This window comes from Mixophyes fleayi, chromosome 6 (assembly GCF_038048845.1).
Source record: "Mixophyes fleayi isolate aMixFle1 chromosome 6, aMixFle1.hap1, whole genome shotgun sequence".
Classification (NCBI taxonomy): Eukaryota; Metazoa; Chordata; class Amphibia; order Anura; family Limnodynastidae; genus Mixophyes; species Mixophyes fleayi.
The window spans coordinates 122,305,903-122,377,991 of NC_134407.1; the positions used below are offsets into that span (position 1 = coordinate 122,305,903).

At 42.5% G+C, this 72,089-nt stretch overlaps 1 protein-coding gene and 1 pseudogene across 1 annotated transcript; both read right to left on the bottom strand.

Moving 5' to 3' along the window:
- Nucleotides 1-7,125: 7,125 nt before the first annotated feature.
- On the bottom strand, nucleotides 7,126-7,244 carry LOC142095596 (5S ribosomal RNA; annotated as a pseudogene).
- Nucleotides 7,245-37,581: 30,337 nt separating this feature from the next.
- Nucleotides 37,582-59,344, bottom strand: LOC142161534 (glutathione S-transferase P 1-like). The gene is made up of 7 exons (XM_075217232.1): nucleotides 59,319-59,344; nucleotides 51,828-51,863; nucleotides 50,466-50,578; nucleotides 48,646-48,733; nucleotides 40,334-40,437; nucleotides 38,276-38,383; nucleotides 37,582-37,892 (listed from the first exon to the last, which is right to left on the bottom strand). Coding segments are annotated over exons 1-7 (633 nt in total). The 5' UTR covers nucleotides 59,320-59,344; the 3' UTR covers nucleotides 37,582-37,709.
- Nucleotides 59,345-72,089: the final 12,745 nt, after the last annotated feature.

Consider the following 72,089-nt stretch of genomic DNA (forward strand, 5'->3'; position numbering starts at 1 on the left):
CTTTTGGATAATAAATTACTTTGTGCTTTGGAAACACAAATCGATATTCGACAATTGTTATTGGATAGCGACAAAACGTGCATAAAAATTTGGGGGCTCGCGGCGGAAGTTACGCTACTGGACGATACGCAAGACCTACGAATGTCGGTTCCTCACAAAGGGTGGAGACGCGTCATATACGGGTAAGAACACAATGTGTTTAAAACCTGTTTATCATTCTGTGTTGTGAAACCGAAATGTCTGTTTTTGCATAATCTAAGGAGCGCTAACTTGAATCTAGGGACAAGAGAGAAAACTGTTTCTTTTTATTGTCGTTTTGCGCTTTAAATATATTGCATTACATAGCGTATGTGTACTTCCTGCATTGCATATGTGTACTTCCGGTATTGTTGCCACGTGTTTAAACAATCGTGTTCATAGTCTGTTATATATGCATAGTATTATCACTTGGTAAAACCTCTGAAAAGATAGTACTATTGTTTGAGAAATGTATTTTCTGTGTAGAAAACTAAGGTGTATGTGTTTGTTGATTGTATGATTTTGAAGTGAAAGTTGATTTACTGTTGTAAATACAGGGATCGGTTGCCGCCTGACGAGGCGGGCTGGACAACCGAGGTTAGGCATACACGGCAGGTATACAGGCAGCAAAAGCTCTGTTTGAAAAGAGAACAGTTAAAGAGGCTTTTGAAACGTACTCCCCAATAGTAATCGCAAAGTTTAGCGATAGCTAGTATCGCTAAGCGGTGCGATTGGACAGCACGGTTTATTGTGCAACCGTGATTGTGACTTGGGTGGAGCTGCGGGAGGAATTACGGTGGCAAGGCGGGTAAACTCCGATGCTACCAGTTAAGTAATATACTCGACAGATTTTGTGGAGAGCCAGGATATCGAGGAGCTGATATTCCTGTTGTTCATAGTGATATTTCTGTGTTAGAAGGTGGGTGGCGTAGCCTGATTAAAAAAAAATCGTCCACGGTTCTAATCTCTAGTAGGCTCTGTTTGAAAAGAGAACAGTTATAGAGGCCCTTTTTGCGTAGCGCTGAGAAATAGGTTGTTTTCACAATGGGTGCGAAGCAAACGCTAGAGATGGTTGATGTTGTGCTGCCTAAGGAAGGACCGATTGGTTCAGAGAGGTTCCTTATGTTTAAGAAGTATGGTGCATGCGCAATGGCGTATTGCAACAAGTGGGTCAAGATGACCAAAGATTGTGTTAGGCCTTTCCCAACGATAGGTAGTTTCAATTCAGAGGTACTGAATAATGTTAAAGATAAGGTGTGGTTGATTAAATCAACAAAAGTGAGAACAAAACATAATGATTGTTTAAAGTTGTGGTAAATGGAAGGCAACACGTTGCAGAGCAGCGAGTGCACAGTGGAAATAGGCGTGGCGAAAGAGCGCGCACAGCGGAAGTAGCTGTTGAGAAGCGTGGTGAACTATGCGCAGGAGCGCCCCCTATGTGGTAGGGGGCGTAAGTACAGCCGCTATTAAAAATGAAAAAAAAGAAATTGCTAAGTTATATCCTGTTTTAAGTCAGTTTAAAGGAAGTGTTTCTGAAGAAGAGGATGAACCCACCGTGATTTCAGCCATTGCCCATGCTGTTAACATGTTAGAGGTTCAACGCAAATATGGAAAGGGAGCGGAAGTGGGGTAACTACTAGGAGGGAGAACATCCATGGTACTGAAGCAGCAATTCCAGTGACAAATTCTGAATGTAGTGAACCGGTTGGTACTTATCCTGTCCGCACAATAGCAGTTCCTGACGGAAAGCTTACAAGGATGGTATAGTTCCTGTATGAAATGTTTTAATGCACTTTCCCTGGACTAGATCAGAACTATGTTCCATTATGACTGAGTTCCCAGATCCGAGAAAAGAGTTGGCTAAATGTCAGAAGTTTGTCAAAGACTTAGGAAACGCTCACAAACCAACCAATAAGGATTAGCGAGTTGTGTTGAGGGCATGTCCTCCTCCCAATACTAACATACAAAAATGTATTAAAGGTTGTTTGATGGAGGAAGACAACACCTTGACAGATGAGATTAGTCAAGAGAATATTCAGCAAATTGTCTCACATTTAGCCAACTATTATCCAGCAGTAGTAAATTGGAGCAAGATTTTCACCATTAAGCAAAAAGAGAGTGAAACAGCAGTTGATTATTTCTCTAGAGCTCTTGCAGCAATGGCACAGTTTACTGGGATAACCGATATAAGGGAATATCCACATCATATGGAAGTGGCTGTCACGGTACTAATAGATGGTCTTAGGGAAAATCTAAAGACTAGAGTACAGATCTCAACACCTAGTTGAAGGGGCATCACAGTAGATACTCTTAGAGAGATTGCCGTGGAGCATGATAAGAACATTTTTAGAAAGAAAGAAAAAAAGAGTGATAGGTTGATGATGGTAAGTATTCAGGCTTTAGAGGGATTGCACACACAACCACAAACATACCACACACACACAACCCAGGTAATAAGGTAATGGTGTGTTTTCACTGTCATAAAGAGGGACACATAAGGAGAGATTGTCCAGAAAGAAGATGGGAGACACCTAGAGGGGGATCACATATATACCCACCAAGGAGAAACACACATAGGCAAGAGAACACACAGCTACCCGCGCATGTTATAGCAGCAAATATTGCGCTGGAAAGTTATAGTCAGAGATAGGGGTCAGGTCATACCTGTAGTCTACAGCCAGTGAGGTTAACTGAACCTACAATGATAGTTGACATAGCTGGTAGGAAACAAGCTTTTCTTGTAGATACAGGGGCGGCCAGATCAGTGATAACTTCTCCTTTTAATCTATGGGTAACTAGCAGAACTATTCCAGCTATGGAGGTAATGGGGAGAGTGGTACATTACCCTTTAACTAAACCCACAGAGGTTACTATCGGGCCTCTGCATACCAAGCATTCGTTTCTTTTGGCTGCAGCAGCTCCTACTAACATGCTGGGAAGGGACTTGTTATGCAAAATGGGATTTGTCATATACTGTACCTCTGATGGTGTATTCCTAGATATACCAGAGAAGGTTGCGCATGAGGTACAGGATATATTGGACACCCCACAAAGGTTAATGTTGCACTCTACCATTATAGAACAAAGTCCATCTCAGGTAAAGGGGATGTTGCTGGAAATACCGGGTTCCCTATGGACCAAAGATGGACAGGACACTGGATTGATGGCAAATGTAGCTCCTGTGATGGTAAATCTAAAAAGTGGTAGGATAGCTCCAAAAATCCCACATTATCCATTGAAACTTGAAGTGGAATTAGGGGTGTATCCTGTTATTGAGAGGCTGTTGCAACAAGGGATTTTAGTTCGTACATCCAGCAAGCAAATAGTCCCATTTTCCCTGTGAATAAGAGTGGGGGGAAGGGCTATAGATTGGTACAGGACTTAAGGGGAATTAATAAAGTTGTTGAGAGCCAATTCCCCGTAGTGCCCAATCCAGCTGTCATCCTCATGCAGATTCCACCGTCTACTAGTCACTTTACTGTCATTGACCTGTGTTCTGCTTTCTTCTCATTCCCTCTTCACCCTGACTGCCAATACCTTTTTGCATTCTCTTATAGAGGGGTGCAATACACATGGACTAGACTTCCCCAGGGGTTCAATGACAGTCCCAGTATTTTCTCCCAAGCCTTACATGACTGTTTACAATCCTTTCAACCAAGCAATGGGTCTGTTCTGATTCAATATGTGGACGATTTGTTGTTGTGCTCTGATTCTTTTATGTCATGTTTACATGATACTAAATTGCTGTTACTTCATCTCTCGCAAATAGGGCACAAGGTGGCAAAGGACAAGTTACAGCCATGTCAGACTAAGGTTAAATACTTAAGACACTGTTTCACCCACTTGACAACGGACAGAATTGAGTCCATACAACACATGACTCTGCCGCAGAGCCAGAAGCAAATCCGTACCTTCTTGGGGATGTGTGGATACTGTTGATCCTGGATCCCAGGTTTTTCTATTCTGGCATTACCATTGCAGGAGCTAGTCTCTTCCTCAAAACCAGAACGTGTCATACACACAGAGGAATCAGAGCAAGCGTTCTTTAACCTTAAAGATAGTCTGACTAGAGCACCTGCATTGGGAATACCTGATTACGAAAAGCCCTTTGAGCTATACTGTACGGAAGCTGATGGTTGTGCAGCAGTTGTCCTCACTCAGAAACATGGTGACGCTAACAGACCAGTAGCATACTACAGTGCACAATTGGACACTGTGGCAAGATCACTCACAACATGTCTAAGAAGTGTAGCAGCGACTGCTCTTCTGGTAAGTAAGAGTGAGGACGTAGTATTAGGACATGATTCAACTGTCTATACACCTCATGCAGTGTCAGCTCTGTTGAATTCAGCTCAAACCAGACATGTCTCTTCAGCTAGATTCACAAAATGGGAACTAGCTCTCATGGCACCCTCAAACATCACCATCAAACGATGTAGCACCTTAAATCCAGCTACATACCTTCCATATGTGACTCGAGAGACACAAAGGGTGGAAGGTGAGGAGACCCTGGTTGGTGATGAGTTTAGCAAGAATACTGACACGCATGATTATATGGAATATCTGAACCAGACCTTTACTGCAAGGCCCGACATACATGACACCCCCTTAGAAAATGTAGATTTTATGTTTTAAACAGACGGGCGTTGTCATAGACAGATGGAGACGGCAGAACTATGTACTGGTTATGCTGTTGTAGATAATCAGGATGTTGTAGAAGCTGGACCCCTTGGCCCACCTCACTCAGCCCAAGTGGCCGAACTAGTAGCATTAAGGAGAGCGTGTGAGTTGGCAAAGGGTAAGTCAGCTAATATAAATACTGATTGTAGGTATGCCTTCAGGGTAGTGCAGGATTTTGGGGCCCTTTGGCGTCTTAGAAACTTTACGACAGCAGCAGGCACGCCAGTGGCACACTCACAACACATAAAAGGACTTTTGACAGCAATACAGTTACCCAAGATAGTAGCCGTCATAAAATGTAAAGCAAAAATACAAATGCGCTCAAAAGACAGGTTAGGTGACACACCTGCAGCAGCAGAGGAACCAAGGTATCCCTCCTTGTAAAACAATATAAACAAATAAGTACCAACTGCGCTCGCAAGGTGATAATAGAGCAGAATAAGATGAATATTCAACCCAATATGGAATAGTATAGAACCATATAGGTAAATGCTGAACAACAGTTAACCATATAATAGCTTCTGATGGTGTATCAGTGTATAATGTAACAAAAATGCTAATACCAATCTACATGTAGTTGGTTGCAAATCCCTAATGCATAAAGTCACATAAATATCAGGTCTCTTTACAGTACTGACAAAAATGGGAAAAATAACGATGAACTGTACATCTATGAAGGGTTAATCCGGACAGCCTAGATGTATCCACATGAGTCAGGGTAACCTCAAATAAAAAAAAGGGGGGAGAGGGGACAAGTAGAGGAAAGAGTAGATGGAGGGAGAGGGGGAAGGAGAGAAGGGGTATGTGTTAGTATAAACGTGTATGCAGTACAATATTAAACAGCAAAGAGGCAATCTAAAATCTAGGCAATACAAATAGTGAAGCTGAGACTAGCATAAAATTAATGGAACCGGTTTAATGAATAGTATTATTGGCCACAACAAAGACGGCCCTATATAATAAAAAAACACAATTGCCGGTAAAACAATAAATAAATGAGAAGAAAGAGAAGAAAAAGTTCCAGGGTGTCACCACCAAAACTCACACTAAAGTTGGTAGACTAGCGTGGGAATGTAGCTGGATGGAGGTAACATAAGGTCCGTTGATTTCCTTCCTAGAGGAACTCCAGAGCGGGCCAGGTGGTGGCAACGGTCGGGCCTGTATGTGTGGATCCGCAGTAGCGATGCGTTCCACAGTGGAATGCAAACACACTTCCTGTCTACGGATGCCATTAAATGACAAAATGGGCCAACGCGTTTCGTCTCGGACGGAGACTTTTTCAAGGGTGATGGAACAGAGAGTAATATGGGGTTATATAGAGGAATCCTTGGTGACGTTTAATTGAATGAACATACCTAAATACACTGATACACCACCAATAAACATGTACTAAATGGAATTGAATGACAATAACAATTGTAATAAAAAATAAATTTAAAAATAAAAATAATAATAAAGCATTCACATATAAATGAACAGATTAATGGGTAGTCCATAATACAATCTGGTGGAATAACTATGGAGAGGGGTGGGGGGGGGGGTCTATGGACAATCTCTTAATTTGATTGACTAAATATATCGGAAAATCGAGAGAAAACTCTTATAAAGAACCTTGGAACTGCAATATGTAGCAACCTCCCTACAGACATGTAATAACTACCCTAAAAAAACAATGTTTAAAAAACGTAATCTTATACAATTGCTTGAACAGTAATACAGACCAGAACAAATCTATATATGATAACGTGGGTAAATAGCCAGTGTAAATAACGCAGATCAAACTCTTAATATGTACACAGAGTTAAATTGAAAATAAATGTAAATGAATATAAAAATAAAAAATAAATGTAATAAAGATAAAAATGGAAATAGAAAAAGTACCGTAAATAAAATAAAATCTGAGGTCAAAAGGAATGCATATTATATAATGCATATAGCAGTAATGAATAACAGATATTTAGTGTCAAAAAATGACTTCCACAATAGCGATAAACATATAGACTTCATAGTATATCTTAAATGCATGTAAAACATACTCAGATACACTATACAGATGAGCTCATCCACAGTGAGTAGCTGTTGTCAAAATGAATGGAAGGAGTTGTATCAATTTAAGAAGTAAAATATAAGTACATAATGTATACTATATAATATATATGACGACAAACAATAAGTGCACCACTTAATGGGTGCAAACCGTCTTACAGAATATACATAGCTATCTGATAAATACCATGAAATGTAGCAATCATAATGTTGTTATATGATAATAGCCAGTATCTCAGAGAATACATATCATTCGATGTGATGTACAGAAATAAGGCCTTTGTGTGTATACTTATACGGCGGGGCACCCGGAATGGAGGAAGGAGGAAAAAGAGTCCTCACCATCAAGAGCAGAAATCAGGGAACATTCAAGAGGAAAAAGACCTACTACACCAGATGTTTTCAGGTGGTCTCCCATCCTGGTACTGGTCTGGCTCACCCCATTTAGCTTCCAAGATCTGACGGTATTGGGCGTATAGTAGGATGATATGATAGTAGGTAATTTATCGTCCGGATGTATGTCAACCTGACCTACTGGTGTCAAAGCAAATGACCTCCCATAAATACCGCGGCGTCCCTCCGGATAAGAAACCACACATAAATATAAAAATCCATATAAAAAGGAGATCATATCAACGACTGTAGTTCGAAATCTATATTCAAACCATATGGATCTAGTGTTCTAAGGGTAAAAATAGATCTAGCCTCCTCTTTATTAATCTGTCTGATATGGTCTCCTCCTCTCCAGTTCTTAGAGACCTTCTTAATGGCAACAAAACCAAAATTGTCTATTTTACTCTCGTGCACTTCTCTAAAATATTTAGACAAATTATGCTGTTCGAACCCTTTCTGTACATTCCTCAGGTGTTCACCAATACGGGTTTTCAATTTGCGAATAGTACGTCCCACATATTGTTTATGGCAAGGACATTCGATGAGATATATCACATTCTCTGTATTACAGGTTAAGAAATCTCTAATCTTGTATGTGATGCCCGTATGTGTAGAACTATATTCCGTAATAGGCTTAGTGCTAGAGCAATGTAGGGTCTTACAGTTGTGGCAAGTCCCACAATAGTAAAATCCTGGTGTTTGACTCTGAAGGGACAGCCAATCATCAGGTCTAGATTTGTTCCTAATATGGTTGGAAAACAATTTCTTTTTAAAATCTGGTGCTTTTCTGAAAACGATGTCAGTATTATCAGGCAAATGGCCTTTAAGTGTGTTATCTTTCTGTAATAAATGCCAATGTTTCTTAATTATTTTGCACAACTGAGTGGATCCCTCTGAATAGTCAGTGATAAAATAGGTCTTCTTCTGTTTATCCATATCCATTGGTCTGGATTTGTATGTCAAGAGGCCCTCTCTATCAACATCTTCAATCTTTTTGAAATCCCTTTCTACAATTGTTGGATTATAGTGTTTATCGAGGAATTGCTGTTTCATAATGCTACCTTGTTCTCTGTAGTCATTTAAAGAAGAACAATTTCGTCTAACTCTAGTAAACTGGCCTAGAGGGATGTTATCTATCCAATTCGGATGGTGATGACTATCCGCTAGAATGTAGCTGTTCACATCCACACTCTTCCTAAAGGTTTTTGTGGCTAAAATATGATTGGAGATAAAAATTTCCAAATCCAAAAATTCTACATGTTCTTGACTAAAATTAGAAGTAAAGGTGAGACCATCCGTGTTGTTTTTCATATAGTGTAAAAATTCTTGCAGATTATCCTCACTCCCCTCCCAAATGAAGAGGATATCATCAATATATCTCTTCCACAGCACTAGGTATGCACCCCAGTCATGACCAGACCAGATGTTTCTGTCTTCCCAATAACTCATAAAGAGATTAGCATAACTGGGGGCAAACCTAGTGCCCATGGCTGTGCCACATTCTTGTAGATAGAATTGATCATTGTACCAGAAATAATTACGTGTAAGAATGTATTGAATATTGGAAATTAAGAAAGCAATCTGTTCTGGTGGGAGCTGACTATTGCATTCAAGAATATGTTTAATGCTCTCTACGCCCAACTGGTGGTTGATGACAGTATATAGTGATGTAATATCACATGTAACTAGCCAGTAGTCGTTTTTCCAGTCAATGTTCCGTAGTAATTGCAGTGCATGTGTTGTATCTTGTAAATGTGATTTCTGCTGTTTAACATATGATTGCAAGAAAAAATCAATATAATGAGATAAATTTGATGTAATGGAATTAATCCCTGAAATGATAGGTCTACCAGGTGGTTGAGTAAGGTGTTTATAAATCTTTGGTAAATAATAAATGACTGGAATAACTGGGTGAGGATTGTGTATATAATTGTATTCTCGTTGGGTAATGATTCCCAGGTCCCTTCCTCTGACTAGAATCTGTCTGAGTTCGATTTGGAAAGAATTAGTCGGATTAGCAGTTAGTTTCCTATAGGTGGATGTATCCAACAGGATTCTATCCCTTTCAGTGGAATAGTCATATTTATTCAGAACCACAATCCCCCCACCCTTGTAAAGCCCACACTTCTGAAGAAGACCCGGGGGTAAATGTATCAAGCTGAGAGTTTGCCGGCAGGTTGGAAAAGTGGAGATGTTGCCTATGGCAACCAATCAGATTCTAGCTGTCATTTTGCAAAATGCACTAAATAAATGACAGCTAGAATCTGATTGGTTTTTCAAACCCGCCGGAAAACTCTCAGCTTGATACATTTACCCCCCCCCCGGTGTCATTGGGCAAACACAGGGCGGATGAAGCTGATAAATGGGCAGCAGGGCAACCGATAACTGTATCAACCGAGATTATGATAGTATTTTAGACATTAGACATGCAGAGATTAATTGAAATGCAAGATTTGTGTCCCCACAGGAAAAGGCAGTCTGGGAGGCGAAGGGATGTGGACAAGAATCCTCGAGACTCTGGAGAGATGGACAAGGTAGGATTGTGGCTGCTAGAACATACTACCCAAGCCTGTCTGAGGCAGCACATGGTCTGACTCATCTGGGTAAGGAAGGTATGTGCAAACTAGTGAGAGCATACTGGTGTACACCTGGTTTTTCTTCTCAGGCCGGTAAGAAGGCAATGTCATGTCTTACTTGTTTGAGGAAAAACGTCAGGAAAGCTATACCAACTGAGCCATCCCATATCCCTCCTACAGACAGACCTTTTCAGGTAATACAAATTGACTATATCCAATTACCACCTTGCAGGAATTTCAAATATGTGTTAGTATGTATTGATGTGTTTTCTGGTTGGTAAGAAGCATATTCAGCAGCCACTAATACTGCTGTGTTCACTGCAAAGAAAATTGTACAGGAGTTTGTGTGTAGGTACGGTATCCCTAGAATCATCGAAAGTAATAGGGGTACCCACTTGAGCTTACACATGTTCATGTTACACAGAACATGTGTAAGCTCATGGGAATCAGTAGCAGACTTCAAACCCCTTACCGACCACAAGCCAGTGGTAAGGTGGAAAGAGTAAATGGTACTATTAAGAACAAGCTTGGTAAGATAATGGCTGAAACTGGGTTGGCGTGGCCTGAAGCTTTGCTACTAGTCCTCCATAGCATCCGAACCTCTCCCAGACCTCCTCTTAGTTTGTCCCCTTTGAGATACTGTTCGGTCGACAACCTCATTTGATCGTGAGTCCACAAGACGACTTGAAGTGTAATAATGAAGTGACAGTGCAATATCTTATATGGGCAGCACAGTGGCGTAGTGGTTAGCACTTCTGCCTCACAGCACTGGGGTCATGAGTTCAATTCCCGAACATGGCCTTATCTGTGTGGAGTTTGTATGTTCTCCCTGTGTTTGCGTGGGTTTCCTCCGGGTGCTCCGGTTTCCTCCTACACTCCAAAAAACACACTGGTAGGTTAATTGGCTGCTATCAAAATTGACCCTAGTCTCTCTGTCTGTCTGTCTGCCTGTCTGTCTGTGTCTGTGTGGGAGTTTGTGTCTATATTAGGGAATTTAGACTGTAAGCTCCAATGGGGTAGGGACTGATGTGAATGAGTTCTCTGTACAGCGCTGCGGAATTAGTAGCGCTATATAAATAAATGATGATGATGATGAAAAATGAGCAGACAGCTAAAACAACAACAACAAAAACTAAAAATGCTGCCACCTGGTATGCCAGAGACAAACTGTCATGATGTTGAACCTGGGGAATATGTTATGATCCGCTATTTCTTACACTCAGGTTGTTTAACAGACCGCTGGGAAGGCCCGTACCAAGTGCTGCTGACCAGTACCACATCACTGAAGGTTGCAAAGAGAGACACTTGGGTCCATTCCACCCACTGCAGGAAAGTCAGTAACCTGGAGAAAGTGCAAGATAAAGTTAAAACGGACGATACCAATCTGTCACTCGTAAACCTGTTCCGGGAGACCTAGAGCCTGCAGTCAAGACACCTGATCCAAGGACATTGCCCAAACTATCATTCCAGCGATAGAGTGACAATTTTTGTTTTTCTTCTGTTCCAGGATTTTTCTTGTTTTCATTTTTTATAGGACACCCTATTTTTGTGAAGGAGAACTGATGACAGAGGCAGGATCTGGTAGTAATACTGATGAGATGGATTTCATGGAAAAGTTATTAGGATACACAGAACAGCCCATTATCAAGCTTGGTCCGGGGGTAATGAAAAGGTCTGCTAGCTCTGGAACTCGGAGACAGTGTGAGGGGCTATTGTCTGATGAATATTGTATTTGTAAGTACTGTGACTCTCTAGTCGAAGAGAAGTGCATCCAGCGATGCCAGTCCTATAATAATATGGACATGGGCAGGCATCCTCTGGAGGATTATCACTCCTTAGTGGGTAAGGTTCTAAACCAAACTGAGTGCTAGTTGTGCTCTCATGTGCCTCAGGGACAGCATACCATAGGACTAGTGCCGTTCCCACTAAACATCTCTGAGGTCCTCGAATTAAGGGGAGGGAGGTCCATAGAAGGGAAATACAATAACACTAGGTCCCCTAGTCTAAAACTTCGGCAATACTCCTTAGACCGGTCTTTACTGTGTTTAAATATCTCACATGTAAAACGTCTGGAGAATTGGGAAGCTGACCTGTCAGATCAGACAATGGCTCGCCACACTCATTTTGGAGGGAGACTCGCAAGGTCACCAATAGGCAGGAATGTTGATGGACTCCATAAACTAGGACGAGAAAGCAGACATAAGAAAGTATCCATTGGGAAAGTCTCTAGATGTAATTGTAAGAATGTTATCCATGTTGACACGTGTCTTGAACAAATGGAGACACTAGGCAGGGGTAGTTTTGTCAAAACCTTATGTGATATTATTAATGGGCATACTGTTCCTTATGTTCTCCCAGATGATGTGTACTTTGTTTTTGGGAGAAAAGCTTATTCCTGGGTAGCTCCTAGTTCCAAGGGTTTGTGTTTCCTATGTAAACTGGTTCTTGAAATCATCACTATTACACATGAAGAAATGGTTGGTATTCACAAGACCACATCCCCACCATACATACACACACAGTATGAACACTGTGGCAAAAGAAATATGATTTCTGGTGAAGAACCCATAGCTACAAAATTGATTAGTGAAACCTCTGACTTTCAAGTTATGGTTGCTCTAGATCTCACCAGGACCGCTCATAAAATTTTAAGAATATTCAAGATCTAGCTAAATTGCTATATAATATAACCGAAATGTATGATGACACTTTCAGGTATACGGGAAGAGAGCTGCAAGCGTATAAGAAGGAGTTGCAACATAGACTGGTACTGAATTATCTCGCCTCTATTACTGGTGGATATTGTGTGACACTGGCCACCCAGTTTGGTGTCAAATGTTGCCAGTACATCACCAATAATACAGATGACCCCAAGGAAGTTATAGACCGGAAGATGGATGAAATTCTGCAAGTGAAATGGGAATTTCGAAGGAACCATAATTCTTCGTTGTATGAGATTGGGGAAAAGGTGGCAGATAGGTTCTCATGGTTGAACTCCGTAAAATGGTTCTCCGGTCTAGGGGAGTGGGTACAGGAAATGGTTGCTAGCGTAGGTAAGCTCCTTCTCCTTATACTTGGTGTCATCTTAGTAATTGACTTGTGTGTCAAATGTGTTCGTACTGTGTTGAAATGTGGAAAGCAGTCTTCTGAGGGAAACACTGAAAACGAGACTGAAATGGTGGTGAGGGATACTGAGATCATGGTCTGTGAAGAGGTACAGTACAATCCTGACCTCGAGATTGTGTCGATGTCAGCAAATTGGATAAAGTAATTTCAATTAATATTGAGCAAACTTGGTTGTCTCTGTCTGAAATTATGCGTAGAGCACGCTACGGCGTGGAAGGGCGTATCCAGCCGCAACACGTGGCAATAACAGGTTTTACACTTTTACACACATTGACACGTACATACACATTTGTAATTAGTACACATTAATTGTAGTTGCAACACATAGTTATTTGTGTCGAAATATAGCAGTATTTTTGTTTAATGTTATAAGTTATAGGCATGTTAGTGAAACCCAAGGTTCAGGTTGCTGGAACTATGTCATGTTTAGTATCATTTTAATCCCCTATTCATCAGCAGTTGTCCGGTTCATTTGCCGAAGAGATCGCACATTGCATACTCTAGTTAGTGATGTTAGGGAATAAATGTTTAAAGTGATACCAACTGTAAAATGCAAATAAACTAGTTGAAACTGGATTCTTGGCGGGAAAGTCGGAGCACATCCCCTGGAGAGATGACCCCCCCCTTTGGATATTTTGGTTTGAACTGGCCTATGACCTGCAGTACATTGGACCTTCATGAAGCCTGGACCAATCGAAGCAAGCCACATCAGCTGCATTGTTTTACTGTATTTCTGATTGCATATAAACAGGGGCTCTGTTTTCTTCTTTGACCAGTCTTCTTCTTTGACCACAGCCTTCAGACCTGAATGACTGTTCACTGGATCCAGAGCGCCTGCGATAAGTAATGGCTGTACTTGTTTTATTTCGCATTACTATTCTGCTGCTTTTGGATAATAAATTACTTTGTGCTTTGGAAACACAAATCGAGATTCGACAATCGTTATTGGATAGCGACAAAACGTGCATAACATAACTCACACAGAAACAGGAGAGATGGCAGTGTTCGGTGCTGAAACAGAAATTCTAATAATAGGGCTGGCAGTGTTCTTAAAATTCTCCAGTGACATTCTACTGTGCCATAGCTCACCCAGAAACAGGAGAGGTGGCAGTGTTCAGTGTTGAAGCAGAAATGCAAATAATGGGGCTGGCAGTGTTTTCAAAAGTCTCCAACCACATAGAACTGTGTTATTATAGCTCACACAGGAACAGGAGAGGTGCCAGTGTTCTTGCTAGTCTACAGTCTTCATGCCATTGCTTATTGTCACTGCTGAAAGAGAAATAATAGGGCTGGCAGTGTTCTTAAAAGCGTACAGTCACATTATACTGTGCCATTGCTCATACAGAAACTGGATAGGTGGCAGTGTCCTTGTCACTCTCCAGTCTTCAGCCACATTGTTCTTGTCACTTTCCAGTCTCAATCATAATGATACTAATCCCTCTATGTCATGTGCTACAGTCTATGTTCAAGTGCATAGTGGTTCTAAGTTAGGGAAACAAAAGTGTAAAAAAAAACGCTTTTACCTTTTTTCAAGAAAAAGAAACCTCTCTAATAAGGGTGAAAGTTCACTGCAGAAAAACATTAAATTGCCAAAGTGCCATTCTGCCAAAAATATTAACAAGAATACCAGCATCAGCTAGCTCCAATTTCTCAGCTAGATCCCAGCACCTGCAATCTACACTGTCATCATCCTCACCCTCACCAGTGTGTACATCATTCTCAAACAATACTAACTCATCCCCGCTGGAATTCACCATGACAGAAGTCTGTGTACTTTGATGTAATTGCTGGTAATGGCCTTCCTTGTGGAATTTAAAGTTCATTTTATGCAAGAGCTGTCACGATTTTTGGGCAATTCTTTTAGACCAGACCAAAGGTCAAAATGTTGTGCAGACTCATCTGCATCACCACTAGGTGTCTTGGGAAAGCTAAGTTTTTTCCTAGCAGCAATTTCCAGAGAAACTGAAGGAGAAGATATCAATGTGTCATGTACCACTTCATCATCATCATCATCATCATCACCATTTATTTATATAGCGCCACTAATTCCACAGAGCTGTACAGAGAACTCACTCATTTCAGCCCCTGCCCCATTGGGGCTTAGAGTCTAAATTTCCTAACACACACACACAGACAGACACACACACACACACAGACTAGGGTCAATTTGATAGCAGACAATTAACATGCCAGTATGTTTTTGGAATGTGGGAGGAGACCAGCACCCAGAGGAAACCCACGCAAACACAGGGAGAACATACAAATTCCTCATAGATAAGGCCATGGTCGGGAAATTAACTCATGACTCCAGTGCTGTAAGGCAGAAGTGCTAACCACTTAGCCACTGTGCTGCCCAGCTTGAGCTGTCAGCTTGCTGACTTGGAGATCATTGCATCTCTTGAGATCCGGGTCAGTTGGAAAGAAAGAAAAGACATAGCTCTTAAACCTAGGATCAAGCACAGTTGCCAAAATGTAATGATCCGATTTCAAGATGTTTATAACTCTTGGATCCTGGCGAAGCGAATAAAGTCCTTAATCTACAAGTCCAACATAATTAGTGGAATTGCTTTGTTTAATTTCCTCCTTCAATTTCTCTTGCTGCTTTTACAAAAGTCTTATTAAGGGATTCACTTGACTCAAGCTAACAGTGTCTGCACTCTCTTCACAGGTGATTACTTTGAGTGGTCTCAGCACCTTGCACAACATAGATAATATTCTCCACTGCGCTGGACTAAAGTACATTCCCCCTAAATTCTATTCTTCTTGCAGCTGCTGCATTCTCCTACATGCTGTTGCAGAATCCTGAAATTGACCCTAAATATTTTGGGACACAGACAGTATCTCATTGTCATTTTTTAATAAGTTCTGTACCACCAAGTTGATTGTGTGAGCAAATCAGGGAATGTGATGGAATTCCCCCCCGCTGTAATGCTCTAACAATATTGGTGGCAATATCACAAATCACATATCCTCCGGACTGTCCAAGCAGGAAAAGCCATGTTGCAATTACATTCCTTAGTTTTTCAAACAGGTTGCCAGCGGTATTACCTCTACGCCTTGTCTCGTCTCTGATAACCACCTCTCACTCCCGCCTTCAAGACTTCTCCCATGCTGCTCCACACTTATGGAATTCCCTACCATGCTCAATCAGACTTTCCCACAGTCTTTAAATCTTTAGATGTTCTTTGAAAGCCCATCTATTTTTTAGAGGTGACCTTAGCCTCGATAGCAGTATTCACACTTTTGCACCCTCACAACTATCCCAATCTCCACTCTGAGCCACACTCGCTCCTTTTGTTTCAGCTGTGCCATGTTCCTTTTAGAATGTGAGCTCTCTAATTAGCAGGGTCCTCCATACCCTTTGTTTTCATGTCTCTATTCATTTTGTCTGTTCTTGTTTTGTGTATGTCCTGCTTAATGTATGTATTTGTCTTCCCTACTGTACGGCACTGTGGAGTACTCTGGTGCCTTACAAATCTCCGATAATAATAATAATATGCCTCCTAGTGAAGCAGATGATACACGGAGTAGCCTGCCTCTGAAAAATGGGACGTTCTTGAGTACATGCTGCTGCTGTCCCTGCTGGTGAAGGTGAATCACCAACCCAATGGGCTGTCACAGTCATATAATCTTTAGTTTGCCCAGTTCTGCTTGTCCACATATCTGTGGTTAAGTGTACAGTGGGTAGAATGGCATGTTGTTGCCCAATAATTACATTTTAACAAACCTTCTAGTAGAGGTGAGGAATAGCTATTCTAGTAAAATGGTGTTGTGATGGAATTTGGTAATAGGGACAGAAGACCTCAAGTAACTGTCTAAAACCAGCTGCATTAATAGTGGATATTGGACACAGATCTAATACTAGCATATTCGCCATGGCGTCTGTGATCCGCTTTGCGACTGAGTGACAGCTTTCATATTTGCTTCCTCTTGCAAAGGATTGTTTAACAGTCAATTGCAGTAAATTACTGGTAGTCTTCTTCTTGGTCTTCTTCTGGGTTAAAGATCCACCCCCAGCAGCAGGAGCAGCAGCAGTGGGCCTAACGCTCAAGGATTCTTCTGAGGAGTACTTGTGAGGATATTGATGAAGGTGTTGGGGGTGTAGATTGTAGGTGCTGGGATCTAGCTTAGAGAAGGGAGGAAGCTGATGCTGGCCTGCTTGTTGTTATTTTTTAAGTTTCTGATTTTCACCAAAGCTTTCCATGAACTCGCTTCAAGTGGTGTACTATGGATGAGGTTCCTAGATGGTTAAGATCCCTACCTCTACTGACTGTGGCTTTACAATGCTGCAAATGGCTAGACAACTGTTGTCAGGATTTCTGTAAAAATAATTCCACACATAAGAGGTGGATTTTTTGGTCTTCTGCCCAGGCATGATAATGGCATTTTTTTTTATCACTGGCAAGAACTGCTTCCACTGGTGCATGACTTGCCACAGTAGAGTTAATTAACAGCACTGTTTGCTTAGTTCCCTTAAGCCCATTGTTAGTTTGTTTTGTGGGGGCCCAAACAAACCAAGCACTTCAGCCACAAAAGTGGCACCGCTGGAGTGCTTGCTTTGTTAAACTGTACATGTCCTTTTCAAAAACTTACATAAGGGTGGATAATAGGGCCCAAGGACAATTCCATCTTGCACCACTTTTCTTTTCTGCCACTGCTGTGTGGCAATGTTTCCTAGATGTGCTATGAACTGTCGTGTATTTGTGTCATTGCTCTGTCACTTAGCATCCAGTCAGGTCGCTGCAGTCTTTGTTTGAAAGTGTATGAAAATAATATTGTGACCTGTAAGGTGGTCAAAATTGACTGCAAATGACTTGAAATTAGTGGTATTGAGGTTAATAATAATGTAGGGGGAATAAAAGCAAAAATATGTGATTTTAGAAAAAAAAAATAGGGATGTTAGAAAAAAATCGGGATCCAAAACCAAAACAGGCAAGGGCGGTTTTGCCAAAACCAAAACCAAAATACGAAGTTAATCCAGATCCAAAACCAAAACCAGAACACGGGGCTCAGTGAACATCGCTATTTATATATAGTTATAAATTATTTATTTATATATATTTATTTATCATGGGAGCCTCCTAGTGAGATTGAGGCTCCCATGTATATGATTATGATTGGGGCTGCCTATTCATATAGAGGGCTGGTACTGGGGGGAGGAGAGGCAGGTCACAGGGTGTCAATCTGACACCCTGTTACTTCGAAAGAGGCAGTGACCTGCAGCCACTCTATATATATTAGTCGCTGAGGAATAGGAACGGTTTAGGGTGAATGAGGTAAACATGAATGAGGTAAACATCATACAAAATTTTATAATCTAGGAGTTTTTGTGTGGGATTATTAGCATAAACGGTTACCATGGTAACCCATTTCTGTTAATATTTATTGTATGTTTTTACTATTATTGTGAACGCTATTATGGATTTATCTTTAATTAATTGCTAGAAGTAAGTTATGATCAATTTTTATTGGTTTAATGTGTGAAAATACACTTGTATTGTGATTGGTGGTTTAGTATTATAAATAATCACCCCTAGGAGAGATATGGATACACCTTGAGAAAGATCCAAGTGAAGGGATCGAAACGCGTTGGTCATTAGTTGTTATAAAGATACACTGTGTTCCTGCCATTGGATTGTTTTGAGAGCTGTACATGCTGGAGTTTGGGACTTTATCACTGCTGTCCTCCCATATATATATATATATATATATATATATAAAGTCAAGTCCATAAATGTTGGGACATCAACACAATTCTCATATTTTGGGCTCTATACACCACCACAATGGATTTGAAATGAAACTAACAAGATGTGCTTTAACTGCAGACTTTCAGCTTTAATTTGAGGGTATTTACAACGGTTTCTATATGTGCCTTCCACTTTTTAAGGGACCAAAAGTAATGGGACAAACTAAACAATCCTACATCAAACTTTCACTTTTTAATACTTTGTTGCAAATCCTTTGCAGTCAATTACAGCCTGAAGTCTGGAACGCATAGACATCACCAGACGCTGGGTTTCATCCCTGGTGATGCTCTGCCAGGCCTCTACTGCAAATGTCTTCAGTTCCTGCTTGTTCTTTGGGCATTTTCCCTTCAGTTTTGTCTTCATCAGGTGAAATGCATGCTCAATCGGATTAAGGTCAGGTCAGGTCTGCGGAAGTTAAGAGCTGAGGGACCATGTTCACTCGTGTATAAGCCGAGGGGTGCTTTTTCAGCCTAAAAAATGTGCTGAAAAATCGGCTTACACACGAGTATATACGATATATATATATATATATATATATATGCTATATCTTCGGCACTATCTGGTAGGAGCAATTGCTACACTTGTTTTAACTATTTTGGTTTTAATGAATTAATTTTAAGGTAATGCACCCTGATCAAGTTTTTGATTTTTGAGTGTGACCTGTTTCAAAAAGAGGGAGGTTGAAGAGTATAAGAAGAGTTGCTCTGGGAACCTGCTTAAGAGGCTCATATTGTTCCTGATTGATATAAGCACAATACCATTGGGGGCTAAAGGAATTCATGGTAATTGCATAAACATCAATTTATTGCACTGGGTTTTGAGTTCGGGTGAAAATTACCCACTTGGTGAGGGGCCCCATTGGTGGATACAGAGAAGCCTTTGATGTACTTCACCTTTATGTATTTTTTCTTTTTTGTCAGTCTATATTTGACGATTGTGAAATGGTGAAGAGAAAGAAGAGAGAATTAAGAAGACATCCATTTGGACTGTTTAGTTCTGTTTTACATATATCTAGCGCCTTATGATCCATATCCACCAGTACCAACCACAGCACCAAGGAGGGGCAAGGTGACATCACGAGGCACCTCACACCATTAAAGTAACCCCTGAACCCTTTGGATCCCGAGGCACCTGTGTGCAAATTCAATTACCGTCTGGAAACTGAAGGGCTGGGAAAATTCGGACACCTTTGAAGTTCCTCAAGAATGTCAGCCAAACCTGAAGAATGACAATATGCAAGAATATTAATCCTGAATGTCTTTTGTGTTACTGCTCTAGAATTTGTGCAGCCAACAGAGGCTCAGTTGCAACTGGGTAAATAATGTATAGAGCAGCCAAAAGCCCTCCCCACGGATACTGTTGGCTTGAGTATGCAAGAGAACGTTACCTCTAATAGGTCAATGAATGTCGCTGGCACAAACATATGAGTTTAAAGGGCATATTTACTAAACTGTGGGTTTGAAAAAGTGGAGATGTTGCCCATAGCAACCAATGATATTATAGTTTTAATTTACTTAGTGCATTCTACAAAATGACAGCTAGAATCTAATTGGTTGCTATAGACAACATCTCCACTTTTTCAAACCTACAGTTTAGTAAATATACCCCTAAGTGCGTTTGGCTTAAGGCCTCATTTATCCTGAGGGGGTTACCTTACTTTGGTGGAGTCTAAGTAATTTTAATTTTAAAATTGAAATATTTTTACAGGGATTCATTATGTAATATTGCAGCAGTTCTGATGGCATTTATCAGACCATGGGGTAAATGTATTAACCTCCGGGTTCTTCAACACCCGCGAGTTTGGCGTCTTCGACGTTTAAATTTAATGCGGCGCTGCCTTGTAAAGGGAAACGGTTAATACATTTACCCCCATGTGTCACATTATATAATAATGAGAATTTACCAAATCTCACTGCTGAACTGCTTCATCTATGAACCTACGAATACTGAAATTAACTGATAAATGGTTATTGATATCCTACACATTTCCTATTGGTAAATGCAGCATAGTTGATGAGGTTGAAAAAAGACACCAGTCCATAAAGTTCAACCTATTTTGGATCTCCTGCAATCCCTCACTTATATTTGAAATTGATCCAGAGTAAGCAACCACCAATCTGTTTTAATTGTGAAAATCCCCCCAAACCCAATATTGCAGTTCTATTTTTACCCTGTATCCACTACTATCCTTCAGTTTAATTAATGGTTGTATCCCTGGATACACTTTTCCGCCAAAAAATTGTCTAACCCTCTCTTAAACATATCTATTGAATCTGCCATCACAATCTTCCCTGGCAGTGAATTCCATATCTTGACTGCCCTTACTGTAAAGAACCCCTTCCTTTGCTGGTTGTGAAAATTCCTCTCCTCTAACCTTAAGGGGTGACCGTGTGTCCTGTGTATGGTCCTTGGGGTAAAAAGTTCCCATGAAAGTTCTCTGTATTGACCCTTAATGTATTTGTACATTGTAATCATATCTCCTCTTAGACGCCTCTTTTCTAAAGTAAACATGCCTAAACTGGCTAACCTTTCCTCATAACTTAATAACCATACCCTATATCAATTTTGTCGCCCTTCTTTGAACCATGTCTAGTTCCAAATGATCTTTTTATAAAGAGTGGTGCCCAGATTTGTACTGCATATTTAAGATGAGGTCTTACCAACGATTTATACAGTGGCAAAATTACACTGTCTTCACTTGCATCTATATTTTTACTTCTTTTTATGCATGCCAATACTTTATTTGCATTTGCAGCTGCTGCTTGACACTATTGCTAAGTCTACTGTCTACGAGCACTCCCAAATCCGTTTCCATTATAGATTCTCCTAAATTAATTCCATTTAATTTATAGATTGCGTTATTGTTTTTGATCCCTGTCACGAACAGCACTCACCTGAGTCTGCGTGATGCATGTGTGACACAGGGTTAACCAAAAAAACAACCACCTGGTCTGTCTAAAATGATTAAATCCTTCCCTATCTATGCCACACACTAGCTTTGCGATACTAATTATGCCACCACCAAGGTTTTTTCTGACAAGAGCTGACATTCTTATTTAGGAAGCCTTCGGTTCTCCCTAGCAATTAATCTAACACAATTTACTTTAATCAGAGTTAACATAAACCACAATATTCGCCCCGTTTCAATTATGTAGCGTCTGGACCAAACTGTCGCGTGAATTCGTAAGAGACTTGAGCTTATTAAGGGTAATTTAATATGGAAAATACATCCACAATGCTTAAGATAAACAGATAATAAAAGGCATACAAATATAGAGCAATTGTTTCTTATAAAATAAAAAGGATAAAACACAGAATTGATACCTCACTTATAATCAAGGTTCTGTTGCTGGGAGAAGCAGAAAAAATGGGACCTCTTCAATATCCAATTGACTCCTTCAGAGTGAACCCGAATTTACATTTTCACTACAGTTTTAAAACCAAGCTGCAGGACCCCCCAGCCCCCTTCCCTGTGAGGTCAGAACCAACAGGATGGTAGAATGCAAATTAGGGTTTTATGACTCTGCTGTAGGAATACTTTTAAGTCAAGTTTTCTTTACACTGTCCTAACTTTTCAACAGTATGGCTTACAAACATGATTTTACCTCCACACAACATGTCATAAGTTCCCCTTCCTCTGCATACCACACATGCCTCTGGTAAGAATATTTTCCTGTGACCCTATACAGCTTGAATCTGTCATTAACATACAACCCGGTCTCTGCAGTCGGCCTGTCTGGGGCCTCCCAAACACGTTAGATTTCATTGTCTTGGAAGAGATATCCTCAAAGGCTTTCACATTTGTGTCCTGCCATAAATGGTACAAGGTTCTACCCTTATCTACCAGCCCCCTCTGAGTAGTTTAACATACACAAAACCCATTGATCTAACAGATTCTCTGAGAGCCAGGTGACACTATTTCTAGGAATAATTCACAAACACCTATTTGCAGATTTATGCCTAAAAATTAGCTTGCACATGACAATCCCTAAATGCATTACCTGACATTTAACTATGTTAAACCTCATATTCCATTTGGCTGCCAAATCCTCCAGTTTATTTAAGTCCCTCTGTAGAGAAGCTACATCTTGCTCTGATTTTATTACCTTACAGAGTTTAGTGTCATCTGCAAAAATAGAAACTTTACTCTCTAAACCAGGGGTGTCCAACCTTTTAGCTTCCCTGGGCCACATTGGAAGACGACGAGTTGGTTTGGGCCGCGCATAAGATACACTAACAATAACGACAGCTGATCATCCAAAAAACCATAGAAAACATAGTTAACATATATATATGAGAAAAAAAGTGATTATATATATATATATATATATATATATATATATATATATATATATCACTTTTTTTTTTAAATCCCCCTATACTTACCTTTCAATCGCCCTGTTCAAAAATCCTCTCGTTATTATACTATAATCCCTTTTTGTATTGTTTCGATGCAATATCAATAAAGTGTATTTAAGCCAGGCATTGTATATCAGGGTGCCCTGACCAGGCCTGCGGTACCTGACATATACACCACTGTGACCCCAAATTGTGACCTGTTTTGATAATTACACCACTATGTTAGTTAAGGGATAACAACTTATAATGGGCTAAAGAGAATAATATAAAATGCCCCATTAGTATTACAAGTAGAAGTATGTAGTAGGGAGATAAGGTCCATGATGCTCCAGGACCAGGTGACTTTTATTCACTGGTCAGCGTCAATTGAAATAATAAAAAGAATCCCCCTTAACTTACCTTTTAATCGGCTTGTTCTCCTGTCCTCTTCTCTTCTTTTCTCCAATTCTGTACTGCTGATTGTTCTTCTCGCGCGGGTGACTCCTCTGTGCTGCGCTCCGCAATGGATGTTGTGCGTGATGACATCACGCCCGGCATTCACTGCGAGCACTGCACAGAGGAGGAGACAAGGGAGGGAGCCGGAGTACCAGCTGACGTGACCGCAAGGTAAGTATTTTCTTTTCTTTTCTTTTTTTTGCAGGATTTTTTTTTTACATTAACAGGGCTGCCCCCTTACCACAACCAAAACTCCTTCTGGGCCACATTTACAGGCGTGCTGGGCCACGGGTTGGACAACCCTGCTCTAAACCATCATCAAGGCCATTAATAAATACATTAAAAAGGAGTATCCCCAGCACGTAATCTTCAGGTACTCCACTTAAAACTTTTGACCAATTAGAAAATGTTCCATTTATCACAACTCTCTGTTCCCTATTCTCTAACCAGTTTTTGATCCAAGTACAAATGTTTTCTAGACCCAGTTCCCTTATTTTGTAAACCAACCTCTTGTGTGGCACTGTATCAAAAGTCTGTGAAAAATCTAAGTAGACCACATCTACTGTGCTGCCTTGGTCTAAGTTCCCACTAACTTCCTTGTAGAAACTAATTAGATTGGTTTGACATGACCTATCCCTCACAAATCCATGTTGATTCCCACTAATAATATTATTGTGCACCAAGTAATCCTGAATACTATCCCTTAATATAAGGGAGTAGTTTCCCCGCTATTGATGTCAGGCTTACAGGTCTATAATTCCCTGGTTGTGATTTTGTCCCCTTTTTAAACAACGGCACCAGATCTGCTATTCGCCAATCCCTTGGTACTGAGCCTGATGAGATTGAATCTATAAAAATTAAGAATAGCGGTCTAGCGATTTCTGAGTTTAGCTTCATAAGAAACCTTGGGTGTATGCCATCTGAACCTGGAGCTTTATTTATCTTAATATTCTTCAGTCGCCTTTGGACTTCTTCCTCTGTCAACCAAGTATTAATTAGAAATGCTCACTGACCCCTGTGTTTTGGTTTTGGATCTGGATTATCGTCGTGTTTTGTTTATGGTTTTGCCAAACCGCCCTTGCGTGTTTTGGTTTTGGTTTTGGTTTTCTTTTGCCATTATTGAAAAAAATACAATTTTTTTGGTCTAAAATAACCTAATTTAGTGCTCCACCAGTTTCTTTGATAAGTGAGGTAATTCTAAAGCTAATAAATTATGAAAAAAAACAGTTTAATCCCTGGTAGGCCGTCCTTAATTCTAACACTTGCCTGCAAATTATACAGACAAATGTGGTTGTCTACCTCCTCCATCTTTGACTATTGGCAATGTAGCCATCGTCTTTGGGTGTATATTACACCGTCCACTTGTAGTTGAATAGAAAAAAAGCAGCCTGCATAGACTGTAGAAATAAAATGTAAAAATAAATGGACCAAGGTAGTTTGGTGGCTATCTATGCCCCTCCCCCCGCCCTGAACTTGTAGTTGAATAGAAAAAAAGCAGCCAGCATAGACTGTAGATTTAGAATGTAAAAATAAATGGACCTAGGTGGTTTTGTGGCTATCTATGCCCCCCCCCCGCCCTCCACTTGTAGTTGAATAGAAAAAAAGCAGCCTGCATAGACTGTAGAATTAAAATGTAAAAATAAATGGACCACGGTAGTTTGGTATCTGTCTGCATCAGACCCCCTCTCCACTAGGAGTAAAATAGAAAATTTTTCAGCCGTTATAGAGTCTAGAATATAAATAGAAATTGAGAAAGGCAATTTGGTATCTGTCTGCATCATAATCATCAACATCATCATTAGTGCCCTCGTCGCCTACACAAATCTCCCCCTCATCCTCTTCTAATTCCAAAGTGGCATCCTCAATTGGTGTATCACCGGCTGCACTCGGGCTGTTAAGGCACACATCAGCAGAACTGCTGAAAGGAACTTTCTTTATGGGTACACTGTCACTAACAGAATGCTCACGATTAGACATACCACTGGTGGATGGACTCGCCACAGGGATTGGTGTCATTTCTGATTCAGAGCATACATTATCCTCTAATGCCTTACTGTTTTCTTGCAGCTCGGCTTTCACGCGTAACAGTAGTTGTGCACCACTTTTAGACTCCAAATTACTTGGTTTTGCTTGGTCGTGAGTGTCCGTACAAGAAGAAGGCTCAGTAACATTTTTTGATCTGCCACTAATAGAGAAAGCCAAAGGCCTCATTCTTTCTTTGCCACTGCGTGTGTAGAATGGCATGTTGGCAATTTTTTTTTTTATCCGCACTTAACTTTTCCTCAGTTACATTTCTTTTTCGCTTTTCAACACGGTAATTTTTTTTTTTGGTGTGAGTCTTTTTAAATCAGGGAAAAAAACAATGTACTTTTACATCGCCTTTCACAGATAACGTACTGGGAACATTACCATCAGGACTGGTGACAGAACCTGGTTGCTGATTCTGCTCATATGTGGACTGCTTTGAATCCATTTTAATGAGCCCAAACCACTTGTAGTGCAAAAAATTGTAGAAATACTGCTGACAAATATGACTTTTGACAGCCAGAAAAATTACAGTAAAACACTGGGGAATATGGGAGAACTCAAAGCACTTGTAGTGCTAAAAATTATTTTAGATACTGCTGCCAAATAGGACTTTTGACAGCCAGAAAAATTAATGCAAAAGAATGGGGAACACCCCAAAAGCACTTGGGAGTGCTAAATATTTTTTTTTTTACACTGCTGCCAAATAGGACTTTTTACAGCCAGAAAAATTAATGCAAAAGAATGGGGGACACCCCAAAAGCACTTGGGAGTGCTAAATATATTTTTTTGACACTGCTGCCAAATCGGACTTTTGACAGCCAAAAAAATTAATGCAAAAGAATGGGGAACACTACAAAAGCACTTTTGAGTGCTAAATATATTTTTTTGACACTGCTGCCAAATCGGACTTTTGACAGCCAGAAAAATTAAAGCAAAAGAATGGGGAACACCCAGGGCCGGTGCCAGGTTTCACAGCACCCTAGGCAAAACTTCAGCCTACTGCCCCTGCTCGCCCCAAAACCATCTTCTCAGCCACTCACACACACGCTTGACTTTTGAAAATAAATTAATACAAATTCTGGCATTATTGTTTAGGAACAAACACAGGATTTGTAGAGAGGAGTTTCCATTCCATGCCACCAGGGTGGGCATGACCATCACGTAAGGGGAGTTGCTATAATTTTATACAGTGCTAGGCTGCTCTACAACCCCTTCCTATGCTCAAATAGACAGGCAATGCTGCGTACACTACTATTAGGTGCATGTTGTTTACTCTTCACTAGCAGAGCAGTGTGAAGTAGGACATACCTCACAAATGTTCTTGCAATGGGGACTGAGCAAAACAAGCAAACCCAAAATCAGGACTGCCCCATCATATTCAGGACTGTTGGCAGACTGTCCTGCTTTCTCCTACCTGTTCTTGAAGCTTTCCTTACCTGCAGCTGCTGGTGGCTTAAACTCAAATGCTGCTTGTCTGGATCCTGGGATGTTGATGCCCTGTTTGGAATAAAGGATAGGTACATGAATTATGGAAAGTTTAGCAATGAGAGAACCCTCTGGGCCTTCCTCCCCCAAATCAAGAGCACCTAAGTTTAATAATTAGGCCTCCCTCTCTGCAAGCAGCACAGACCTTAAATTAATATAATTCCCATTTAATAAATAGGCCTATTTCTCCAAACAGCCCTGACATTAAATTAATAAAATTTCCATTTAATAATAAACTTATTTCCCTCCTATGAGCTCCAACATTAAATTAAAAGTTTTCAAATTTAATAAATTGACATACTTCCATCCCAAAAGTCCCAACCTTTAATAAGTAGTATTCACATTTAATAAATAGCCCCTTTTCTCTTCAAACTCTGCCTGCTCCCATTCAATTAACAGCCCTCAAATCATCCCAGTACTATAAATTTATAGTCCCACATTAAATAGGCACCACCATGACAACACTTTTATATTAAATACCCCCAAATAAATAGCCCCTACTCACAAATTAATAGTTCCCACCCACCATTAAATGATTAACCCCGTGCAATGTGGAAAAACATAATACCTAATTTATCATTATTTGTATCATTAAATAGCAATGTAATGTATAATTGCATACAGTAAGTACTTAAATAAAATGTCAGAAACACTCACTAAGCCATTAAATATTGCAGAAATGCAAAACTTGTTTTATAACATGCAACTATATTTTGTTTTGAGCAGCATCACCCTACTATTAAACTAACAGCCCAGACCTTTTTCCCAAAACATTAATAGCCCTACCTCTCTCCTCCCTGACACTTACCTTCTTCCATATGGATGTCAGCAGGTAAGAGTATCCACGCCTGTTTGATCCTGCAGCCCACCATAGTTTATCTTTCCCTCATCTGGGGGCGGAGCTTATCGGGGGCGGAGCTTATCGGGTTGTGGGAGTGCTGCTGAGACTCTCGATAAATGTGAATGTCAGCCTGACATTGTAATTATGGCTGAAACTAACACAACTGTGCGGCGGCCGGCAGCTTTAGATGTTACTTTAGAGCAGCGGCTGCTGCCTGCATAGAGATCAATGCCTGCTCAATGCCCGATGGCCGCCTCAGTGGCACCCCCGCAAGGCCCGGCGCCCTAGGCAGCTGCCTAACGCTGCCTAATGGTAGCGCCGCGCCTGGGAACACCCCAAAAGCACTTGGAGTGCTAAATATATTTTTTTGACACTGCTGCCAAATAGGACTTTTGACAGCCAGAAAAATTAATGCAAAAGAATGGGGGACACCCCAAAAGCACTTGGAGTGCCAGAAACTGAACAAAAACCCTCCTCTATCCTCCTCTTACTGCTGTAACAACTGGTATTAAGATTAGAATGGTATTGAATAGAAACAATAATGTGTCCAATTACTGCTCTGTCCCTGCGCTGATATAGCCAGTGTGACCTAACTCTGTTTTCTCCCCCTGTCAAATGGCGATGGATTGCTGTGGAGGCTGGTATTTATGTTTTCAAATCTCGCGAGAAGCGAGCTCAGAAATACGAATACGTCACAATGACGTTTTACCTCGATTTCGAATCCAAACGGGCGGGAGAGTACCGAGCGTGCTCGGCTCGGTACTCGGATAGGCTGAATTTGGATGAATTCGGATGTCGGGGAACCGAGTCCGCTCATCTCTAGTACAAAGTCTCACTCTTATAGAGTATAGTATACAGACTTACCCCAGCACCACAGTGCTTTTGATATATAAATTGCTGCCTTGTTCCCTAGGGAAAAACTTGTCAGTCACGCTGTTGTTATCTCCAACAAGCCTCCATCTTTTCAAGGGACCCATACACATATATCAAGCTCTGGGGTACTACATCTACCCCTTTGCCTAATCATCTCCATCACTGCCCTGCACCTGTTAGTGTCGCCCACACTATTAAGCACAGGTTCAGCCTCGCGTTGTTCACTCCTCATCCCCCTCCTTCTCTTCACATTTTATCTTTGCACTGGAGCTCACTTATACCTCTTTGCCCTGTGCACCTGTTCTCAGCTGAGTTTCAGCTGAGTTTGTACTTATTGCACTTTGTTTTTGTACTGCCCTGTATGCCGTGTACCATTTTGTGCCATGCTCTATATATGACGCTGCGGACCCTTTGTGGTGCCTCATAAATAAATAAAAAAAAGATAAAATAAAAGATAATAATAATTTGTGGCGCGTGTATTTGCCTGGTGTGGTGATGTCATCATACCTGCATTCATGCGCCGTTCCCTTGTTCGGCAAATGTACTGTGTAACTCCCAGTACAGGCAGTCTCTGGGGACTCCCTTGCAGTTGACCAACCTCCCCTCGTAATGTCGTCATTGCTGGCAGGCATGTCAAGATCGCTCCTTCACATCACTACACTTTAATATTTTGCAGAGCCACCTTTTGCAGCAATACCCACTTTAAGTCATTCACAATAAGCATGTACCAGCTTTCCACATTGATTGTGAATGATTGTAGTTCATTTTTCCTGACAGATTTGCACCAGGTTGGTCATGTTAATTGAATGACTCTTGTGCACAGCAATTTTAAATAGTGCCACACATTGAGATTGGCGCATTAACTGCCCAATGTAGGACATTAACCTGTTTGTTTTTGAGCCAATGTTAGTTTAACCTTGTGTTTGTGTATATTGTCTTGCTGACCTGCTTTCACCCAAGCTTCAGTTTTTTAGCTGACTGAAACTGGTTCTCTTGTTGTATTTGTCTGTATTTTCCATTCGTCCTTCTAATTTAACAACATACCTGGTCCCTGCTGATGTAAAATAGTCCCACAGTATAATGCTACCACCTACAGGGTCTGGAAGTAAGGGGGACCTGGCAATGCCCTCACGGTAGACACCCAACCCACCCCTAGACACACATCACCTCCGAGCAGCTCTCCTATTCTGAGAAGTGCAGAGTGGGGAACTTGAAAGGCTACAGCTGCATGGTCAGGACCCTATCCAAACTTTGCTATAGGGTCTGGCGATGCAAAGTTCTGTCATTCCTACCACCACCATACTACACTGTAGGTATGGTGCTTTTTAGGTCTGGGCAGGGTTAGATTTGTGTCACACATATACAAAAAAGCTCATCTGACCACAAAAACGTTTTCTTACATCAAAACTGGGTCCCTCTCCTGCTTTTTGTGAAACTCTAGATGTACTTTTACATGGTTCATTTCAGTGGTGGAAGTGAGGGGAGATATGATGATATGCCATACCGACACTTCTCCTGCTGAATTCATTGTGAAACTATCACATTCCATCAACTTTTATTTTCTATACCGCAACTTATAAATTTTCACTTCGACCACTAGTTCATTTTAAAAAATGGCTTATATTGTGACACACTCCCATAGAGGCCAATGTTATGCAAATATGGCGGACTGGTACCTTTACTCCAGTCTCAGCAGCTGAATTCTGTAGCTTCTTATAAGCTATTGTTGGCCTCTCTTTCTTTCGCAAACTCATTGTTTGTTCTTGTTTGTACAGAAAATTTTCAATTGTTTTCTAGGCAGGAAATGGCCAAAAATCCCCAGTGTTACCAGTATATTAGCCAGAGGTCCCAGATAATTATAATTGTGTTGGTAGTAGAGGTACCAACATGATTACATGTCCTCATGAAGTTATACCAGATAGAAGTTGTCACATATTATATTATTATATATTGCATGTATTACTGCTCCCTTGTCTTGCCATGTGCCATGTGGCTTCGTTGATATTGCATCACTTTACCCCCCATATCTTTTCTTTGTTACTATATTCCTTCTTTCCCCCATGTATCTGTTTAACAACCCCTTTGTGACCCTCATGTGTCACTGACTCTTGTCTCACCCATTATTTTTCTTGGTACCAGGGCTGGATTTACCACTAGGCAATCTAGGCAACTGCCTAGGGCCTAGCGGTCCCCAGAGGGCCCAGTCAGGACTGGCGGTGAGCGGGGGAGGAGCGCTCCCCTCCGCCTGCCATCCCTCTCACGTGATCGCGTGACAGGTCCCGGCAGTATCTCCTCATTCAGTGGGAGCAGAGACTGCCGAGACCTGTCACTCGATCGCGTGACTGTTTTTTTTTTTTAAGTCTGTTTCCAGCCACAGTGAGGACTAACCGAGGAGCTGCGCGCTGGAGAAGAAAGAAGACAGGAAGACAAGAAGACCAGAGGACAGAAAAGAGGAATACAAAAGAGAAAAAGACAGGTGAGTAAAACGGAGGCACATAGGGTGAGGTGATAATGAAGGGGCACAGAGGTGACACAGTGAGGGGGCACAGAGGTGACAGTGAGGGGGCACAGAAGTGATACAGTGAAGGGGCACAGAGGTGATATAATGAAGGGGCACAGAGGTGATACAGTGAAGGGGCACAGAGGTGATACAGTGCAGGGGCACAGAGGTGACACAATGAGAGGGCACAAAGGTGACAGTGAGGGGGCACAGAAGTGATACAGTGAAGGGGCACAGAGGTGATATAATGAAGGGGCACAGAGGTGATACAGTGAAGGGGCACAGAGGTGATACAGTGCAGGGGCACAGAGGTGACACAATGAGAGGGCACAAAGGTGATATTGTGAAGGGGCAAAAGTGGCAATAAATGGGCATAGTGTGATGATTGAGGGACAAAAGTGACAAGGGCACATCCTTGGATTTATGCGTATTATTTTAGCAAACAACAGTATTTCTGTCCTGACTTAAATACTTGATAGGTTGTTTTGACCCAACTACTTAAAAAACAGGACTGCTCGGAAATTATTTAGGGGTGCCTTTTTCTGCAGCAGGTTGGCCTTGCTCTTTTCACATGTTAGGTACGCCCCCAAAAATGCAAGTCACGCCCCCACCTCCTTTGGTGGCGTGCCGCCGCGCAGCAACGGCACATGCTTTCCCTTCTACTTAACTATATGGGTATATGGTAGGCTACAAAAATATAGTGCTATGGATTGTTTCAGAGAGGGGTCCCAAAACCAGTATCCTGCCTAGGGCCCTATGAGGTCTAAATCCGGCTCTGCTTGGTACTTCTCTTCTCTCCTTTTGCATCTGTTTCACTTGTTTTTTACATATTCTCTGCATCACAGCCTCTCTCACTACTTCTATGTCTTTGTTTCACTCTCCATTGACTATTTATTTCTTTAGCACTTGTATCCCCCATGTGTCGTGTTGGGCTAGGTACACAGTACAAAAATTTTAGACCAATTTTTTATTTCTAACGATTTTATGAGCGACTGAAGTTTCAGTCAGTCTGTCCTTTCATGTGTACACACTATACATGATTAACCTTCGGTCTGTGCTCTTCTTCTGTCATAACCATCGGCTGAAAAGAAGCAGCATAGTGTTCTCTCCATAGTGTCTTCCCTTGGTACCCAGCTAGCACATCCTCAGTATCCTTGCCAGCTGAAAGTAGGACTTTAGCATACCTCCCCTGTTTAGTGGTTGTGCCTCAAGGAGCTGCTCGCTGGCAGGGTCAGCTCCCGGACATGGGAAATGTGGGGGATGATGGAGAATAGGGGATAGTTAGCTCCGCACTAGTAAACACTGTCACTTCGCATTACTGCTATAATTGGGTTACCGATATGGACAGACAGACCCAGATCACCAGACTGCAGATCGAACAGTCTACAGTGCCTCGGATAAGCACAGAAACTATCCTACAGAACTGGATAATCTCTGTAATTAGTGTGTCCTGCTATAATCATAGCACATCATTCCTGCAGTTTATTCCAGTGCCCCAGGTGACTCCTACCTGCAGCAGTTTCACTACCAACAGTGCAGGAGAGAGGCGATATCTCTGCATCATCAGTCTCAGTAAACTGATCCTATTCTGCTTTCATCCATGAATAGTTCTGTGACATCAGACTAGAGTTGTTTTTTTGAATAGCATGTTTTGGTGCGGAGAGCTGTATTTTTATATTAATGTGCTTAATTGTTCATTCAGGGTTTCATTTTACAGATAATGAACTTTAATCATAATTTTCCATGTGCCTTTCACATGAGTCCATTAATTAAACCATTTTGTTATTTCATCTATTTATTTTAGTTTTATGTGCTAATACCTAGCAGAAAACTGTTGTGCAGAAAACTGCAGGCGATAGGAAGGATATATTGAGTGATTTACAGGTAGTCTAGATTGAGCATTCTGATGGGAAAACAGGAAAACGGAACAGAACATCATGTATATTGTTTAATTTACCCTGTAACCAGCAGGTAAGAACAGTGCAGGAGCATCAAACAGAATATTTATTCACTAATTAAATATACCCTGCAATTTCCTGTCTGGATGGTAGTTACAATGTCACGGTTGGCTCATGGAAAATAGAACCCTAGGCTCTGCTGAACATGCCTTAGCCCACCCACTGGCGCGGAGTCTAACAGGCAGGTGGTTTTCACCAGGAACCCCCGCAAGGAGGTATGGTCTTTGCTGCACCAAACCTGCAGGTCACGGCCCTGTGAGTGGGTGAACAGCAGAACGGTGTGGAGGAGCCAGGCGAAGCCGGTAGAGACACTGGAACAGCGGGAGTACAGCACTGGAGTTATGCTGAGCACACACGGGAAAGCAGAGGTAGCTTTAGGGAGAACAGCCGATGAGTCACCAAGGCAGTAGCGGCTCTGAGTGGTGGTGGTGAGAGAACTGGAGCTGTCACAATGAGGTACAGTTGAGATGGTAATATCAGTACTGGAACAGCGATAGTTCAACACAGCCGGAGACTGACAGCAGACTGAAGTAGCACAGGTAACTCGTAGTAACAGCTGATGAATCACAATAGTAGCAGTGGCTCTGAGCGGTAACAATGATAGAACTGAAGCTGTCGCGATGAAGCCCATTGGAGATGGTAGCAGCAGTGCTGGAGCAGCAATAGTTGAACATAGCAGGAGACTGTGAGCAAACTGAAGTAGCGGAGGTAACTCGTAGTAACAGCTGATGAGTCACAGGTGTAGTAACTGCTCTGAGTGGAAGCGATGATAGAACTGAAGCTGTCGCGATGAAGTACACTGGAGATGGTAAGATAGGTACTGGAGCAGCGATGGTTCAGCACAGGCCACGAACAGAGAGCAGGCTGGAATAACGGAGGTAACTCGTAGTAACAGCTGATGAGTCACAGGTGTAGTAGCGGCTCTGAGTGGTAGCGATGAGTGAACCGGAGCTGTCACGATAAAGCACACTGGAGATGGTAAGATAGGTACTGGAGCAGCGATGGTTCAACACAGGCCACAAACAGAGAGCAGGCTGGAATAACGGAGGTAACTCGTAGTAACAGCTGATGAGTCACAGGTGTAGTAGCGGCTCTGAGTGGTAGCGATGAGAGAACCGGAGCTGTCACGATGAAGTACACTGGAGATGGTAAGATAGGTACTGGAGCAGCGATGATTCAGCACAGGCCATGAATAGAGAGCAGGTTGGAATAGCAGAGAACCACGAGGAGAACAGGAACCAGAACCACAGGCTACAGGAAGTGAGCTTGAAGAACAGGCATCAGACAGGTGAATCCAGGAGGTTTAAATAGTGCTCCAGGAATGCTCAGCCAATGATAAGAGGAGGGAGGTCCAGAAGTGCAATAGACTTGCACCTGTGCAGAACTGAATGTAGCTGAATGAATGAATGAAGTTTGTCTGATGCTGGAACATGGCAGTTTCCAGATGAATGAAATGCGGGTAACGCGACAGGTACTATTTGCGGGACCGAAGCGTTACATACAATGTCTATGCCGAGCATTGTACACATGCCACATCACAGACATTTATAAGCTACAGCCGTCAAAACGTTCGGGAATTACCGCAGTGTCCGTGTTGCTTTCTGATACAAGGAATAGTAACCTATGCGACATCAATGACATGCAGGTCATTCTGTGGCCCATTGTGGTATTCTGGTTTCTTATAGCTCACCGGTGAAGAAGGTGTAGTGTCAAAGTGTATTACCTTGCTGGACGTGTTTTACTATGTTTATCTGCAGTTTCTTATAGTAAGAATATTGCACATCTTGCTACAGTGTTACAGTGTTGATTGTTTCTATGCAGGTGTGCTATAATGTGTTACAGTGCCAACAAAATCAATGAATGAAATAACCTTTTTTTATGTGCTTTGGCACGATAATCGTTTGTTGTTCCAGGGTACACACTACTGTGCTATTGGGTCAATCAGTTGTTTATTGTCTTATTGGCCCTATAATCTGCTGAAAACTGTAGTGTGGACCCAGCCTTACTATCTTTTGTCTCCTGCAGCTGTGTCTCTGCAACCAATTTGTCTCCCCACAATGTCAGTGAGATGTTTGTTTCCCCATGTGTCGAGGGTAATAGAAGTTGTCTTTTGTGATTTCACGCAACACGATTTGCCCAAAGGCACCCAGTAGGTTTAGGCTTTTCTGCAAGGTATTTATTGCCTCCATTATGTGCCTTTTCAGGTTTATCCACAAACCCACAAACAAAAGCACAGATTGATTTTACAGTTTTGCCTCCAAAGGAGAAGAATTGGGTTTACACCCTGAAATGCATTATGAGCCAAGTAAGTGCATTTGTGCATATAAAGAACAATTGTGGATCCACAATTTTTCAGCCTTCCAATTGTTTATATGGCCTCACAAAAACACATGTTGTTAGGGATGCTTATCACATTCCCTAGCTACACTGTTATCTGCATTACTACTCCTTCTATCCACATAATACGCAGACTTTACTCAACGATTTTCACTGCCCTTGTATTTCTTACACTACTATTGCAATGCACTTTGTTTCTATGTCCTGACAAAAACCAGTACTTTGGTCGTTTCAATGTATTTTACAATTTTGAACTCTTATGATGACACTTGTGCCTTTACTGTTACCTTCCTTGTATCCTAATAGATAAGGATAAGCCCTTGCAAGCAGGCCCTTCAGTCTGTTTGATTCAAACAAAATCATATTACTGAACTGCAATCAAAGTATCTGTGTAAATTTTTCTCATTGTGCATCACTGCAGATTTTTGGGGAGATTTACAAATAAAACTTGTTGTTATTGCTGCTACTACTACTACTACTACTACTACTACTCTACTACTACTACTACTACTAGTATTACTACTACTACTCTACTACTACTTCTTCTACTACTACTGCTACTACTACTATTACTACTACTATTACTACTACTACAACTACTACTACCATCACTACTACCACTACTACCACCACCACTACTATTACTACTACTACTACCACTACTACTACTACTACCACTACTACTACTACTACTATTACTACTACTACCACCACCACTACTACTACTACTACTACTACTACTACTACTATTATTATTACTACCACTACCACTACTATTACTACTACTACTACTACTATTACTACTACTATTATTATTACTACCACTACTAATACTACTTTTACTACCACTACTACTACCACTACTACTACTACTACTACTACTACTACTACTATTACTACTACTTCTACTACTATTACTACTACTATTACTACTACCATAACTACTACTTCTACTACTATTATTACTACTACTACTACTACTACCACCACTACTACTACTACTACTACTATTACTACTACTACTACCACTACTACCACTACTACTACTACTACCACCACTACTACTACTACTATTATTACTACTTCTATTACTACTACTACCACCACTACTACTACTACTACTACTACTACTACTATTACTACTACTACTACCAGTACTACTACTATTACTACTACTACCACTACTATTACTACTACCACTACTACCACCACTACTACTACTACTACCACTACTACTACTATTACTACTACTACTACTACTATTATTATTACTACTACTATTACTACTACCACCACCACCACCACCACCACTACTATTACTACTAGTACTACTACTTCTACTACTACTTCTACTACTACTACTACCACTACTACTATTACTACTACTACTACTTCTTATACTACTACTACTACTACTACTACTACTATTACTACTACTATTACTACTACCACCATTACTACTACTACTGCTATTACTACTACTACCACTACTACTACTACTACTACTATTATTATTATTACTACTTCTATTACTACTACCACCACCACTACTACTACTACTACTACCAGTACTACTACTATTACTACTACTACCACTACTATTACTACTACCACTACTACTACTACTACTACTACCACTACTATTACTACTACCACTACTACTACTACTACTACTACTACCACTACTACTACTACTACTACTACTACTATTATTATTACTACTACTATTACTACTACCACCACCACCACTATTACTACTAGTACTACTACTTCTACTACTACTTCTACTACTACTACTACTACTACCACTACTACTATTACTACTACTACTTCTTATACTACTACTACTACTACTATTACTACTACTACTATTACTACTACCACCATTACTACTACTACTGCTATTACTACTACTACTATTATTATTACTACTACTACTACTACTATTACTATTACTACTACTATTACAACTACTACCATTACTACTACTACTACTACTACTATTATTACTATTACTACTACTACTACTACTATTATTACTACTACTATTACTACTACTACTACTACTATTTCTAATAATAATAGTAATAATTAAATAATGATGTAATACCCTCTGTCTACATGATACACAACACAGTATGGACCTATAAAAAATCAGAACCGTCTGAAAATGAAATAATTTTCTAAAAACATTCAGTTTATTTGAAGCAGAGGTAGACAGTAGAGGGTTCCTATAATATGGTGAGGATATGTTGTTCGGGTACTATAACTTATTACAATGCACACCAGTAGTTTTTGCTTTGTTTACTTTTTGGGGATAATAGGGCGATTCTTGCGCTCTTCAGATTTCAAGTACACACTCAGCTTTGGTTGTGATTCAATGCGGGCAATGTAAGCAGAGAGGAGGGGAAATGAGGACAAACATTTGGGGAATATATGAATGTGGGCATGGAGGGTGTCCAGGAGATTGTAATCAGCATATGAGATCTGTAGGAAGAATGAGATATGTATTATATACAATGGCGTTACCATAAGTTACAAGCAACAATAAATACATACATGGGTGGATTCAAAAACTGATGTTTGGAATTCTTGAAGTCTCCCATTCCCTCTATCTTTTATGTGATTATTATTATCTCTAATTTATAAAGCACTGATACATTATGCAGAGCTGTATGTGTAATAAATAAAGAAGAGTTTACCTGGAGATTTATTAAAGATTATTATGCCTAGTAACTGGTACATTATTTCATCTCCTAGATTATTAAAACACAAACCCACCTTTGACCCAAAACAATAACCAATTGTATTGTTGTTTGCATGGACTGCTTTAGGTGCTACGCCTTCACTACCCCGCCTTATTGAATTACCTTATCTCCTACCACAAATTTGGTTCCGTTAGAATTCTGGGAAAGAATCTTCTCAAATGCTCCCAGATGATTGGGCAAATCATTAATGTACTTCTCTTTACCAGTTTCCTGTGAAGCAAAATTAGAAATGAAAAACAATGCTTCCAGAATTTTGTTAGACACTCCTTTCACATTGTATTCAAAAGTTTGACCATTTTTACCATTTTAAAGCAACAATTCCACATAGGTTGTCTTTCTTTAAATAGCAAGTTAAGTAATATTTAAACACACATCTGATTGTTATTTTTCTTAGCTATCCTCCTACAAATCATTATCTCCTTTTATAAAATCTCTCCGGTGGGGCTATGGCTGCCCGTCACACACACAGGCTCACTTTCAAAGCATGTCATGTGAAGACAGAGTGGGGAGAAGGAGGGGGAGGAAATTACAGTGCAAACTGGAACCTAGTTTGCACTGTAATTTCCAAAACACACTACATCAATTGCCATGTGTCTGTGGTTGCCATGGTAGTCACAATACACTGTGGACACTCTGCAGCATTATAAATCACCTAGAAGCCTGAAGAAGCAAACACTGGTGAAGTGGAGAAATGGCAATTACAAGATTTTTCTTACAGCCGGCCGTAGTGATTTATGTAAAAAAAAACACCTTATTTTTTCATGGGATTGCTGCTTTAAAAGTGGGGATTTATATATAACGCAAAGTAAAGTTGAAGGATGTTTGATGTTGCAGAGGAATTCATTGAACCCATAAAGGCTGAAAAAACGCAACAGTTTCAGGTGACTGAAATATCCTTATAATCTACAAAATTTAGTTTTGTTTGTGTTTTTTTTTTCTTCATTAGAAATCAATGTTCTTAAACGATATTAAAGAGATGACAATTAAACATTAAGTAAACAGATATAATTTACAGTAGCTTTATTTAAAGTTTTATATAAAGTGACATTCTGTTAGAGAGGCAGTAGCTCCACAATAAGTAAATGTTAAGTTGCAAAACCCAATATAACGTTTGGTCAGCTACATTTTAGCAAAAATCCAATGGGTTTTTTTCAGAAGCCCCTGTGTCACAGTCAGTGCAACAGATATTGGATGTAACAAGGAGGACATTCCCTATGGCCTTACATGCCTATCCATGAAAAAGTACATTGCTATGTTATGCTTGAGTTGATTGTTGGTTGGATGGCTTGCGTACTTAGTTGATTATTGAGGCTATACTTTATAGATCATTCTGACTTTGATCTACTCCCAGCCATTCATAAATAATTGTGTTTGGTTTACCCTTATTTGTTAATTGTTTATCTTGTGTTTTCTGTTTGACTCTTAGGGGCATATTCAATTAGCTTTTGGATTCGCGGTAACGCGCCGGAACAGCCGCGAAACGTAATACACGGTACCGCAATAACGTGGATTTTCGTTCGCGGTCCATAGGGTTGCGAACGAAAATCCGCGTTAATGCGGTACCGTAATACCCGCAAGAACGCGCACTTTTCGCGGCAACGCGCGTTACCGCGAATCAAAAAGCTAATTGAATATGCCCGAAATTGTGATTCGTAATTGCAAAGCACAAATAAATGTAAATAGAGATAAGGGAAATTAGGTGAAATTTCACTGGATGGAGTTTTGTGGCTGAAGAGGCCATTTGGATAGGGGTGATATTCCATCAATACAATCTTCAAGGTCTGCTTTATCTTTGCCATTCTGTGGAATGCTGTTCCGTACTTGCACAATTTAATTTCATGGAATTAATGTAAAAAAAACAACACCAGTTAATTCACTGTGCACTTGGTAGGACTGAGAACACTTAAGGACAATTTCCACAAGTGAAATATGCTAAATTTTATAGAAAAAAGCAGAACAAATAGTTAACTGAACAATATCATTAATTTTTAAATGCAGACAAATTTCAAAACCAATGTATTAGTTATTTTGTACTGGTAGTATTAATACTAGTAGTAGTAAATATTGACAAATATAAAAATGGAGATAAGTTCAATTATTTCTGCTATTCTCAGTCTCCTAACTTTACAACTTCGATAAAATTCTTTTCCTTATACTTACAAATTCAAACATGAGCAGGCGGCCGTACTTCAGTCTCAGATCCTCCACGCCATCATTGACCATGTCGATGAACGCACTCTCCTGGTTATTGGTTCCAGCAATGTCTGAGGAAATATTATTCTGTACATATGAAAATTGTCATGAAGTGTATATGAGGCATGAAAAATTTTGTGATGCAACATGAAATTCATACTTTTTCCTAATCATATAATATTCTTTCCCCGTTCCAACAGCTTCAATAATAATGAGCTTGGTTTTTTGGGGCATTATCAAGGTAGATGCACATGTAGATATGTCTGTAGTGTATTTCTATACATATTCCTGGCACTGCAGATTAGCACCATGTACAAAGGCCCTGATGCAAAGTTGGTTGCAAAGTGGGCAAATTTTACACTAAAAAAACCTGCAATAAAGTGTTTCCGCCCATGTGCTGAGCTGTACGCCTCTTAAGACCTGTGCAGAACTGAACCAGTAGCAAATGCATTGAGTTTAAGCCGGCAAACGTCACAGACACTTCCACCTGCTCCCATGTTTATATCCATTTGTTTTATGTGCAACAAATGCTGTCTCCAATAAAGGAGAAACAATTCCCGTATTGTGTACAAAAAAAAAATATATATATTTTTTGTTGCTTAAATCAGACACGCATAATATACGCCTGAGCAAAAGAGAAAGCACCAATCAGCGTCAATGGTGCCATTGCAAACAGCCAATCACACTCTTTCTAATGTAATCCTTGCTTTTAAATTCTCAAGTTGAAAAATGTGATCTTGTATATTTCCCAAGAAGACAAAATATATTTCCTAGTAATCCAAATGGCTCTTGAATATGTGGATAAACTTGTAGATCTTCAAGCACATGAGATGTTTCCAGACTCCTTTTCTGCTGTTTCTAATAAGGCTCAGCCCGGATTACAACTTGAAAGTAATGATCATCAGTCCTCTGACAACCTATGAGCCAAGTTTTGTCAAAGTTCTACAACTGTGTGACAAGAGATGAATATCCTAAGTGGTGCGAAAATCAGTCTGCTTACTGTCACGAGCCGCGGCGGTACTCACAGCCGCCGCGGCTCGCTTCCTGTAGGTCCCAACGTCCCGGCCGTCACCATGACGACCGGGACGTCATTTCCTTCCAACTCCCGACCGTTGCCAAGGCAACGGTCGGACGCTTCCTCAGTGCCGTGTCCTGGCAGCCAGGCGCGCATGCGCTCTAGGGACAATCAGGCAGATTTAGCCTGTGGCTGAATTAGCAAGCATTAGCCTGCAGGTGTGGATTTCAGTGCTAAGCCCTGATTGGTCTTGCTAGGTGCTGGCAATTAGCCTACAAGTGTGGCCTTGTCTAGGGGCAGGTTCTGATTGGTTATGGGTTGTATTTAAGGCAATGAGGTCTGCTGCCTCATTGCCGGTTATAGCTTCTGTGCTCCAGTCTGCTGACCTGCTTGCTCCAGTCCCTGTTCCTGTATCTACGTTTTGACTTCCCGTGTATGACCCTTGGCTTCGTATTTGACTTCGCTTGTGTTTCCTGTGACCCTGATCCTTGGCTCGTTTACCCGTTCTGCTACTTTGCCTGTGACCTCTGACCTCAGCTTGCTCATCGTTTCTGTTACCTGCTGCCGACCTTTTGACCTCTGCGTGGACCTGACTCTTCTTGCCTGGGTTCTCCCCAGCCGGTACACACTTCACGACCCTCTGTCAGTCTGCAGCCCAGTCTGTCCCCACCATCAGGGGCTCCAGTGAACACCTGACTGGCAGAGTAGACTCCGGGTTGTGTTGTGCCGGCTGGAGGGGTTCCTAACATTATAACCGGCCTACTCACGGAGACAAGATTAGGATGGATGCAAGTGGATCCACACCGTCTCCAGCACAAACTCTAGCAGGCCACGTTGAGTCCTTGTATCAGATGATGCAGGGATTGGCTGAGCGTATGTCTGTTCAAGAAGAAGCCACAAAAGCTTCACAACCGACTTCAGGTCCCATCTGTGAACCCAAAATGAACTTACCAGATCGGTTCTCCGGAAATAGAACCCTGTTTCGGAACTTCAGGGAGAGCTGCAAGCTCTATTTTCGGATGAGACCTCGCTCCTCCGGTTCGGAGCAGCAAAGAGTTGGGATTATTATTTCCCTTCTACAGGGTGACCCCCAGTCCTGGGCGTTTTCTTTGCCGCAGACCAGTCCGGCCATGCAGTCCGTAGACTCCTTCTCCGAGGCACTGGGTCTACTGTATGATGACCCGGACCGAGTGGCCTCCGCGGAAGCTCATCTACGGTCCTTGAAACAAGGCCGACGGTCGGCAGAAGAATACTGCGCTGAATTCCGTAGATGGTCACCTGATAGTGGATGGAACGACCCTGCCTTACGGAGTCAGTTCCGTCTCGGCCTATCTGAACAGATTAAAGATTCTTTGGTGCAATACCCGTCTCCTAGTTCTCTGGAGGATCTGATGCACCTCTCCATTAAAATTGACAGGAGATATAAGGAGCGGAAAACTGAAAAGGAAGCATCGTCACCTCCATTCGCCTTCGTTCCTGTTTCCCAGGATGGTGAGGAGCCTATGCAATTAGGAGCATATCGTCTCTCTTCGGAAGAGAGAGACAGGAGACGTTCGCAAGGTCTATGTCTATACTGTGGCATAAAAGGCCACTTCTCCCGTTCTTGCCCAAATAAGTCGGGAAAAGACCATGCCTAGGGAATGAGGGGAAAGTTCACCTAGGTCTGCAAATTATCTCCCCGAAAAATGCTGTATTAATCCCTGCACAGCTCACCTTCCGGGCTCGCTCTGTGGACCTGTCGGCCTTCATTGATAGCGGAGCTGCAGGCAACTTCCTTGATATTGGGTTTGCCCGCTCTGCCGGAATTCCGATGGTAAAACTCAACTCTGCCATTACTGTCTGTGGCTTAGACGGAGGTCCGTTGCCTGGTGGCAAGATTTCCTGGGAGACCCAGCCACTACAGTTGAAGATCGGAGCTCTCCATTCTGAGTCAATCACCTTCTTCCTGATCGATTGTTCGTCGGTTCCTATGATCTTGGGCCACCCATGGCTTTCCTGTCATAACCCTGTCATAGACTGGGTAAAAGGAGAGATTGTCAAGTGGAGTACTTATTGTACACAGTCTTGTTTGTCACTGTCTCTGCGTATGATTCAGCCTATTCCGGAGCGGCTTCCCTCACAGTATCATGAATTCTGGGACGTGTTCTCCAAGAAGGCTGCTGATACCTTACCGCCACATCGTGACTTTGACTGTGCCATCGAACTTATTCCTGGTTCCAAGTTACCTAAGGGGCGTTTGTATTCCCTTTCTGCTCCAGAAACAAAATCCATGCAGGAGTATATCGATGAAAACCTGGAGAGAGGCTTCATCAGGCCATCTAAGTCTCCCGTAGGAGCGGGATGCTTCTTTGTATCAAAAAAAGACGGAGGGTTAAGACCTTGTATTGACTACCGGGGATTGAATCATATCACAGTCAAGAACACCTATCCCCTTCCGCTCATCTCGGTTTTGTTTGATCAGCTAAGAGGGGCCACTGTCTTCACTAAAATCGACCTTCGCGGAGCATATAATCTCATCCATATCAAAGAAGGAGATGAGTGGAAGACGGCATTCAATTCGCACTCTGGCCCCTACGAGTATCTGGTCATGCCGTTTGGCCTTAGTAATGCACCTGCAGTGTTCCAGGACTTGATCAATGAAGTTCTTCGGGAATTCCTTGGTTGTTTCGTGGTCGTCTATTTAGATGATATCCTCATCTATTCCAGATCTTTGCCCGCCCATCAGACTCACGTCAAACAAGTTCTACAGAAATTACGAGAGAACCACCTGTACGCTAAGCTGGAAAAGTGTGAGTTCGAGGTACAGAGAGTATCCTTTTTAGGCTATGTAATCTCTTCTGAGGGATTCTCCATGGATCCAGCTAAGGTCCAGGCTATTCTGGATTGGGTGCAACCCAACAATCTTAAGGCGGTGCAGAGGTTCCTGGGCTTCTCCAATTATTATAGGAGATTCATTCACAACTTTGCCGACATTGTGGCTCCCATTGTCGCTCTGACCCGTAAAGGAATGGATCCAACTAATTGGTCGTCCCAAGCAATAGCCTCATTCGAAAGCCTGAAAAAGGCCTTTGTCTCCGCTCAGGTCCTCAGACATCCGGATCCAGCTAGGACATTTATTCTTGAGGTCGACGCCTCTGACATCGGTGCCGGTGCCATCCTATCGCAGAAGGATCCTCATACTAATCGTCTGCACCCATGTGCTTATTTCTCCCGTCAGTTCTCTTCAGCGGAGGCCAACTATGATGTCGGTAATAGAGAACTATTGGCAATCAAATGGGCCTTCGAGGAGTGGCGGCATTGGTTGGAGGGTGCTTCACATCAGATCTCTGTCATTACCGATCTCAAGAATTTACAATATATACAGTCAGCCAAACGTTTAAATCCCAGACAGGCCCGGTGGGCGTTATTCTTTACCCGGTTTAACTTCCTGATCACCTACCGACCAGGCTCCAAAAATGTCCGGGCAGATGCCCTTTCCAGAAGTTTCTCGGCACACCACATTCCAGTCACTATCCCAGAGCCGATTATTCCCCCTTCTGTAATCCATGCCGGGTTGACCCAAGATCTGAGTATCACACTTCAGAGATTCCAGAAATTAGCCCCTGATACTACTCCGGAGCGACGTCTCTTTGTTCCAGTCCATCTAAGGAAGGCGGTTATTGCAGAGGCGCATAACAGTAGGGTTGCAGGGCATCCTGGAATTTTCAAGACGTTAGAAATCCTTTCCCGTACAGTCTGGTGGCCATCTATGTCTGCTGACGTCAGGAGTCATATCCTCTCATGTGAGGTTTGTGCCAGAAACAAAGTTCCTAGGATCCGCCCAATAGGCCAGTTAGTTCCTTTGGCACCACCTGCAAAACCATGGACCCACTTGTCCATGGACTTTATAGTGGATCTACCACCTTCTGCAGGACACAATACCATTTGGGTCGTGGTAGACCGGTTCAGTAAGATGTCCCATTTCGTTCCCTTACCCAGACTGCCTACAGCTCGGGATTTGGCCGTCTTATTCATTCAACATATTTTCTGGCTCCATGGACTCCCTACTGACATAGTTTCCGATCGGGGTTCCCAGTTCATAGCGCAATTCTGGAGATCTTTCTGTACCCTCCTCGGAATCAAGGTTAGTTTATCATCCGCATATCACCCTCAGTCCAATGGGCAGACCGAAAGAGTTAACCAGTCCTTGGAAAAAATTTTGCGATGCTACACATCAGAGTTCCATGATAATTGGTCTTCCTTGTTACCCTGGGCAGAATTCGCCTGTAACAATTCCTGTCATTCATCTACTAAAACTTCTCCGTTTTTCTGCAATTATGGTTTTCACCCCAGATCTAACTCCCTGTATTCACTTAACCCAGTTGGTGTCCAGGAGATCCGTTCCACTGCAAGAGATCTCAGAGTTATCTGGAGGAAAGTACAGGCATCTCTGAAACAGGCTTCAGTTGTCGCAAAAATTTTTTCGGATCGCCACCGTACCATCTGCTCCTTCAAGGTGGGCCAGAGAGTGTGGCTGTCTACAAAAAACATTAAACTCAGACAGCCTTGCAAAAAGTTAGGTCCCAAGTTCATCGGCCCGTTCCTTATCATCAAGCAGGTTAATTCTGTTGCATTTAGGTTAAGAATTCCGGGCTCATTGAGAATTCCCAACACATTTCACTGTTCTCTGTTGAAGCCGGTATTATATCCTACTCAAATCCAGTCTTCAAATTTGCCTGAGAGAAAATCAAACAGATCACCAAGATACGTTGTTCAGAAGATCTTGGATTCCAAAAAAGTGCAAGGTCAGGTGCACTTCCTAGTGCAGTGGAGGAATCGTGGGTTAGAAGAACGGTCCTGGATCCCACGGAGACAACTCGATGCTCCTAAACAGTTGAAGGAGTTCTTTAAAAAATTTCCAAGGAAACCGGGATGTCGGGGTTCCTTAACCCCTCCTCAAGGGGGGGGTACTGTCACGAGCCGCGGCGGTACTCACAGCCGCCGCGGCTCGCTTCCTGTAGGTCCCAACGTCCCGGCCGTCACCATGACGACCGGGACGTCATTTCCTTCCAACTCCCGACCGTTGCCAAGGCAACGGTCGGACGCTTCCTCAGCGCCGTGTCCTGGCAGCCAGGCGCGCATGCGCTCTAGGGACAATCAGGCAGATTTAGCCTGTGGCTGAATTAGCAGGCATTAGCCTGCAGGTGTGGATTTCAGTGCTAAGCCCTGATTGGTCTTGCTAGGTGCTGGCAATTAGCCTACAAGTGTGGCCTTGTCTAGGGGCAGGTTCTGATTGGTTATGGGTTGTATTTAAGGCAATGAGGTCTGCTGCCTCATTGCCGGTTATAGCTTCTGTGCTCCAGTCTGCTGACCTGCTTGCTCCAGTCCCTGTTCCTGTATCTACGTTTTGACTTCCCGTGTATGACCCTTGGCTTCGTATTTGACTTCGCTTGTGTTTCCTGTGACCCTGATCCTTGGCTCGTTTACCCGTTCTGCTACTTTGCCTGTGACCTCTGACCTCAGCTTGCTCATCGTTTCTGTTACCTGCTGCCGACCTTTTGACCTCTGCGTGGACCTGACTCTTCTTGCCTGGGTTCTCCCCAGCCGGTACACACTTCACGACCCTCTGTCAGTCTGCAGCCCAGTCTGTCCCCACCATCAGGGGCTCCAGTGAACACCTGACTGGCAGAGTAGACTCCGGGTTGTGTTGTGCCGGCTGGAGGGGTTCCTAACACTTACACCAGCCTATCTGAATTACATATTACTCTGAGCAGTATTTTCCATTCAGAAACATATTATTATTATTTGTATGGCTCCACCAATAACACAGCGCTGTACAGAGAATATTTGTCACTCACATCAGTCCCTGCCCCATTGGAGCTTACAGTCTAAATTCCCTAACACACATGCATACACACACACACACACACACACACACACACACACACACAATTTTTTTATTCACTTAACCTTCTAGTATCTTTTTGGAGTGTGGGAGGAAACCCATGCAAACACAGGGAGAAAAAATTCCACACGGATAGTGTCCTGGCTGGAATTCAAACTCATGACCACAGTGCTATGAAACAGCAATACCGACCACTGTGGTGCCCCATGAGTTAATGACGAATGAGTCTCAATCCTACAATCGGCCACTGCTGAAGTTAGACAAAATTTTCCAAAACTTGCGAAAAATATGTAAAACTAGAAATCAAACTAATTTATTAGTAACTGTGGGCACTAATGAAGTTAATTATTCTGTTTTGGCTGGGAGTAAGTGCTTGTTTCTTTACAAAATAATTATTTTGTTAACTTATATTATTAACTTGAAAATGTGATGCTCCTCCACAAACTGTTGCTGCTCCATACCTCAGCCTCCATTTGTCTACCTATTATGTCTGTGTGCAATAAATAAACTAAGTATCATCATCAGTTATTTATATAGCGCCACTAATTAAGCAGCTATATACAGAGAACTCATTCACATCAGTCCCTGCCCCATTGGAGCTTACAGTCTAACTTCCCTAACATAGACACAGAGAGAGAGAGAGAGAGAGAGAGAGAGAGAGAGAGAGAGAGAGAGAGAGAGAGAGAGAGAGAGAGAGAGAGAGAGAGTAGGGTCAATTTGATAGCAGCCAATTAACCTAGCAGTATGTTTTTGGAGTTTGGGAGAAAACCCACGTAAACACAGGGAGAACATACAAACTCCACGCAGATAAGGCCATGGTCTGGAATCGAACTCATGACCCCAGTGCTGTGAGGCAAAAGTGCTAACCACTAGGCCATTGTACTGCCCATAAGTATGCACTGTGTTCTATATTTGTGGACTATTATATTAGGGAATATGTGCCCTATAACACATAGCAGCAAATGGGGCAGGGACTGATGTGGATCAGATCTTTGTACAGCGCTGCGGAACTAGTGGTGCTATATAAATAGCTACTGCTGATAATACTCACTTACGACTTACTTATTATTTTAATTCACTGCTCCATTTTGGAATAAGCATACATCCCAATTCTGTCAAATGGTTTTATACAGTTTTGAATGTGGACATTTTTCCCTGCTGTTAAAACAGTGGGGAGTCAGGCCCAGCTTCTTGCTGCTCTGTTTTCCACTGGAATGGCACATCTCTATGTGACGTGACCATTAACATTGCTTGTATATTATTTTAATATTATACATGCATTAAAACAAGATGTATAAATAAGGACATAATTGAGGGTACTATAAGCATAAAGAAGAAGCAAAATCAGTCCTCATTATGGAATAGTATAGGTATACTCACCATATTTGCGTGCCAAGTATCTCAGAATACTGTTGCTCTGATACAGTTCAAAGTTTCCATCTTTAAACCGGGGCAACTGACCAAAGACCTGCAGGAGATCCAAAAAGATTGATAAAAAGGCATTAGGAGTTAATCCTTATTTCCATATGCATTTTCAACATAACCAATAAGTTAGCATATAAAAAAAAAGAGGGAATGCTAAAACCTGCAAACTAAAAAAATTATAAATAAAAAAAAAATACCACTTTGCTTGAGTGTCTGGGTTTCTTGTTACTGGACCTAATGCTGGCCACACATGTTGAAATGACTGGCAACTGGGACAATATTGACATCTGTCTGGCCCCAAATGACCATCCTACCTGATAATGGTCCTATCAAAAGCAAAAGATTGTTATTAGGACTATTGTTAAATGTGGCCACTATGAGTCTGTTCATGGTCACCTTTTGACCGTAATTATAGGACTTAGGGACCCAGAAGTTGGTGATCCAGCTATTTGGCACAAGCATCCAATAGCTGAACGTTCAATTTGATTACTCATATGCATTGCCAAATTGGACAGTGTGAGAATTGTAGGGTGCCAGGCTATTACAATAAAGGTTTAAACTGCCAAGCATTCCCTCTCGTTGGTATATATATATATATATATATATATATATATTGTACATGTTACACTATTTTTTAAATACTGCCATGTGGGAATTATGTTGGAATGCTTTTACCATGTATTTGTACCCTAAGAAATCTACAGTCACCTGTGTAGATTATTACTCCTTGACTTATACCAAGTCAACCGTCACCACACAAATTGTTACCGCCAAACGCTACCACTTCCTACGGTGGCCCTATGTGGTTTATTGGTTGAAAATTCCCACCAGAAATGCTAGTTGTCATATGAATGTATAAGTGGTGAATCACTCTGTTTGTTTACTTCTTTAGTCAGAGTAGCACTAAGAGAAAAATATATTTATTGCTGTACTTCTCCACACTGATAGCATCTATAGCAGAGGTGATCCAGGTTAATATTTGAAAATACGCAGCGCCAATGCTGTTGTTCTGCAAATGCACATGGATATTGGGCCAAAATGGCACAGTCTAAGCGTCTATTGGGGTACAAAATTTACACTTGCCAATGGGAGGAGTTGGGTGTATGAACGTATAGTATGAACATCCCTTGCTAAGTACTGATTAGGGACACAAATGCACCAAGTTTTGCACTGAAGCGATATAATGGCCAGCGTATAATTCTGAAATACAAACTACAATTCATTATAGGTGAATCCCTCTGACTGAATTAATCAATATCCATCAAAAACAAGCTTGATGTCAATTATTTATTTCACTGATATTTCAATTGGAAAGTATGAGAAAACTGAGGAGCAGACCATTATTTCAGGGAAACAACTCAGACTGTCAGATATGATAAAGCAATCTACAATTTAATTTACGAGACAGCCCAAAAAATAGTATGTTGATAGGGATTTATCTTGGGAGACAATAATACTGTCCAATTGCCCGATACTGCAGCGTGTGTAGTCCCAAAACAAACCCTACACCCGATAATCAGAGTAGGTGGGATCAGTATCAGACATGTTATTAAATGTGATTGGAAGATGACCACAGATAACTTCAGTGGCCTGTGTGTATATGTAGTCATCTTCTGACCATGTATACATGCCTCAGTACCACCAGAAGTAATTCAGAGCAACAAACAGCCAAATTTCATCCAATTTGGTCATTAACATGTGTGGCCAAATTGATCTCTATCCAGACAGGACTGCACCATGTGTGGCTGGCATGACATATTAGAAAAGGATCTCACCGCCTGTTTTTTCAGATCACATTTTCCTGAAAACCAATCTGAAAACTGCACCTCCTCTTCTGTCCACAAAGCCCCTTGGTCTGCAAGCAGTAGTCGTATGTGCTCAGCTTTTCCTATAAATGAGCATAGTGATTTAGTAAAGAGCACAGTTATATGTCAATGAAATGAGACAAATATTAGATAAGTTACAAGAAAAAAATAAATATATATATATATATATATATATATATATATATATATATAATCGCTATCAGAGATGATGTAATGTGTGCATACTTCCCAACTGTACCAATTTCAGCAGGATGGAATGCCTTTCTGACAGAGAGAATGTTTGTCCTGACTGCTAGGAATGTTGAGAGAGGTGTGAATGTCTGTGCCAGGGTATTTTCAGGGGTGGGGGGTCGGGGGCAGCCTAGCATTTCAGTGGTTCTATACACACCTCGTAGAACATGGACATAATGTGATCATGCTCCCATCACGATTCCCCATGCCCAATTGTGAGAAGGCCATACCACCTTCTCGTTGGCCCCAATTCCAAAAATTGGATTGGTGGGAGTTATGTGTTTGGGCATTTAGTAATGTAGGCTATTCAGGCCGGTGTGTGCTTAGGTATTATTAGTACAATTAAAACTTTATTTTTATCTGTAGGATGTATTATGACGATCTGAAACCAGGACCAGTGCTAGGATTAGAGGTATAATTTTCCACATTTTTACTTTAAATTACTAACCACAATATTGAAATAACAAAAATTGATGCAATTTGTGACTTATTAGGTAACATCTGAATTGCAACAAATAGAATTTATGCAGTTTCGTATACCTCTAGTGACCTGGTATTTTCTCCTATTTTCTCTATTTATGTGTTATGTTATCTGTAATACCTCTGTTTGGATGTGTTATATACATATCATGCTGTTATATTTATCCTGTGTACACTGAATATATACATTCTTGTTCCCCAAGTATATCCATCTGTCCTTATTAACAATGAACCTGAACCTACAAATTAATGTTCTAACATTCAGAATACCTTGATAAATAAGTATTCCCATATCTGTGTTATTAGGGCTTAAACATTGTCACTTGATAAAACCTATTTAGAATTACTACAATTTGTCATGTAAGTTTCACTTATAAACAATGTATTTGTTCTGAGTAATGATGGAAAATTTGTAAATTATATTATAGTTTAAAAGGTACATTAAGCAGAGAGGTAGCAAATTGTCTAATAGGATAAATGGGAACTATGATGGGTATAGATTGGAGAGGTACAACATATATGATGGATAGTGTGAATGTACAGAAGTGTAGTTTGAGTGAACAATGTGGAATACAGTCTGCTCAGCAATCATTCACTTACCCCTCAGTGGGAAATAGGTTAAAACATATCCAGTCACTAGAAAACAGAAAGTATATAATTATTATTGAAATATTGCATTGATTATATTACATGGGACAATGTAAAGGGCTATATGAATATTCAATCCTTTCAAAGATTGTTAAGTGATCCAATTGGACATATATGAGTAAAACTATAACCACCTCAACTGTAAGATGATATTGCTTCTTTGTGAATCTACATACTCAAACATTTCTATCTGCAAAAGGCTTGAGAATGACCAGTACCAGAGATTATTGGTAGATCTCCCAATTTTGGAGATACACACACAGACAGTTTGGGCGGTTGACCGATATAGGTAGGGCAGAACATACAATTTTTAAGATTTATCAATTTCTCTAGTGGTTAGGGTTATTTTTACAAGTGATACTTGCCAATATGATAGGAGTTATTTTACATTACTGAGCCAGTCTCTGTAGATATGGTCATGTGTGGAGGCAGTTCTGGTGCACTAATGCAGTACAGTAGGAGTGTGCAGACGCAAGCTAAAACACACTATTAACTTGTGTCTTATTATCTTGTTGCATGTATCCTTAAATACATTAGTTACAATACATCATTTTGGGTGGCAGTGTGAGAGCTGGTGAATATTGTCACATTTTTGCTATGGACTCATCTATAAGTTAGATTTAAGTCTGCGTGCAACACAAAAAACAGACATGGAAATGCAAGTGTATAGACACATATTTGCTTATACACAAACTAAGCATATTTCAACTATAAATAGTTGAACTTAATTATATATATAGTTACATAGTTCAACTATAAATCAGGCCCTTAGATTCTGAGTCTCACTGTCTTAGAGCTCCAATGCATAGACGAGTTTCTGCATGTGTCACCCTGCTTTTGACCAATGGAATCCGTATTCCACAGCCAGCCTGTTAGGAACTCCCAAGTCAATACAGTGAAACTCGGGAACTACTCAGAAGGCCAGGTGTTCGCTGGAGCCCCTAGTGGTGGGGACAGACTGGGCTGCGGGCCGACCGAGGGTCGAGTAGCGTATACTGACTTAAAAGAATGTTTTCCCAGAAGTGGAGTGATTGGTGGACAGTAGTATAAGAGGAATCCAAGGTCAAAAGGTGATGTTCCGTGTGGATAACCAAACGTGATCCCCCACTTTCAATGAACAGGGTCTACGGTGACGGTCAGCGAAGATCTTGGATTTTCGAGAAGCTTGACCTAGTGCAGCGTGCACCTTTTTCCAGACGGACCTTAGCCTGGCCGTAAAAGCAGGCGTTCCGGAATCCCCACAGGGAACAGTAGTAGAGAATAAATTGTATTTTGGGTGAAACCCGAAGTTGCAGAAAAACGGGGACGTGTGAATAGTGGAATGGCAAGAATTATTGTATGCGAATTCTGCCCAGGGCAAAAGAGAGGACCAATTATCGTGAAATTTAGACACATAAATGCGCAAAAACTGTTCCAGAGCTTGGTTCGTCCTCTCTGTCTGTCCATTCGACTGAGGATGATATGCTAAAGACAGACTGATAGAGATCCCGATGGACTTACAAAAGGCTTTCCAAAACCGGGCAATAAACTGGGATCCTCGATCTGATACTATATCTTCAGGAGTCCCATGAAGACGAAAAATATGCGTCAAAAACAAGGTGGCCAGGGTCCTAGCATCCGGTAACTTGGGCAAAGATATAAAATGTGCCATCTTACTGAACCGATCGACAACTACCAGGATGGTGTTATGTCCTGCGGATACTGGTAGGTCAACAATGAAATCCATCGACAGATGGGTCCAAGGCCTGCTCGGCGCCGGCAAGGGTAACAATAGCCCAGAAGGACAGTTCCTATCGGTCTTGTTTTTAGCACACTCAGGACAAGCCCGAACATAATTCTCCACATCGTCTGACAAAGTGGGCCACCACAACCAACGAGAAAGAACCTCAATAGTCCTACGGATTCCCGGATGGCCAGCAGAGCAGTTGTTGTGGCCTTCAATGAGAACAGATTTCCTTAAATGGACGGGAACAAATAATTTATTGACCGGTGTCTGAACTGGAGCGATTCTGTGGAAGCACCGGATAGTTGCTCCTAAATCCTGGGTGAGTCCAAGGTGAACAGCAGTTGTAGGAACAATAGACAACGGGTCCGGAGACTGAGGATGATGGGCCAAAAAGCTTCGGGGCAAGGAATCGGCCTTAGTATTTTTAGAACCTGGACGGAATGTAATAATGAAGTTAAATCTGGTGAAAAATAAGGCCCAGCGAGCCTGCCTAGGATTCAGAGTTTTAGCGGTCTGAATGTATTGGAGGTTTTTATGGTCCATGAAGATGGTGATGGTATGGGTAGCTCTCTCTAACCAATGTCGCCATTCCTCCAGTGCCAACTTAATGGCCAACAATTCACTATTGCCGACATCATAATTACATTCGGCAGATAAATTTTTTTTAGAAAAGAATGCACAAGGATATAATTTTTTGCTCCTTGGGTCTTTTTGAGAAAGGCTAGCGCCAGCACCGATATCAGAAGCGTCCACCTCTACAATGAACGGAAGTTCCGGGTCAGGATGTCTCAGCACTGGAGCAGAAATGAAAGCAGCTTTGAGTGCCGAGAAACTCGCCAATGCCTCCGAAGGCCACTTTGCTGGGTTAGCTCCCTTTCGAGTGAGAGCAGTGATAGGAGCCACTAATGAGGAAAAAGAATCAATAAACCTACGGTAATAATTTGTGAATCCGAGGAACCTCTGGATCGCCTTCAGATTAGTAGGGAGGACCCAATCCTGGATTGTTAGAACTTTGGCAGGGTCCATTGCGAATCCTGATGAGGAGATGATATATCCCAGGAATGACACGGTGGCCACCTCAAATTCACATTTCTCCCTTTTTGCATACAGGTGATGTTCCCGTAATTTCAGCAGAACTTGGCGAACATGCTGACAGTGCTGAAGTAAAGACTCAGAGTAGATTAAAATATCATCCAGATACACAACTACTGTTTTACCCAGGAACTCTCGTAAAACGTCGTTGATCAGGTCCTGGAAAACCGCCGGAGCGTTGCATAACCCGAATGGCATCACGAGATATTCATAATGTCCCGACTTGGTATTGAAGGCAGTCTTCCATTCATCCCCTTTCCTGATTCGAATAAGATTGTAAGCCCCTCTGAGGTCAATCTTCAAAAATATAGTGGCAGATTTTAATTGATCAAACAACACCGTAATCAATGGTAACGGGTAAATATTCTTAATAGTGATGTTATTCAGTCCACGGAAATCGATGCATGGTCTAAGACCGCCATCTTTTTTTGACATGAAAAAACAACCTGCGCCTACGGGAGATTTAGAAGGACGTATGAATCCTTTTTTCAGGTTTTCCTCCACGCATAGCTCCATGGCCTGAGTCTCAGGAATGGACAAGGAGTATAACCACCCTTTGGGCAACTTGGAACCCGGGACTAAATCTATGGCGCAGTCATACTCTCGATGTGGTGGAATGGAATCAGCTTTTCTTTTGCAGAACACATCAGAGAAGTCCTGGTAGGGTACCGGCAACAAGTCTGGACTAGGCTGTAAGATTCTAAGCGGCAGAGTCAAGCAAGACGTGGAACACTCGGGACTCCAACGAGTAATCTCTCCACTTTTCCAGTTGATAAGGGGATTATGACTGCAAAGCCAGGGATACACCAATATCAAAGGAGCAGAGGGACAACTAATAAGATAGAAGGAGAGCTCCTCTGTATGGAGAACTCCTACAGACAACCGAACCATTGAAGTCCTAGCGAGAATCCTTCCCCCAGGCAAGGGGTTACCATCCAAACCACATGTGGTGATGCTTGATCCTAACTTGATATGCGGAATATCAAGCGTCTGAGCCAAATGTATATCCAGGAAATTACCAGCCGCACCACTGTCAAGAAAAGCTTTCAGGTCCATGGATCTCCCATGGAAAGTTAGACGTCCAGGGACTTAAAATGAGTTTTCTGAAGAGATAATCTGAAGGCCCAAGCGCACCTCTTCACCTACACTTAGGCTTTGGAGTTTCCCGGCTTATTGGGACATGAGCTAACTAAGTGGCCTGATGACCACAATACATACACAGGCCTAGTGAGCGTCTTCTGGAGCGCTCCTCCGGAGGCAAGCGGTAAGCGCCCAATTGCATGGATTCAGAGGAATCGAGCAAAGTGTTATCAGAGCTAGTGAAAACGTCCATTGGAACAGAGGACTCCCGTTCAGCCTTCCTCTCTCTGATCCGACGATCAATTTTTATGACAAGTTGCATCAAGTTCTCCAGCGTGTCGGATATCGGATACTGGACTAAGGAATCCTTAATCTGCTTGGTAAGTCCTAAGCGAAATTGACTTCGCAATGCTGGGTCGTTCCAGGCGCTATCAGTGGACCATCGCCGAAATTCCGCACAATACTCTTCCGCTGAGCGACGTCCTTGCCTTAGCGTACGGAGATGAGCCTCAGCTGAGGCTACCCTGTCCGGGTCATCGTACAATAACCCTAGAGCTTGAAAAAAGGCATCCACAGACTGTAAGGCTGGACGTGTGGAAGGCAAGGAGAAGCCCCAAGACTGAGGGTCGCCCTGGAGTAAAGAGATGATGATCCCTACCCTCTGTTGTTCGGAACCAGAGGAACGTTGTTTCAGAAGAAAGTACAACTTGCAGCTCTCTTTGAAATTACGGAAGGCTGGCCTGCTTCCAGAAAATCGGTCAGGCAAATTCATCTTAGGCTCCGGTGTGTCACCAGCGGGAACTTGCTGAAGCTGCCGGTCTCTGGAAGCCCCTTCTTGGACTGCCAGGCGCTGGGATAAAGTCTGCACCACTTGGGAAACCGCCTGTATCTGGTTGGCCAGAATCTGGGCTGGGGACAGATTCGACTCCTCTCCGTCCATGGCCGTATGATACCAATCTTCCTGGCCGGTTATAATGTTAGGAACTCCCAAGTCAGTACAGTGAAACTTGGGAACTACTCAGAAGGCCAGGTGTTCGCTGGAGCCCCTAGTGGTGGGGACAGACTGGGCTGCGGGCCGTCCGAGGGTCGAGTAGCGTATACTGACTTAAAGGAGTTTCCCAGAAGTGGAGTGATTGGCGGACTGTAGTATAAGAGGAATCCAAGGTCAAAAGGTCACAGGCACAGATGCAATATCCAAGGGCAAGCGAAGGGTCAAACTCACAGGCAGAGAAGCAAAATCCGAATTCCAGGCAAAAGGTCAAGGTCAGAAGAGAAGGGTCACAGGTCCAATAACAAGCAGGAGTCAAACACGGGTAGTCAAATCTAAGGTAGCAGGAACCTAAACGGATAGTACTAGCAGGCAGCAGGACTGAGGACAGAACGCTATAACCGGCAGTGAGGCTGCAGACCTCACTGCCTTAAATGTACAGATGAGCCAATCAGAGTCTAACTCTGAAAATACTTTCAGGAGGTGACTAATGAAAAAATCACAGTCTAATAGCCAGCAGGCTATTAGATCTTCCTGCGCACGCGCCCAGCTGTCCCCTGTTGCCGGGACGCGGCGCTACAGTGCTGGGCGTCCGGCCGTTGCCTCAGCAATGGTCGGGAGTTAGGAGGAAGTGACGTCCCGGTCGTCATGGTGACGGCCGGGGCGCTGGGGCAGGCAGGAAGCGAGCCGCGGCGGCTGTGAGTACCGCCGCGGCTCGTGACACAGCCTTGGGTCTCCTTCATCCTCCTGGGAACCAATTGTTATAACTCCTCATGCTGGAGCACTCTAGGCGTGTGTGTATGGGCAGAAAGTGGGCAAGCCCAGGACTGAGGCTTTTTGGCTGCACTTATCTTAAGGAGCTGGCAAGGGTACATGATTTCTGGCCATTCTCTCTCTAAGTTCCCCATTTTGTCTGGTTTTGCTAAATCAAGAAATAATGGGTCAGGGCAATTGGACAAACCGCTAAGGGAACAGTGGCCAGTAATCACTTTACAGAGGGGAGGGTTTGGTCCCTGCTCAGGTTCCCCTTTAGTATATAAACATGTGAGCCTGGCTGGAGGTGGGCTGTTACAGTAAACACCCCAGTGTGGTAATCCTGCTATTTTTGGCTATCACTTTCCAATGGGAGTACACTGTTATGTCTCTTTTAGTGACAGCGGTATCAGTCACACAGAAGACAAAGGCAAAATGGTACAGTGCTCAGGGGAGGGTACTCCCTTATAGTAAATAGTAAGGAAACTGAACTAAGGGAAGCTAATTTCATGCTTGCCAACAGCAGGGAGATGGAGTGGGGTTCCAGACACACTTCACCTTTACTAACTGCGTCTGGTGCTCTCCTCTTCATTATTCCAGCCAAACACAGTCCCCCACATAATATTAATATGATAAAGCTCCACTCAGTATACCAGCACAATGTTTAACACTTATATTGCATCTTACATGTAGCCAAGCCCTTATTTCAAAATATTTGTACCACCATTTCCAACTTTTGCTGTGCACCCAATTACCACACAACTCAATGCCCAACCTTCACCAACTCCCTTCTGTGTAAAGAAATAAACATATTCTGTAAATTTACCAAAGACCATGTATTTTAAAGCTGGCAAGCATTTGTGCCTCAATGCATCACCTCATCCAGCTCTATTTCACACTTTTCTGCGAGGCAGGTTACAATCACTCACCGGTTAGAGACAGGACATTTTATAGACAGATATGTGTTGGTACAATGATGGATTGGTACAGCTTTATCAAATGTAGAAAGGATGAATGACAGAACAGTGTTTAAAAAAACGGTTTTGAATTTACTAATGCAGCAGAATATTATCTTGGTGCTCATTGCTCACATAAGATTCAGAAAAAAATATTCCTGGAGAGAATTACAAATATTGTATTTCTCTGAAAGCAAAAGTATGCATTACTGGCAGTTATATCATCATAAAGCACTAACTTAAATATGTAAATGCTACTTCCACATAGTCCTGGGGTTTGTAACTAATTGGTGAGAACCAAAGCATCACCCCCTCTGTGCCTGCTTTTAATTGGGTGTGGTCGGGTGGGAAGACAAGAAAGATCAATTATCTATCCACGGTGTAAGACAGTGGTGGCCATTTTCTTGAAGTACAGATCTTTTTCCTGATTGATAAATACATCTGATCCCCAATTTTCTCCACATCACTTTTCTACTATGTCATTAATTTGCAGACAACAGAAATATAAATAAAAGAAAGACCATAATTAATTAAATCACAGCAATCTTTTGCAAAGCTGATTCAAAAGCATAATTTGGTTTCAAATGGTACAGATGATCGTTACCAGCAAAATAGTGATATCACACAAGCTGTAATGCTTCCAATAACTTGGTAGCACATCTGCAAGGTTTATTGCTAAGGACTTTTGAGATAAGTATTAAGTATTAAATTCAAGGTACATACAAAGTCAAATGTTCGTGCAGAATTCAATTGAAAAAAAATATAACTATACAACACTATCTTAAGAAGGGAAATAGTTAATAGGCATCTTGAATACAGACTATACAAGTGTGTAGATGTGTCCTTACTTGTTTATCCAATTAGTGTGTCACCTTCAAGAACTAGTGAGTTATATACAACTCTCTACTTATATAGAAAACAATTTCTGCTGAGTCACAGTGACAGCCTCACAACAAAGAACCAAGGGAATGGTGTAATGTTATATGCTGATTTTAGTGTTTCTGTGACAACATGGGTTGATGAAATTTCCTGGATTTAACAGAAAAGAACTATGTAAATAAAATATAATATTCTAACCCAAATAAAATTGCAAATATCTGTATTATGAATCATGCATGTAAAATATAAAAATTTGATTCAGATGTATTTATCAATCAGGAAAAAGATCTGTACTTCAAGAAAATGGCCACCACTGTCTTACACCGTGGATAGATAATTGATCTTTCTTGTCTTCCCACCCGACCACACCCAATTAAAAGCAGGCACAGAGGGGGTGATGCTAACAACTTTTATTTTGGCTTTCAGATGGATCTAGGGGCGGACAGATTGACTCAATCTTCCTATTACATACTTGCCTACTCTCCCAGAATTTATGGGAGGCTCCTGAATTTAGAGGAGTTCTCCTGGATCCTACAAAATGCCGAAGTTCACGGCATATTATATAGTAGGTGGCAAGACTTAATTGCATAATTAAGCCCCCCCCCCATATTCAATGTTGTGAATTTTGCCATTTTATCACATGACCTGTCCTCTAGGATCTCCATGAGGACAGAATCACAAAGTTGGCAAGTATGCCCCATTATCTATGTGTAACACTCTAGTCCGAGATGGGCTGCGAATGCGCAACTGGCCGGGTCCTGGCTGTTACAGAACTAAATCTTCCAGCATACCGAGGATGAGATCTGACATTCAGAGTCATGCAAAACGGATGCTGGGAAGAAGAATTGGGGAGCTTGCAACCATAGAGAGGAGCAAGTGCGAGCCAGGCAGAGAGACAGGAGACAGAGAGGAGGAGAAAAAGCTTGTCAGAACAGAGAAACAGAGCTTGTGACTGAAGCACCAGGGAGAGGGAGCAGGAGAATGGAAGATGAGGTGAAGAGAGAAAGAAAGAGACCATTTCGAGAGGAGTGGATGCAGCTGCCAGACTCCATACCTGAGAGTGGCCATCCTGCCAGTGGAAGCTGGAGACCAGTGAAATAAGTAACAGATAGTACCTGCAAGTTGTTGTTTGTAAAATCTCCAGGAAAGTTTTATTATTATATCAGGAAAGCAAACAAGCAGCATTTTTGTTGGAAATCTTGTGTGCTTCATCAGCTAATGGACTCAGAGGAACTGTGCTATCTTGTATTTGTGCATTTCCAATCTGGGAACAAGTAATAAAGATTGACATCTTTGTCACTCCAAAATACTAAAGGTGTGAACATTTATATCTGTTTCCACATTGTATTACGTGTTTTTTATTAGGCTGGGTACACACTACAGGATTTTCAGACGATTATCTGGCCAATCACTTGATAAACAATTGTTCGGCCCGATATTGCATTAACCTACTCTCAACGTACATGTCAACGATAAGCGATTATCGTTCCAAAGAACATCATATCGTTTCATTTGGTTTTTAAATCAAACTAAAAATCTCATTCAATGATGGAATGGTGTCCATCCAATTCTGCAGTGTGTATGTACTCACGATCAGTATCTCCATAGAGTTTTGATCTTTTAAGCCAATGGTTATGACAGATGAAGAACACAGATCTGAAGGTAATTCTTGTAATACATGTATAGTGTGCACACATGAATCGACATGCTGATCGGGACATTTTTTTTTATCAGTCGTTGGTAAAATTGCAATAGATAACACATTTGGAGAAAATTTCTGTGCTGTATAGCCATTCTCTGCTTGAAGCAAGTTTAATAGTGTAATAGTATTGTACTATCTTAAAAAGTTGTTTGCTGATTGGAGTTTTTATATGCTTTCAGCCAACTAAGTGAGGCTGAGGTACCTCTTAGTATGATAGAGTATAGAAGGGGGAAAACTGTCAGGAGACTGCTTCAGCAGCGTCCTGGCAATCATCATGACGACCGGTACGTTATTTCCTCTTCTGGCCCAACCGTTGCTAGGACAATGGTCGGGACGCTCCCTGCTGTCAACGCCGCATCCCAGCACGATCCACAGCCGTACGCGTGCGCAAGCAAATAAATTATTGTTTATATTTACACATTAGGAGAGATAGGAGAGGGCATTTATCTCCAGTTGGAGTTTTGTTTATTATAAAAATCGGCCATTCATTATTATGCATACTTGTTTAAGGGTCATGCCTATGACCAATTGCAGCCTAATAATTTTAATTAGCAGCCTCCTGGGTCTGATTGTCAGCCCTGTGTTTCCAGGGAGGACTTAGCCTGCCTGCCGGTTATAGCGTTCAGTTACTGTTAGCTTCATTGTATATCTGCCTTGGTCATGGGTCTTCTATTGGGAGCCGAGTGTTTCTTTGTAGCTATAAAAGATGGCAGCTTGAGGCCTTGCATTGATTTTCACGGCCTCAACAAAATCAAAATTAAAAACACCTGCCCGTTTCCTCTCATTTCTGCATTCTTTGATCAATTAAAATCAGCTACTATCTTCTCTAAGATTGACCTTCGGGGCACCTACAACTTGTTCAGGATAATAGAAGGAGATGAGTTGAAAACAGCATTTAATACCCACTCAGGGCATTACGAATATTTGGTTATACCATTCGGTCTCTGCAGCGCTCTGGCAGTGTTCCAGGATTTAATTAATGATGTCCTGCGAGAATTCTTAGGTAATTTTGTTGTGGTCTAGCTGGATGATATTCTAATCTATTCACAGTCCTTGGATCAACATCATCAATACGTCTGTGAGGTACTCCTAAAACTTCGCCAGAACCACCTATATGCTAAGCTTGAAAAATGTGAATTCAAAATCACCCGTGTAAATTTCTTAGGTTATGTTATCTCCTCCAGAGGGTTCTAAATGGATCCTGACAAGGTCTGGACAATTCCGGACTGGGTGCTTTACACAATGTCATTTCCTCTACTAGCCTGACCGTTGCCAGGACAACGGTCGGGATGCTCCCTGCTGCCAGCGCCGCATTCCGGCATGATCCACATCCGGGCACGCCCGCATGCAAATTAACTAATTTTTATATATGCACGTTAGGAGAGATAGGAGAGGGCATTTAACTCCAGTTGAAGTTTTGTTTATTATAAAAATTGGCCATTCATTATTATGCATATTTGTTCCAGGGGCATTCCTATGGCCAATTGCAGCCTAATAGTTTTAATTAGCAGCTTTCTGGGACTGATTGTCAGCCCTGTGTTTCATCTTTCCTGACTGGCTCGTCTATGTATTTAAGACAGGGAGGGCTAAGCTGCCGGTTATAGGTTTCAGTTTCTGTTAGCTTGTCTGCTCCCGTCTGTTTGCTGAACCTTGGATTGATTTCTGTGCATGACTCTTGCTTGTTTCCTGGACCTTGATTTCCTGCTTGTTGCCCTAAAATCTGCCTTGTTATCTGGACTCCCTGTGGATTGCTGCCAGCCCGCACCATTTGCCTGTACCTGACTACGTTCACTGTTTTTGACCCTAAATCCTGGCCTGTCCTGGATATCAGCCTCCAGTATTCCGAGTACCTCCATCCTGTACTGCTGTTATACTGATAAGCATTTTCTACCCTAGAGCCTAAGTCCCGGGGGCATCTGAGTACCTCCAAACAACATCAGTTCTATGGGAAAAGCGTCTGCTAAAGGTGAAGACCTCTAATAGCTTGGTTCTAAAGGCTCATCTACTAGCTGTGGTCATAACAAATGCGTACAAATTGTGTTCATATACATTATGCTGCTATCTGAGACTATTGCTCTGTCATTCCTTGTCCAAAGTTTAAATTGTTTCCATTGTTATATATCTACCTCTAAATTAACCATTTCTCTGGCCAAGTACATTTTTGATAGCAAAACAAGACTAACAACTTTAGTAATCCACGCCTCAGCAAATAAATGTGCTGGTGTGGCTTCTATAGACCTCTGGAGTATTGAGACTTCATTTGTGTGCCTGAGGTCATATATAAGTGGCCAGAGGGTCCTTTAGTCTCCTTCTGGTGTTGCAGATTCACTCAACATTACCCAACGAAGATACTACTGAATCCTGAATAAGGTGGACACACTGCGTAGAAAATAATAAAATGAAAATTGATATTCTTTGAAAGTAAAGAACACACGCTGCTTCCGGCACACGCTAGAGAAAAGGGAGTTACATATGTTTTACAATCAAATGATTTTATTTGCAAGAGAAGCACTAGAGTGCCTTATGCAAGCACAATAACAAATTATTTTCTAGGTGGAATGCTACTGTAATGGAAGAATGTTTATGTATTGTGAATTACATCATTTTGGTTTGCAAATGGGACACAGCAAGACAGGAAAGGACTGCAGTCAGCAGCCTTTGGGAGGATCAAGGAATGACCATCTTCAGATTCTGGCTGAGGCACACAACACCACGATTGTCGGGGGTGCTTTTGTGTAAGGCCAGGGGATGGTGGGTAGGGTCTCCAGGGCCTAAGCCACACCCTAAGTGGTTATGGTTAAGGTTTAGACTGGAGCTGGTACGTGCTGTTTTTCTACCATGTTGCTGAAAATTTAAATATAGATGTGACCTCTTTCTCGCTATACATGTGTCTTTTCTCTTTATTTGGATAAAAATTTTGGAATGGTGTAGTGAGCCTAGAAAAGAGGAGGTGAGGGCATCAATTGTTAGGCGGCTTACTATCTTTTAGCTTTCTTCTGGGGTTCGCAGACAGTGTAGAATTGCAGTTCAGTGGTCTATCAGTATTTGGAGAGTGCACTCAAACTACCTGGATCAGATAGAAATGTCGATAGGTATGGACATAGAATTGCCTGGCACTTAAACTACTACCCTGTTCCTTGGACTGGTTCCAACATGACTGGGATGGAGACTTGGGAACAACAATACAGCTAATGCCACAGAGCAAGGATAACAATGTAGGGCTACATGTACACTTGCACAGGTTTAACCCCATTGAAGGATTTTCCTTCAGAACAGGTACACATTTGAAAACTGGGAGGAATACACTTTGAACAAATTGGACTCCAAACAACATGAGAAATCAATTTTTGGCTTTGTCTTTCATGAAGGTGGTCTCAGGTGTTTTTACCTTTATAGACGTGGCCCAGACCCCTTTGGGACTCTGTGTTGGACATGTGAATGTAATATACATGAAGGACATTGGGCTGTATGATAGAAAGTTGGGTCTGATATGCTTAAACTGCATAACTTGTATGTGTTTCACTCTCTTAACCATAGCTGCCTAAAACATATACCACTTACTTAACTTATCTAAAAATAACGACACTGAGACTTATGAAAGTGGCTACAGAAGGTCACAGTTTATTAATTAATTAAATGATTAAGTGGTGGTGAAAGTGAACTGTAAGCAGCTAAATCAAACTGATATTTGGAACCAAGTGTGGAAATCAAACGGCCTGATCCACTTAATGTAACAAATCCTTAACTGCCTGGCCAGCGATAAATCTGACTACACTGTGGCGTGGGGAAGAACCAGGTTAAAACCCGCACGGCACAAAAACAGGATGGTCCCATAAAGGGCATGGGTGGATGGGATCTCGAGCAGTGAATGAGAAAGGGCATGTGACATGTTAGGACTTATATAGACAGATCTCCAGGCACTCCCTTTCCTTTCCTCATTGGTCGGCCTGGGATGTGGCATTTTAACTCCTTGCAGAATGTTCATTTCACTTACTCCCACATGTATGCGTTTAAGTGCTTTCATCCATTTGGGACTCTTGTCAAAATATTTACCTTTCACAATGCATGGCATGCTAAGTATATCCATATAGCAAATGCAAGTATTCACTTTTATGCTGTAATATGTATATCTGTTTTCACCACATCATGCATGTCCAGTATGTATTTGTTCATGATGTACCAAGAACCCTGCATTGATGTAATCATGCACTAAGTATATCCTCCAGTCAGGATGGGAACACTACACCTCTGGGCCCTGAAGAACAATTTGGGGTGGTGCCTGGCTGTACAACCTGTCCTCCTGTGGTCCCCGCTCTGCTCTTCTGAGTAATGTGCTATCTCATTGTTTATCTTTGTAAGTCTGTCTGTTTTACCGTACACGCTCTGAACAAGATTAGTTGACATTTGTCTTAAAGGCATAGTTACTTTTACCACAGTTTATAGTGTACAGACAATGATAACTAGGCATTTAAACAAATAGTATTGTTATAATTACAGTATTTTAAAATCAGATTAATCAGGTAATTATTTTAATTTTACATTTAGACATTACTTATTGGATGGAACATACCGGGCACATGGTGGGAGGCACAAACATTACTTTGTGAGCCCCCACTTCCCACCATGTGCATGTAATTCCACCCCCTCCTCTTTCCTGTCCTCCAGATCTTCTCATTTATGGCTAGATTTAATGTATTCTTATCTGTTTTAATAGGAGCTAACCCAACAATACTTCATATTTAAAGGTGAAAAAGGAAAGGGGTAATGGACTCTTAGCTACTCTCATTAATTATTTTCTGACATTGCTGTAAAGAGCCTAGTAATAACTGGAGGTGGAAATTTAATTAAACACATTGGGCCTGTTTCACTTTCGGACTTAGGTCCTGATGCGTGCCGTATCATGCGTGAAAATGTTCTGCACATGCACAGAAGCGGATATTGCACTTTGATGGGCGGAAAGGGGAAAGAAATGGGCGGACGCATGTAGGCAACGTACAGTAAGGGTGTGCTGAGGTTGAGAGCAGGGCCGGATTTACCGCTAGGCAACCTGAAGCAAGTTTAATAGTGTAATAGTAGTGTACTATCTTAAAAAGTTGTCTGTTGATTGAAGTTTTTATATGCTTTCAGCCATCTAAGTGAGGCTGAGGTTCCTCTTAGTATGATAGAGTATAGAAGGGGAAAACTGTCAGGAGACTGCTTCAGCAGCGTCCCGGCCATCATCATGACGACCGGGACGTCATTTCCTCTTCTGGCCCAACCTTTGCCAGGACAATGGTCAGGATGCTCCCTTCTGTCAGCGCCGCATCCCAGCACGATCCACAGCCGTACGCGTGCGCAAGCAAATAAATTAATGTTTATATTTGCACATAAGGAGAGATAGGAGGGGGCATTTAACTCCAGTTGGAGTTTTGTTTATTATAAAAATCGGGCATTCATTATTATGCATACTTGTTCCAGGGTCATGCCTATGACCAATTGCAGCCTAATAGTTTTAATTAGCAGCCTCCTGGGGCTGATTGTCAGCCCTGTGTTTCCTCCTTCTTGATTGGCCCATCTAAGTATTTAAGGCAAGGAGCGCTTAGCCTGCCTGCCAGTTATAGCGTTCAGTTCTGTTAGCTTCATTGTATATCTGCCTTGGTCATTGGTTCTTCTATTAGGAGCCGAGTGTTTCTTTGTAGCTATAAAAGATGGCAGCTTGAGGCCTTGCATTGATTTTAGCGGCCTCAACAAAATCAAAATCAAAAACACCTACCAGTTTCCTCTCATTTCTGCATTCTTTGATCAATTAAAATCAGCTACTATCTTCTCTAAGATAGACCTTCGGGGCGCCTACAACTTGTTCAGGATAATAGAAGGAGATGAGTTGAAACCAGCAGTTAATACCCACTCAGGGCATTACGAATATTTGGTTATGCCATTCGGTCTCTGCAACGCTCTGGCAGTGTTCCAGGATTTCATTAATGATGTCCTGCGAGAATTCTTAGGTAATTTTGTTGTGGTCTACCTGGCTGATATTCTAATCTATTCACAGTCCTTGGATCAACATCATCAATATGTCTGTGAGGTACTCCTGAAACTTCGCCAGAACCATCTATATGCTAAGTTTGAAAAATGTGAATTCAAAATCACCCGTGTAAATTTCTTAGGTTATGTCCTCTCCTGTAAAAAAAACACTTCAATAAGCAGATTGCCCAGTGATCAAACTAGGAGGAGCATAGAGTTAAGTTTCCTACAGATTAATCACAATGGTGCTGTGAGGTGCCCCCGGGGGGAGGGGTGGGGGGATATCCGAGCGCCCAAACGCCGCAGGGGGAGAAGGCCCCTGACTTCGTGTACAGGGCACTTGTTTTGCTGTAAGTGAAAAAGGGAGAATACGGGAGGGATAGTTCCCCAAGGTGAGTGCACCAAGGGAACAGCCCTTGCCGCGGCGATACTCACGTACACGACTCTCCGATGGGGCACTCTTGGCTCCTCCCGCCTACCTTGTCTTCCGATCAGCACCTGTAAGACAAGAGAGACAGCACAACGACAGCCCTTCCCAACACCTCTGTTACTTACCCAATCCCGAGGGACCGCTATGGAACTCACCACACCGTACTTTGCCTCAGACCGACCTCTCGCGTCCTGAGACGTTGTGCCCCACAGGCCTACGCCCGTGGCCCGAGCCCCGACCGTTAAGCCCGCTTTGTTCTGAGGCTCAGGACTTAGGTGCCCTTCCGGACGGATGGAGGGGGTTCTATACACCGCTCCTTCATACCTATGTAGGAACCGAGTGTTCCCTACGCTATGTCAGGACCTAGCGTCCTGCTAGATCTGGGCCGAACGCCCACTGCCAGCTACAAGGGACTACTGCCCGCTCACAGTCAGGGACCTTATGTCCCTCTACCTGCAAGGACCCGGAGTCCTTGCTAAGCTACAGGGCAGCCGCACTGCTACACTCACGGAAGCCTATCGCTTCCCTAACCAGAGGCCTATGCCTCTCTGCACAAGAGGGCCTTGCGCCCTCCTACAGTCCAGAGCCTTGCGCTCTGCTACAGCTCAGGGCCTTGTGCCCTGCAGGGGAGCCGAGCTCCTACCTATTCTGGCCTACAGCCAGAAGCTACTTACGGTTCTTATGCCCAGCGGGGGAGGAAAGCTCCTACCTGAGGGCCTCCTGCCCTGTACCTACCTAAGGGCCTGGTGCCCTGTGGGAGAGGCTTGCTACTACCTTAGGGCCTCCTGCCCTGTAACAACTAGGGCCTTGCACCCCCTAAAGACTAGGGCCTTGCGCCTCCTAAAGACTAGGGCCTTGCGCCCCCTAAAGACTAGGTGTCAGACGCCGTCCCTGCGCCTCCTCGTTAGGCAGGGATGGACGTCTGTCTCCTTTTGATCGCCCCGTTGCCAAGCAACGGGAACGCGTCTTCCGGTGGCGTGGTGCGCAGGCGCGCCCGTCGCCATAGCAACGGGACGCGCTTTTGGACTTCCTGTCGGCGGTCAGTCAGTCTGACCGCCGACCCGCTGCCCACCAATGAGGACTGACCACTTCCTATTTATACTCTGCTCTAGCACCATTAGGGTGCCAGAGCAACTAGTTTACTAGTCTCCAGCGTTCCAGCTTACAGTTATCTTCTATTTGCCTGACTTCTGTCACTGACCCGCTTCCTCTGACCTCGCTTTTGGATCTCCCTTTTATCCTGCATTGTATTCTCCGGTTTGACCTCGGCCTGCTGACTCCTCTTTACCTTCTGATTTGGTACTTCATCTGGCCGCCTGGATTCTGACTCTGCCTGCACGACCACGAATAGCCCACCATCTCGCAAGTAGCTACCTGGGAGGGCTGCGACCTGCACGTCATTCGCCGCGAAGTCCAAACTTCCTTGCGGGGGTCCCTGGTGAATACCGGCAGCGTGTTAGGCTCCGCGCCTCCTAGTGAAGCTGTGCCAATACTTGCAGGTGCTGCTATCTCCACCTTGACAGCTTGCTCTGGCCATGTCAACCGAAACATCTAACGAACCTTCTGCTCGAGACCTTCTACTCCACCTGGCTCATAGAGTTGAAAAACAGGAGTCTGAACAAGCACAGTTGCTCCAATGTATTCAAGGAGTCGCTGCACGTCTCGAGTCCCTTCAGGCATCCGTGACATCCGCTCACAATATTCCCGTGACGACCGCGGCTGTTGCTACCACCTCTTCTTCTCCTGTTGTGGCATCCTCCGCTTCATTGAGACTTTCCCCACCGGATAAGTTTGATGGAGAGCCTAAAAGGTGCAGAGGATTTTTGAACCAGTGTCTCATCCACTTTGAGTGTAATCCAGCGTCCTTTCCCTCTGAACGCATTAAGGTGGCCTTCATCATATCCTTATTGTCCGGACAAGCTCTAGCATGGGCCTCCCCTCTGTGGGAACGAAATGACCCGATATTATCCAACGCCTCTACCTTTATCGAGGCCTTCCGAAAGGTGTTTGACGAGCCTGGTCGCATATCCTCCGCTGCCTCCAGCCTACTAACTCTCCACCAGGGATCTCTGACAGTCGGTCAGTATGCAATCCAGTTTCGCACCTTGTCCTCTGAGCTTAGTTGGAACAATGAAGCCTTGGTGGCGACCTTTTGGCAAGGACTGGCAGATCGAGTCATGGATGAATTAACTTCTCGGGAACTCCTGGCAGATCTGGATTCCTTGATCTCCCTGTGCAATCGCATTAATCTACGCTTCCGTGAACGTACCCAGGAGCGTTCTGATACCAGACGGACCTCTACTCACCTTGCTCCTCTGTTTCAGAACCCGGTACCGTTGGAGGAACCCATGCAAATCGGCCGGTCCCGGCTTTCCCCTGAGGAACGTCAGCGACGCTTCAAGCAAAACCTTTGCTTATATTGCGGGGATCTTGGTCACATTATATCTTCTTGCACCAAGAGACCGGGAAACGCCCCCTCCTAGTCGGTGGCAGGGAGGCCGACTTAGGAGTTGGAGTTGCTACTCCCTACTCTGCTTCTGGCACTGATTGCCTCATGCCCATTTCCCTGGATTATCCTGTCGGCCCCTTCGAGACCTTAGCCTTTGTGGATTCCGGCTCTGCCGGAAATTTCATCTCCGCCACTCTGGCATCGCAACTCCAATTATCTACTCTGAAATTGCCTCAGCCGTTATTTCTCACCGCGGTGGATGGGAATCGGATCACCAACGGTTCAGTTTCCCACATCTGCTCTCCCATTTGACTGACGGTAGGGGTGCTACATTCTGAAGTCATTGAGTTCCTGGTTCTTCCTCGTTCTGTTAATACAGTCATTCTAGGTTTACCTTGGCTCCAGCTTCACTCACCCCAATTTGATTGGAATCCTGCGATGGTTACCGCTTGGGGCCCACAATGTTTCAAGTCCTGTCTGTTTGGCCTGACACCCGGCCGGTCCTCTCTCCCTTGTCGCCTGACATCACCTCATATTGAATCTACCCTTTATCCCTTCCGGAGAACTCCGCTATGTCTACTTACATATCTGAGAATCTTCAGCGTGGATTTATCAGAAAATCTACTTCACCCGCGGGCGCAGGATTCTTCTTTGTCAAAAAGAAAGATGGCTCCTTACGGCCTTGTATTGACTACCGGCGACTGAATGCCATCACAGTCAAAAACAGATACCTGCTGCCGCTCATCTCTGAACTGTTTGATAGGATCGCTGGATCTAAGATCTTTACTAAACTAGACCTGCGGGGGGCGTATAAGCTCATTCATATACGCCCCGGAGACGAGTGGAAGACTGCGTTCTGTACTAAAGAGGGTCATTTCGAGTACCTAGTGATGCTCATCAGATTGTGCAACGCCCCTGCTGTTTTCCAATCTTTTATTAATGAGATTTTTCAAGACCTCCTCTACATCTCTGTAGCAGCTTACCTGGACGACATCTTAATCTTTTCTTCAGATTTGGCCAGCCATCGTGGTCATGTAAGAGACGTCCTGTCCCGTTTACGAGCCAATAAGCTTTACTGTAAGCTCGAAAATGTGTTTTTGAGATGCCACAGATTCCCTTCTTGGGCTACATCGTGTCGGGGGCTGGTCTGCAGATGGATCCTGTCAAGTTATCTGCAATCCTCAAATGGCCTAGAACTATGGGACTGATAGCTACCCAGAGATTTATTGGCTTCGCCAACTATTACCGGCAGTTCATACCACAATTTTCCTCCATTATCACACCCATTACCGCTCTGACCAGGAAATCAGCCAATCCTCAGGTTTGGTCTCCGAAGGCTGTCTCTGCCTTTGAAGTACTCAAGAAGGCCTTCTCGTCTGCCTCTGTGCTTGTCAGCCTGATCAGAACAAACCATTCCTGGTCGAAGTTGATGCTTCTGCAGTAGGTGTCGGGGCAGTCCTTTCACAGGAGTCCATTTCAGGAAAATTACTACCCTGTGGGTTCTTCTCTAGGAGGTTCTCTCCCTTTGAGTCTAACTACGGCATTGGAGATAAAGAGTTACTAGCAGTAAAGTCTGCGCTTGAGGAATGGCGTCATCTTCTGGAGGGTGCCCGTCAGCCAGTTACTGTCTTTACCGACCACAAAAATCTCATCTACCTTCGGGATGCCTGGTGTCTCAATCCCCGTCAAGCCAGATGGTCCTCATTTTTTGCCCGGTTCCACCTCATACTCACCTATCGTGTTGGTTCTCTGAATTCCAAGGCTGATGCTCTTTCTCGTTCCTTTGATATCTCCGACTCTCCACCCACTGCTGAACCTCCACCGGTTTTAGAACCTTCCTGTATTGTGGCCATCACCCGTACTCCCCCTGTGGGTTGTTCCTTCCTAGAGCCTCATCTACGCCTAAAGGCGCTCTGTTGGGCCCATGCCTCAAAGATTGCTGGTCATGCAGGTACAGAGAAAACCCTCTTTCTGCTATCATGACATTACTGGTGGCCAACTGTCCGTACGGATGTTCGGGAGTTCGTAGCTTCATACTCTACTTGTGCCCAGAATAAAGTGCCAAGGCAACTTCCCGCAGGACTGTTACAACCTCTTCCTATTCCTGATCATCCATGGTCTAGCAACTCGATGGATTTCATCACTGATTTACCACC

Excerpts from the sequence above, each read along its gene's own strand:
- LOC142161534 (XM_075217232.1), bottom strand. Across the intron at positions 40,438-48,645 it reads ATACTTGGCACGCAAATATG|ACATTGCTGGAACCAATAAC; the intron begins GTGAGTATACCT and ends ATATTTCCTCAG. Across the intron at positions 37,893-38,275 it reads AATTTGTGGTAGGAGATAAG|ATCTCATATGCTGATTACAA; the intron begins GTAATTCAATAA and ends TTCTTCCTACAG.